The sequence below is a fragment of the Mastacembelus armatus genome, chromosome 11 (genome assembly GCF_900324485.2).
Source record: "Mastacembelus armatus chromosome 11, fMasArm1.2, whole genome shotgun sequence".
Lineage (NCBI taxonomy): Eukaryota > Metazoa > Chordata > Actinopteri > Synbranchiformes > Mastacembelidae > Mastacembelus > Mastacembelus armatus.
In genome coordinates, this window is record NC_046643.1 from 10194474 (window position 1) to 10264752 (window position 70279).

A 70279-nucleotide genomic window follows, 5' to 3' on the forward strand; every position below is an offset into this window, starting at 1 on the left:
TTTAGTTAGGACAATGACGTAACTGTAACAGCGGCAGCCATTCAAGTGTCTTTTGCCACTAGAAAAACAACTACATGTCAAACATGAGCAGTGGTATGAAGTAAAAACCGGAATAAAACAGTGACACACCAAAAACCACCTGAATCCATAATGAAGTTCAGCAGTTATGCATAGAAAAATTGTAGCATTTATAATTCACAGGAAAATGTTATCCAGCCCACACATTACACCAATAAAGCACAACAGTAACAGTTATTAAAGTTGCTCAGCACATTTTAAAGTTTTTACATGAGAATGCAGAGAATATTTTAGCTTGTCAGTGAAATGGAAAAAAAGAAAACTAAAGATTGATGAATTTCATTTAGTTTAGCTTTAGTTTCAGGGTCCTGGTATTATTGTGTCATCATATTATGGCTTACTGGGACACTTGACCTGTACAGAATTTATGCTATTAGTAATGCCTGTGCTTTTTTGGCTGTAGTGGAATTGCACCCCAAAGTGGTACAACAGTTTGCCCATTTCTTTCTCACACTCCTTAGTTCAAACCTGTTTTTTGTTTTTTGTGTGAAGCAAGTCATACCAACATCAGTACCCCTGCTGAGGCCCATGAAGCAACATGGTATGTACGATTTCTTCTATCATTATTGATTTGTGTGCCTTCTTTAAAGGATATGCAATACTACAGCAAAGATGCAGATTAGTTTACAGTATTTCTGATCTCCCTTAGCTGTTAAAAATCAGCCATTTCAATTTCAGAATGGTGCTTTGAATACTGTTATGTATATAAATAAACACATGCAGCACCTCTATATCTGCATTAATCTGTTTCACAATAATGTAGCATGCAGTGTGATGAAGGATGAATACAATATATACTATAATAAAATACAATGCTCTGTTCTTCCTGCTGTCCATCTGAGTCCTGAATCTTGTTGTCAATACGAACTTGGCAGGCTAAAGAAGATGAACAGGAACAGGAAATATGGCGACCATGTCTGGTGAAAGAGCATGATATACTGTATTTCACCTTTACTGCAGATTATTAGTACAACTCGTGCTTGTGATGCAAACAACTGAATCTTATTTTCCCTTGGTCCTCAGCGAGTTGACCAGAATTACACCACTAAGAGCAAGTGCAGAACAAAGGTACAATACAAAAGGTGAGTGTGAAATGGGCGAACGGAGTCTGGAGGCAGATCAAGACTCTGCCTTCAGTATCTGGTCTGTGTGGACAGTTTTATCCAAACCACTGGTGAAATCATCATTGTGCAAAGCAGCAAAGAACATCTTCCTAATTCTTCAGCTTCACCCCTGGAGACTCAGCCTGATGGTGTGGATGATGGAATATTTCAGCTAGCTGGATGAATCTCTGTATACCACTGAAGGCAATGTTGTTGCAGAGAATGGAAGCAAACTGAGGAGTGGAAGAACCACCACCATATATCTGGTTCACATTTAAAGGCACTCATTTACAAGAGGATCCTTACCCCTTATGATTTTAAAAGTTAAAAAAAAAAAAAAACATCATTTACCTGCCAGGAATGTTGTAAAGCATGTGGAAAGACCTTCCAAAAGAAAAACAAATGTGGTATATGTGGCAAACCGTTATTCCTGTCTGAAACAGCATAGGAGGGTCTCAGGGTTATGTCATCACCTTAAACACACAGTTGGTCTCCTCCAAATGTCATAAATGCATCAAAATGTGTTGTGATGATTGGAATCTGACCACAGTGGGAGATGTCAGGTTGGTGTTGTACTAATGGGAGAAATGAGTCAGTCCTAGTATTGGGAGTATGTTGATATTTAGTTTTAATTGTTTACTATGGATTTCTTTTATATATTGACATACATTTTTGGAGGTTTTTTAACTTTTCAATAAAAAACGAAATTAGATTTCTTCCCTGTGTATTTTCCCAAGTGAAGCCTTCAGGTAGATACAATCAGAATTAATTAATGTAAGTAAAGTGCAGTCAGCAGCCCCACAACCCAGTGAAATTCAGGTTTGATTACTATTTTTTTTTGTGTGTGTGTGAGTGTGTATGATATAATTATAGTAGATCCAGATTTGTCAAACCAGTATATTTCAAATACAATTGGAAACTGACCTATACCAAGTGTTTGTATAATAAATCATTATCAAATTACAACAACAGTTTGTCTGTGGTCATTTAAGAACGTGACTTATGTTGATTACCTGATGAGTAATCTAAAAATGACTGTCATTAGCACACGAACGTAGAATTACTGTGGATAAAGGAGTCGTGTTTCTGTCCACAGTAATAAGTAAATCCGTTGTATTGTGAAATACAACGGGGAAATAAAATAATGAAGTGACATTGTAAGTGATAGTAAAAGTGCAGTGATGCAGTGACATGTAGCGCAAATGTTGGCTGCTGCTGATTGAACCGTCCCTGCAGTGGGAGTGAGCTGTGGCCAGTGTTTGCAGTGGGGTTATACCGTGTGGACACCGGCTGCCGTGTTCTGGTCCCTAAACTTTCCCCTTTTGTCATTTGTGCTCCACGATGCGGCGAGTTAGTCCATGGCAGGAAGGAAGGAAGAAGGGGGAAGCTGCATCGCTTGACTCCGCTCCCGAGAGTCTCCTCGTTCACTTCCCCCCGGTTAATTTACAGTAACTCCCGGGCGAGTTACTGTCTTTTTTTTTTTGTTTTTTTTGTCTTCACACGGGGATTATGGCTGTGTTGAAGATACAAGACCAGGTAACGTCATCTATCCAGCTATGTCAAGTTAACTCGCTGCTGTCGCTTTTCTTCAAAGGCACTAACGCTAGTTTGCCGAAGTATAATGTCGTATATGTATCAACACGATGTCACTTCGTTCATCTTAGTAACTTAACAAACGTTAAAAGACTGGTGCTCAGATAATTTATGGTAAATTAGCACTTTAAAACAAAGCTAAGCTAATGTTTCCCTGCTGTCGTTACCGCTAAGTTAGTTGATATATGCTAGCTAACCAGCTAGTTAGCATTAACCAGCGACGTTACGTAGAAAAGCAGGTAGCGGAGGGTAACAGCTAACAGCTAAGCTAACGACGTGTCACCTGTTGCCATAGCGTAACTAAGTGCAGGTAAAACTGTCACTTTATTGGGAAATTAGTTATAAGAATGTTTTATTTTTTTGGAGTTTTGTCCGCTGCTTTTGACGTGTAGCTCGTTGTTTCTGATGAGCACAGCTGAAACGTTAACAGTCTAACTCCCGGGCTCTGCTAATGCAAGTTAGTAACTTCATACTCGGGTAAAAGATGAACTGTGCAACCTCCCGTTGCACGATTGTTATCATTAACTTAGTGAGATGTGTTATCGTCAATAGGATTGCGTGCTTTCCTAATGGAGGCCGTTTTTCTATCCTGGGAGTCTGCTTTGTCAGCTGTCTATTCGAGCCCTGGGGGCAGCTGTGGACAGTCACCTGTTGCCCGAGATAAGAAAGGCTGTCAGACTGAAATAGCAGACGGTGCATCTGAGTTCAGGAATTAGACAGTATCCACAGGTTTAAATCAGCTGTTGTGAACATTGCTGGGAGATAAAGGTAATGATTAGAGCAGTGTAGTTAGAATCAGATACATTCATCAGTAACCATAGTAGTGAATTGAATCGTTTTAGTCAAACACATTATTTAGTTATTGAACTTTTTTAAAGCTATTTGGGAGCTCATTTTGCCACTTTAAGTGTAGGCACTCATATTGAGATGTGCCATTTTAAAGGAAACTTACAAAATTCTTGTATGTGTCTTAAAGGTAAGAGAATGAGAAAATTCAATTAGGATATGTTAATCAAATAAATGTGACATACTTGAAAATAATCATTTGAAGTCGTATTTGCAAATATTTCTCCAATCAATAGAGCTTTTTCAAACATGGTTTCTCTACTTTGCTTTCTCTACTTTCATAACCCTGTAAATCAGGGGTGGCCAATCCTGGTCCTCGAGGGCCATTGTCCTGCTTGTTTTCCAACTATCCCTGCACTACCCACTGCTCATTACCTGGATCAGGTGTGTTCAGCCTAGGCATGGGCCGATTACCAGTTTCAAGGTATACCCTGGTTTTGAAAAGTCACGGTTTCAAAACCACAAAAATTTTGCGTTACCCCGTTCCTGTGGTAGGTAGGTTTTTAATGTGTAGTCAAAGATGGAAAGTGCAGGAATCTCTCAGGTTGTGTGCAGCTAAGAGCGTAACGAGACACACTACTCCACCCCCTCCGGTTGGCTGATGCGAGCAGTCATAGAGTCACCTGTGTGTAGGATAGCTGAACTTTTCCCCCGAAGACGGTACTGAAAACATTCAAACGGCCACAGCTTGGAGGAGGAAGGACATCCAACTTGTAAGACATGTTTAAAAAGAGTGGCTGCTAGAGGAGGCAATAGATCACATATGACATCCCATGTACAGGAGCACCACCCATCACTCTTCGCTAAATTCAAGGTAAAGCTGTCTTAAAATGAACATTTGCAACCATCTAAGAGAGTTGGCGGGTTTAGCACTGTTTAAATAAATACTATTTGGCTAGCTACCGTGGCAGAAAACATGGCTAATTAACTAGCTAACATCAACTAGTTGCCTCCCTCATGTTACTTCACAGAGTGGGGAAGAGCAGTACTATGTTTCTGTGATTTAGTACAATAATTAAATGTAGCTGGAATTCAATTATTTATTTGAATTGTTTAACCTGACATGTTTACTGTTCCAAAATCTTTCATATCTTTCTTAAAAATTAAATATGTGTTCAGTGGAAAAAGTTTTATTTTTTTCCCCCAGACATTTAAAAATAACACATTTAAGAGCTGTAATCACAGTACCATGATAGCGTGAAACCATGATATTTTTACTTAAGGTTATCATACCGTCACAATCTCATATTGGCCCATGCCTAGTTCAGCCAATCAGAATATGAGGGGATACCATTTCACTTTGTCTTGTCTCAGTTCCACCCTCATCAGAGATGGTATCTTCCAGATTCTAATGGACTGAACACACCTGATCCAGGTAATGAGCAGTGGGTAGAGCAGGCATAGTTGCAAAATTGCAAAACAAGCAGGACAGTGGCCCTCGAAGACCAGGATTGGACACCCCTGCTGTAAATAGAGTGCAGTTGCTTTGTTACTGCTAATGAGACAAAACTTGCAATTTAAGATTAGTTTGTCTTGGGTAATGTGATTGGTGATGTTGGGTCATTATTACACTTTATGCACTAAATGAAAATAATTGTCAGTTGCACACATTGAAGAATAATGGTTGACAAATTGCTTAGAAATCCTCTCATGTCTTGGTTGAGAATCAGTCTAAATGGTTATAATAAGATTTGGTAAAACTTCAAAGTAGGTCAGTACAATTACACAGCTCTGTGGCCTGTCCTGACTGACCAAGCTTCCTGCAGACAAGAAGCACGCAAACGGAAGAGTGTGTGTGATCAGATCCCCTCTTTATTCTCCATTGTTCTCTGTAGTGCTTGCTGACAGAGAAATGGACAAAGGGACAAAAATAGTTCCACTGAGAGGGGCAGAACCGGAGACAGGAGTGCGTGTCACTTTGTCCAAAGGCTTCTGTTTGTCCTCTAGAGGGCATCATGTTGCTTAGGTGGCTGGTGGACTGTCAAAGCCCAGCTTCAGTCCTGCTTGGGTAGGAATGGTCTTATTTTTATTTCGTACTTTTCGCACTTGCCGTGAACTGTTCAGATGTGTCCCAGTGTGAGTGCAACAGCAATATGCTGTCAGTGGCTGCTAACCAAAGAGCCTTATAGCACTATTGAACATCTTTCTTCTGCACAAGTGAAATGTGTACAGTATACACAGAGAGTAACTGCAACTGAGAATACACTACCAAGTCATCACTGGGTGTTCAGACATTACAAAAATCTATATAAAATGCGAGTCACAAGTAAGACCTAATGAATAAGAAGTGAGACGTTGCAGCCTAAAGCTCATTTCTCACGCTGGCATTGCATTTCTTGGTGTATTAAAATTTTACTTATATTAGTGATGTAAACATTACATTGTAATGTTAATGACTCATAATCGGTTTGCCAAATATTTAGAGCAATTAACGAATGAAATTATATTGATACTACACAGTCTCATGACAGCAGTGGTTTATTACAGATTACCCTCGCTCTATCTTTGAAATCTTTGAAATCTCTAGAATTTCCCTTTAAGGATTAATGAAGTCTCTCTTATCTTATCTTAGGGTCATTGCTGCTACCAGTGAGAGTGTGTGTCCCAGCACATGCACACAAACACCAGCACGTGCTAGCGTTTGCGTTTCTGGGCTTGGATTACATTACACACAATGCATCCTGTCGCAGGGTCAGGGTCAGGATAGAGGTTAGTGCAAGTCTGTCACTCACACATGTGTGCTGTCACGTTCGGTTGCTGGGTAAAGCGAAACTCATAGGTTGCACTGAGATATTTTTGATTGTTTTATATATTTGGTTACTTAATCATCTTGTTGTTGCAGTTTGATTGGGATTACCTTCTGTATATTTCCTAGGCTCCCATTGCTGTGCCTCATGAACACATATCCAAAGCATTACAAATTATTTTTCTGTAGCTTATCCTTTTACTCTACTCTGTCCTTTTTGTGAAAGATTTTTGTTGGATTCCATATGCTTTCTTAACTTGGCTTTTTTTTTTGTGCAATCTGGTTATATCTTTTCTCATACATAAATACACAAACAATTTACAGAAAGACTAGTCTCTGGCAAATTGAAACAATCTACTCTGTAAATATCTTTGGGCTGCACAACTGAGTGTCCCCAGTCGGTTGTTTGTTTATATACTTTGCTTCATTCTTTATTTGTTCCTTTGATGCAAATCAACTCTTGCTGGAGGGACAGAAAATTTGTAACTGTTTCATATTGAGATTATAAATAGTAAGCCCATTAGACTCAAAATTAAAGTTCTGCAGAAAGGCTCCATCCACATGAATCTCTCTTTCATTCACCCGCCATTGCTCTATCCCTCCCTCTGAGTTAATAGGGTTGTGCGGCTTGGCAAGATTTCTCTTTTTAGAAAGTGCATTGAATATGAAGGAGACTGAAACACACACACGCAGACATGCACGTACAGACTGGTCTTGTTAGCTACTCTCACATTCTCTGGCAAAGCCAGTTTGTTCCAGTTTCATAATGAGGAGACGGGACATTTGAAGCTATGCCACTGTTAAACCAAAGAGGATACTTGAACACTACACCACATACACACAGATAGAGTATCAAGTTTGTCTATTGTCCATTGTTTTGTATTCTCTCATATTTAAATAGGAAGTCCATTTCTATTTTGTCACCAACTTTATGAAGAGAGAGTTTTTATTAAAGACTACGAAGAATCTAATAAGGTTTTAATAAACATGCTGTAGCTAGAAATAGCAGGATTTTCAATAAGGAGTTAGAATCATTCTCTACTGTAAAGCCAGAATTCCATTTCTACTTTAGTTATTTCACTCAAAAAGTGATGGCATCCTCTTACATGTGGATGAGCACCTCCCAAAATGATTCTTGGTAACAATTAGGCATCAAAGCAGAGCTTTAACTGTCCCTTCTACTGTCTCTTTTTACCCTTTCTAATTTAACTCTCTCCTCTCTATTTGTGATTCTTTACAAAATGAGTTAAATTAGTTTCTGTATAACCACTTGGCACCTATTGCCCTCCTATGCTCCCTTTTTCCTTTTGTTTTTCTCTTACCCTTGTCTATTCCCCTCCCATTCACTTTCTCTCTCTCTTTCTGTCTGTCTGTCTCTGTCCCCTCCCCCTCCCTTCCCACTCTGTCTCTTTTGAAAGAACTGGCTTCAGCAGTCTGCCTGAAACAACCAGCACATGCCCACACATACACTGGGTGCTACTGCCCCTGTCCATGCTAATCGCAGGGTCTCTCTCTGCGTTTGCATCTGACGTGTGTGTTCCTGGCTGCAGCACAGCAGTGAGGATATGTAGTTTCCTGTGCGCTGCTAGGCAGCCCAAGCTCATTCTGCCGCATGCCGCTTACCGCCACCATTACGCAGAGGAATCCCCTGCTGTCTCTGCTGCTCAGAGTGTGTGAGTGTGGGTTAGCGAGAGGATGAGACATGCAGGAAAGCAACACTGACAGATAGAGGACAGAGCTGGATTTCACATTGGATTTTACATGAAGATGGACAGGGTTTGTTTACGAGGATACCAGTCTGTTTTGGGAATTTATTGCTGACCTTTGCTGATGTCCCTGAATTGCGCACATATGTAAGCGTGACCGCTGTGCATTTATGTGTGTGTGTGTGTGTGTGAATGTGAGAGAGAGAGTCTGCGAATGATTGTGCTGGTGTGTGTGTGAGTGTTTGTTCCTGATGCGGTCAGAGCGGGCTAGCCGTGTGTGTATCGTGGTGCTGGAGGAGGTGGAGGAGGATGAGCCCTGTTCTTCACCCCCACCTCCTCGGCCCAAATCATCCCCAGACCACAGATCCCATCATGCCTCTCGAAGGGCTGCTGCTCAGGAGGACAAGGTGAGATGGGCTCTGCTGTTTGTTTTGTTGTTGATTAAAGTAGAGACAGCAGAGTCTTTTTTCCAACAGAGGTTTTGCCACATTTAAGGTTTATATACATATTTTTCTGTTAATGACCATATTCACTGGGATTGTAAACTGGCCACTGCACTTTTCATACCTATCCTGAAGTTTAAATGCCTGCTGAAGTACATCATTACACTGCATTTAAATACAATACACTACCAACAACACCCAGTGTCTAATTATAGCACCAATAAGCAATATAGCCCAGCCATATGAGATGACTGCTAGTTTGCATAGATTATCAGCAAAGCCTGGGCCTTTGTAATATCCAGTGTTGGCTGTGTAAAGGGCAACTGTAGTACTGAAGTACGGTCATAAGTCAAAACTGCTCTTTGAAGCGTACACTGAGAAGGGGGAAAACCAGAGATGATGTTCTTGCTCTGATGATATGGCTTGTACTCTGTCCATGTCCACATTCTGTGCTCTCTGACACAGTTTCAACAGGCATCAGTGTAATAGGCATGAGACAGATGCCAATATGCCTGACAGCCCTACTTATTTTTAGTTGGGCCGAAATGAGAGAGGGATGGAGGAAAACAGAGGGAGTCTGGCAGAACTTAAATCTTATTTTACCTTGGCAGCCCTTGTTGTGGAAAGGAGTGTGTATCTGAAAAAAAACTTTCAGTGTGAGATACATAGTATCTTATAGACGAATATACTTGGTATATTTTGTATACTGCTTATGATTTCACTTTAAACGGTAGTGTCATGTCAGTGTTCTTACATTAGTTTGTCAGCAATAATGTAGCAGAAAGAAAAGCATAGTTTATTATAATAAAGAGAGAATGGTGTCATTGTGAATAGAATAAAATTAGTTTGTCTTTCCAATCTTATTGAAATAAAGAAACATTTAATCATCAAAGCGCTGGTCAGTTATTTGTTCAGCAATGTATAATACAAAATATCCACTATGTAACCAAATCGTTACATAATTCGCAGGCTTCCATGTAAAGAATAACAAGGCTCAGGATGATGTGATGAAATAAAAAATTTGAGACATAGATGATACACACAATTTTTAAGGCCTCTTTATCTAAGATGAATAGAAGGTCACAAAAGCAATAAAAAATAAATATAAAAGCATCACTACAGTGCTGTATTTAGAGTAATGTTACTTCCCTTAACCTTTAATTTGAATGGGTTCATTCCTTCCTGCAGAGGCACACTGTTAACAAATCACACTCAGTATCAGACAGCACTATGCTCTCTCAAGTTAGACGTAGTGAAGAGGTGTGCTCAGGGTGTATTTGTACCTCTCATTCATTTGCCACTTCCTCCTTATAAAGAAATTTGACATCTCATGTCAAGAACAACCATACCTTGCATAGTTTGTTTCTGTTGTCTTAATAAATCTCTGTGGAGTTAAGGAAATGCTTTGGTATTTTTAAATAGATTTTTTTTCCACTTGTCATTTATGTCACTGTTTACGTTTTAGCACCTGGCCCCACACCCTGTGGTGACACAGCACAGCTTCAACCACTCAAAGACAGACTTTTACAAAGGTTGTGTGCATGTATGTGTTTATGTGCTGTATGCAGCAGCTGCTACTGTCGTAAACAAACTGCTGATATATGGCTATTTATGACCTATGGCTCCCTTCTGGATCTCCTAGATTATAGTCTGTGTGTGAGACTCTCCCATTTGTAAGTCTCATAACTTACTGAACAACACAGCTGTCAGCACAGAAAATCATCGCCTTGCAAATTGAGTCCTGTACGTCAACATTTCATCATCTTTTATTTGTCTCTGTAGCCATCTCTGCTGAGAGCCATCTTCAACGTGGACCCAGAAGAAGTCCGCTCCCTCATATTCAAGAAGGAGGATGTCAACATTCAGGTAAGTTATAGTCTTATTGTAGTCCCCACTGAATATCGCATAATATGTGTGTTTTTATGCTCATATCTGACACCAGGGCTTCACACTCACTATGGCGTATAAACAACACCAAGGAGAGCAGCAGTCAGCCAGCAGGCTACAATTGATCTGGGCTCTCATCGATTGATTCACTCACTATCTTTGGCAGCTCTTTACCTTGCCCGTTTTCTGTATCTGGCAATGAGTGTGAATTGGTCATAACCCACCACCACCATCTATGGTTTAAGGACATAACCTTCACCTGATCTCTGTTTTTTTTTTTCCTCCTGCTCTTTTCTTTCTCTCTGGCCATATTGTTTCTGAATTTGTTTTCTCAGTTTACATCCCATTCTTGTCTATTCTCTCCGTTCTTCTGTCCATCTGTGGGTCTATAGTGCTGGGTCATCACAATGAGTCTTCCTGCAGTCAGCAACACTGACCCAGACCTATATCCGTCACATGGCATTTGTTTATAGCCCCACTCTGCTGATTGCTTTCTGCTGCACTGATAGCGAGAGGTGGGGGTGCTGTGGCAGGGTATAAGAGAATGATGGAGCGGAGTGAAGAATACAGCAAACAGATGCAAAACAAACATTTTCTCCCTGTGGCTCTAGTCTCGTGTTTCTTGTGGTCAGCAGAAGTGTAAAGACTGTGGGGTTTTTATGGCAGCATGTCATGCGCTTATCATGATGTGTGTTTGTGAGCATATGTGAAAAGGCCCTTGTTAGTATGAAAAAGAGATATGATGCAATAGTTTGATTTAATTTTCTTTATTTGGGGATCTTCTGTCAGGATAATGAAAAGCGGACACCACTGCATGCTGCAGCTTACCTGGGAGACGCTGAGATCATTGAACTGCTCATCCTCTCAGGTAAACACCACAGCCCACCTCTGCTAGCTACAGTCTATCAATCAATTCAGCCATGCATTTGATTCAGTTTCCAGCTTAGATCAGTTCTAATTAAAAGATTACTCATCCATCCACACTGGCTATTAACAAACTACTCATCTGGCTGTTTCATCTATGCATCTGTATTACCTCACCTCAATCTGTTCATGTTTATTAATTTGTTTGTGTGGTTAAACATATATTTATTGCCACGTTTACAGTGCGTGGAATTTTTATTTCATCATATTTATCTTGAAATAATATAGCTTGTTTTGATCTTGACAATGTTGATTTATTTAAAATGTGAAACTAAACTCTTAAGATAATTATCTATTTCCCCTGGTTTTACAATTATAATACAATTACAGTTTTGAGCCATATCAGATTGATCAAATTTCTTTACCTAAACACTTTAAAACACATATCTGTTACTCATCACTCTCATCCTCACATTTTCCTTTTATAGTTTCCATGGCCATGTGTCTGCTCACAGCTCTGTTGACTGGTGACATTTCTTAGGATTTATCAATCTGATAGGGTCTGTGCCAGCTTGGCTTTCTGTGAAGTCAGCTAAGCACGTCAGGAGGTGGGGTCATCGCTGTTGGATTGAGTAGGGTTGAAGGTGTGTGTGTATGCGCACATGTGTGTGTGTTTAGTGTTTCTCAGTAGTGTGAAGCGCTAGCAACAGGTGCTGCCTCAGGGCTATTTTAACCCCCAAGCTGTGTAAAATAGCATCATGGGAGTTTGTTGGCTCACAAGACTTTGCAAGTCATATACAATGTGTTAAACTGTTTACTCTTCACATCCTTTCTCTTATTTAGGTCCTTAATGAATTTGCCAGTGATTAGACATTTTTCCAGATTTGCACCATGTTTGACTTTGATGTGCTTTCCATTGTTGACATTTCTCTCACGTCTCTCTTCCTCTCTCACACACTGTCCTTCTTATTCAAGGAGCCCGAGTTAATGCCAAAGATAACAAATGGTTGACTCCTCTTCATCGAGCTGTTGCCTCTTGTAGTGAGGTAATACTTTACACAAGTACACTAATGTGTTCTGTGATGACTCATGCAATATTGCAACCTTTTCGCAACCACAGATGATCACAATTGATGTTATTGGAGTTTTTTATACTTTGAATAAACCCTGGTTTTAGATTGAAAGTTTCTGAAGTTGATTTCATATACCAGGTAAATGCTGTGCTACCTCACTGGTTATGAAGCTTAGAAAATGAATGCTGCTGTGGTCAGTTTTTACAGATTTCAACATTATGACCTTAAAGGGACAAATGGATATAACTGTGTTGGTATCTGACAAAATCTAAGCCTTCAAAGTCTCTCTCTACTTATTCTGCTTGCTCCTGGGCAACATGCCCACACTAACACAGCCCCTGTGCAATATTTCTCCTTCCCAGTGCTATTATAACCCTGAAAACCCCCTAACAATAGCAAAGACCTTTAGAGGCACCTGTACACACTGGCATCTACTGCGTTAGAACTTTGAGGCATATTAGAAAGTAGACCCTCTGTCTGTGCAGTCTGACCCATCCTTGTTCTCCATCCAGGATGCAGTGGCAGTGTTGCTGAAGCACAGTGCAGATGTTAACGCCCGGGACAAGAATTGGCAGACACCACTCCATGTAGCAGCTAGCAACAAGGCAGTATGCTGTGCTGAGGCTTTGGTACCACTGTTAAGTAACGTCAACGTGTCTGACCGGGCTGGACGAACTCCCCTGCACCACGCTGCCTTCAGTGGACATGTAGAGGTTGGCTCTGACCTTTTCTTCTTATACATTCATAAAGAAAAACATGCAAAAGCATCTATTTAATTCATCTTTCTGTTTCAGATGGTGAAATTGTTACTTTCCAGAGGAGCCAATATTAACGCATTTGACAAGAAGGACAGGCGAGCCATTCACTGGGCAGCTTACATGGGTGAGACTGCAGTAATAGGTTTTTCGTTGTGAAATGGGACAGAGTAAAATGCACTGTATTTTCTTGAACGGGTTGAACTTGACTCTTGCCATTCGCCTCTGTTTCAGGTCACCTGCAAGTGGTGAGGTTATTGGTGGATAGTGGAGCTGAGGTCGACTGTAAGGACAAGAAGGCGTATACCCCCCTTCATGCAGCTGCCTCAAGTGGCATGAGCAGCACAGTACACTACCTGCTGAGCCTGGGGGTCCATGTCAGTACCTATCCAGAAACACTAGCAATGTTCTTAATGTTTATATAATGTGCCATGACTCTTGGGTTCAACAAAATTAATAGTAGTACTTATTAATACTAATAGTATAGTATTTTAATCAGTAATAGACAAAGTCCTGGATTTTATACTGTCTTCCTGAAAAACCACACACCCTGACTCTTGCACAGGTGAACGAGGTGAATGCCTATGGCAATACTCCACTGCATTTGGCCTGTTACAATGGACAGGATGTGGTGGTCAGTGACCTCATTGAGGGAGGGGCAAATGTCAACCAGGTGGGTGCATGTCCTTCTGTGCAACTCAGTACATGCCTGGTCACTGTGTGTTATTTTATTTATTTACTTATTTTGTTGTCCTGCTTCAGGTGAACGAGAGGGGTTTTTCTGCTCTTCACTTTGCTTCCTCTTCACGACAGGGTGCTCTGTGCCAGGAGCTGCTGCTGGCCCATGGAGCACACATCAACATGCAGGTTTATCCATATGTACTACATACTCTTTTCATACAAATGCTCACATGCACTTAGCTTAGAAACTTTGCTTTATAATTTTTACAGTCAAAAAGGGCATATAAGAAACCTAGCCTCCTTCCTCAGCTCTGAGCATGTGTAAGCTGCTCAGCATCGGGCAGATATTTGAAATGAGAGTGTTATTAACACTTTGGAAACACTGATGGAAACTGATATTAGGTCCCCACAGCCTCAAGATGCAAGACCATATGGAAGATGGAGGGGGTGGAGGTGGATCCCTGAGGCCGCAAGCTGCTCATGGAATATTTGCATGGGATTGTGTGTAGTCGTGGAAGGGGTTTAGGGTGGCTTCTACAGTGATAGACTCACGGTTGAGTCTGCTGCTAATGCTGATATAGAATATAGTCTTTATATAGAATATTATAATCTTTGTCCATGTCATTCTCTCTGTCTGTTCAGAGTAAGGATGGAAAGACTCCCCTCCACATGGCAGCAACACATGGCAGGTTCTCCTGTTCTCAGGCCCTCATTCAAAATGGTGAGAGCTCCTACAGAGCTTCATACCATAGTAAACATTGGCTTTGCATGTTTATAAATGTGATATCTAATGTATGTGTGATGTGGAATATTTTGGGTGAGAGTGCCTATGTTTTGATAGACATACATACGTGTCCTTTATTTCTGTGTGTAGGAGCTGAGATTGATCGTGAGGACAAGAGCAGAAATGCGGCACTTCACATCGCTGCCCGCTATGGCCATGAGCTCATCATCACAGCACTCATCAAACATGAAGCCAACACTGCCAAGTTTGTAATTTACATTTACATTGAATCCTCTGTCTGTCTTCCCACTGAATTTAATCTTTGTTTAGTTTTTATAAGAAATATGAATCAAAAGGAAACAATGAGATGACTGGAGATGGTTAAATATTCTTTTAGCCCCTTCCTGTTTTCTTTCCACTGTCTAAAATGCACCAGCATTCTCTCACCTTACCTTCATTTCCTGTAATGACTTGTCTTTTATGCCTTTAATCTTTTCAGGAGAGGCATTCATGGGATGTTCCCTTTACATCTGGCAGCTCTCAGCGGCTTCTCAGATTGCTGCAGGAAGCTGCTGTCCTCAGGTACATTCATGCTTACACCATTCTTGCTGCTGGAATCACCTAGTTGACATCCATATTGATGCTGACTGCATATTTGTGCAGCGTTTGACATTGACACACCAGATGACTTTGGAAGGACCTGTCTACATGCTGCTGCAGCTGGAGGGTAAGTCCTTATACTTGCATACTGCTTTACTGTTTCATTTCCTATTTAACAGCAGTGACCCTTTAGCCTTTTTCCCTATCCTTTTCTATATATGTTTTAACTGTATGATTTATATGATTGTCACGTTCTTTTTAGTAAACATAAATCTCACATACATTATGTTGTGTCAGCAAAGCATCAGTTAAAGCTCTCTCTTCAACCAGGAACCTGGAGTGTCTGAACCTGCTGTTAAACATAGGAGCAGACTTTAACAGGAAAGACAACTTTGGAAGGTGAGCCAAGCATGTAATTGAATTCTAGTAATGCTTGGCCTTGACATAAAATAAGTGCTGAAGACACTGGTAAACTGAGAGTACTTTGGGGAGGATAGTAGGAGTTTAAAGTCCTCACTGGCATAAATAAATAATGTCGACTCTCTTACCATCCCAGGACTCCATTACACTATGCATCAGCCAACTGTAACTACCAGTGTGTGTTTGCCCTGGTGGGCTCTGGGTCGAGTGTCAATGAGTTGGACCAGAAAGGATGCAGCCCATTGCACTATGCTGCTGCCACTGACACAGATGGAAGGCAAGTTCTGCTTAACTGATGCATGAAAGTGTATCAAAGAATCCTCAGTGTCAGATCAATACTTAGTTTAAAATCGGCACTCTTTTTGTCTTTCTCAGGTGTGTGGAGTACCTGTTGAGGAACGATGCTGATCCAGGAGTCAGAGACAAACAAGGTTACAGTGCTGTGCATTATGCCTCAGCCTATGGACGCACACTCTGCCTGGAACTGGTGTGTACAGCCACCACACTGAGTAAATATATGTTGCATGTCCTACATAAGTTTAGAAATCCTGAAAATTGATGCAAGTTAAATCACTTTCATATGTTAACAGAATTTGGAGCTGTAGAGAACACTCCGAAGTACACTTGCTACCATATAATAAATAATCTGTGTTTCTTTCAGATGGCAAATCAGAAACCTCTTGATGTGGTAAGAATCATGGCCCTAACATTGATATTTTTTTTTTTTTTTTTTTTTTGTAAGTAGCTCCCTCTGCTGGAGAGGATAGTGGCTAGGTTATGGACAGACAGAGCTACTATGAAGCCCCCCTCCCCATTTTGTTATTGGTTGAATAACTATTGGCAGGTCAAGGTTTTATGCATTTTAGTAAACAATACTTTCAACTCATTGTAAAACCCAATTTTGAAAAGTACTCCTGATTGCCGGTGCAGCTGCGTCCTATTGTCTTCCCATCAATTCGTAGCACATGGAGCGGTGTGACCAACTCCTAATCTGTGTTTCTCTAATGGGTGCAGACTGTGATCTGTCTGAGTAATATGCTATCTTGCTATTTTTGTTTCAGTTAATGGAGACATCAGGAACAGACATATTGAGTGACTCAGAAAGTCAGGCTCCTGTCAGTCCACTGCATCTGGCGGTGAGTTTGAGGATTTGTGTCTCTGCATTTGGCTGATGCACCCAATATTTCACTCTGCACTGTTCAGTCTTTGACAAGGTGAATTACTGTTACCTTTAAATAAAACACAGTATTGTTCGTGCTTTCCATTTATCCAGGCGTATCATGGCCACTGTGGAGCATTAGAAGTTCTCCTGTCATCCCTGCTGGATGTGGATGTTTGCAGCCGCGAGGGCCAGACCCCCCTCAGCCTGGCCTGCTCCAGCGGTCATCAGGAGTGTGTCTCCCTGCTGCTGCACCATGGTGCCTCACCCATGACCCGAGACTACACGCACAAAAAGACAGCCATACATGCTGCAGGTATGCATGAAGGCAGCTACACACACAGACTCAATTGCAGAAATCAGTTTGAAAGCAACACCTTCGCATCACATGAACAATAGTGATTTTCTAGCTTTGAAAAGATGTTGCTTTAGAAAAATCATGCCCCACCATGTACTGGTATGTTTGTCTTTCATAGCTATGAATGGCCACCCAGAGTGCCTGCGACTGCTCATGAGCAGCAACACCCAACATATTAATGTGGACATACAAGACACCAACGGACAGTGAGTGTGTATGTGTGTGCATGGACAACATGGATTAGGCTTTATTATGCCACTCTTTTGTTTCTGTTTAACTAGTTTCACCTGTCCAATAAGTAAAACTGCCATATTTATACATTGTCTGCAGGACTCCTCTGATGTTGGCAGTGCTGAATGGACACACAGAGTGTGTGTACTCTCTGCTCAGCCAAGGAGCCAGTGTAGAAAAGCAAGATCGCTGGGGGAGGACGGCACTACACCGAGGGGTGACACTTTCAAATACGACCACTAACATTGCAACTTCCATTTTATTATTGTTATATTTATAATATATATTTATTCATCATTTGAATATTTCCCACAGGCAGTGACAGGCCAGGAGGAGTGTGTGGAGGCCCTTCTCCAGCGGGGGGCCAGTGTTTGTGTGAGAGACATCCGGGGCCGCACACCTCTTCACCTGGCGTCCTCTTGTGGCTGCGTGGGTGTCCTGGGTGCGCTGCTGCAGGCCACAAGCTCCTCACACACCAACACACACCTCACTGACAACCAGGGCTACACACCACTGCACTGGGCCTGCTACAACGGTACTGGGAACACTGCAGAAATATGTCTACATCTCTGCTCTGTATGAAGCCACAGCAAAGTTGTATGTAAAGTACATGTGTTTCTCCTTTCTACTTCTCTCCTCTACCTTCTCTGCAGGATATGATGCATGTGTGGAGGTGTTGTTAGACCAGGAGGTGTTCAGGAAGATTAAGGGAAACTCATTCAGTCCACTGCACTGTGCTGTGTAAGACAACGTCCATACCCATGAATTTCCTTATGTAGCTGGACCCTGGTCTGTGGGTAGGTGACACTGTGTGTTGCTTGTGTTCCAGGATGACTGATAACGAGGGAGTGGCAGAGATGTTAATTGACTCCCTGGGTGCATCTATCATCAACAGCAGTGACTCTAAGGGCAGGTAAGAAAAGTGAACAGACTCAGTTTACATCATGTTTCTATTAATGTAGTTTGGGACATACACTAGGCTCAGCATTATGTAACCTGTGTCTGCTTTAATGCAGGACCCCCCTTCACGCTGCAGCTTTTTCTGACCACGTAGAGTGCGTTTCGCTTCTTCTGAGCCATGGAGCTCAGGCAGACATAGTGGACACACACATGCGCAGGACACCACTGATGATGGCAGCACTAAATGGGCAGACCAATGCTGTAGGTCAGTACACATTCTGACACAAATATACTGTAGGCCTTTGATTTCCAAAACAGACACATAACCATCTTCCTTCATGTATCACAGAGGTGTTGGTAAGCAGTGCAAAAGCAGACTTCGTGTTACAGGACACAGAGAGGAACACAGCACTACATCTGGCGTGCAGCAAGGTAACACTTTTTTATTGCAGGTACTTTATGTTAATCAGTTTGTAATGTAAGCAACAGTACATAAGCAATAAATTAGCAACTTGCTGAATTGTCAAAGTGGATTATTCTGCCTTAATTTGAAAATCTAATTATGAGATATATTTTTCACTGCCTATCACTTTGATGCCGTCTGTTCCCCTCAGGGTCATGAGACAAGCGCCTTGTTGATTCTGGAGAAGATCAGTGACAGGAACCTCATCAATTGCACCAATGCTGCTCTCCAGACGTATGTAGCACTCCCCCTGTACAGCTGTGTAACCCACACTACAGCAGTAAAATAGCTCCAGCCTGAATATAACAGTGCATCTTTCTCTTCTCTCCTGCAGGCCCCTTCATGTAGCAGCCAGGAAGGGTTTGACAGTAGTGGTCCAGGAGCTGCTAGCGAAAGGAGCCAGTGTGTTAGCAGTGGATGAGAACGGTCAGCTATCATCTCACCGCTTTAGCCACTGTTTATTGATGTGTACTTCTAGAGTTTCAGCCGGAAGGTCAACCTTTCTCTTCTTCCACAATGTTATTTCTAGGTTACACACCGGCTTTAGCCTGCGCTCCCAACCGTGATGTAGCTGACTGCCTGGCCCTCATCCTGAACTCCATGATGCCCACCTCACCCATGGTCACCATTGCAGCTTTACCCGCACTCTCACTCACTCAAACAGTCATCAACCACCACCCCACCTCCAACCACATCTCCAAAGGTGTGGCCTTTGATGCTCCACCCCCTCTGAGGCCTGATCATGCCTCCTACTGCAGGCCAAAGCGCCCACTGTCTGCTGTCTCTGCGGACGATGAACTGAATGACTCGGATTCCGAGACATATTGAGGAATACTGGACAGAGCCCCACATTACTGGCTAGCCAGCCACTCAGGAGCCTTAATAGATCACGGAAGAGGGAGGAAATAAGAGCCAGATTATTTCTAGGTAAGCCTCTCCAGATCTAAATGTTACCCTTATTACAAACCTGGGGCCAAATTCACAAACATTCTGAGTGGACCTGTTGGCTGTCAAAAACAAAACCAGAGCAAAAAAAGTAGCTAGTGCAGGGGTCTCTAACTCCAGTCCTTGAGGGCCACTGTCTTGCTTCTTTTCCAACTATCCCTACCCTCGCAGTTTCTGATTGGGTGAACACACCTGATCCAGGAAATCAGCAGTGGATAGTTGGAAAACAAGCAGGACAGTGGCCCTCAAGGACTGGAGTTAGAGACCACTGTTCTAGAGTAGTCAAGACTAAATGTACTCACTACAGAGAGACTGTCAATGGAGAAGAAAACAAAACTAAGAGGCACTGGGGGGAAGGAAAAAAAAAATCCCAGAAATAAGGAAGCGGGCATTAAAAGGCACAGGTTCCAACTGTATAAAGAAAATTGACAGATTTTAGCCAGTACCTCTCTCTCTCCGGGCCAGTCAGCTGTGCAAATCCAGGGCGGAAGTACACCAGTACAACCCTGGCTTATGGGCAGTGAAGTCAATAGGCCCAGTCTTAGAATGTAGTCTCTATTGGGACATGGTGTTATGCTAAATACTAGGACTGCAACAAATAATAAAGTCAAAAATTGATAATTAAAATAGTTGACAATGAACATATTGACCCTGCCCATGAGCAGCAACAACCTCCTGCCTGCTCTTAACACTTTGTCACCTTAGGAGCTCTCTTAAGGTCTAAGATACTTTGGTGAATAACTTGTATCTTTACCAGAATTTAGAAGTAAAGGGAAATTCTAAGAAAACATGATTTTAACATTTTCTTAGAATTTCACAGGAGAAACTGTGGACTAAGGAGCTTTGGGATTACAGCTCCAGATATTTGTTTCTTTAAGGTACATACCCCCTGGGAAGGTATTAATGTACTAAAATTCTACAATAAGGCCAACACACACTACATTTGTCTCAGCATCACTCTAAGGTCAGAAAGACAGCTAATCTGTTTTTTAAATTTAAAGAAAATGTCATTTTCCTTTTTAAACAAAGCTCCTTCTCTTTCCTAATAATTCCTGGATCGATTTTAAGCCATTTCAGTTTTTCCTAGAAAAGCATCTACTGAAGAAAACCTCAGAGGGCTGCTTTTTGCCTCCATTGTCTAAAGGAGGAAAAAAAAAAAAAAAAAAAAAAGAGGGACAGCCTTATGGGACCAGCTGATTAACTGTTCTCTGTACTGTACTTTGGACTTTTTCATCAAGCTGTCACCACAGACACTAACGGAGTTCACTCATGAACATCAGTAATGCTGAGCTGTTGATTTTGAACCACTTTTTGATTCCTAGGTGAGGAAGTCATTGAATCCTATGAATTTATTCCAAGTGGAGACTGGATCTGTGGGAGCAGGTTCTGACAGCATTTACTGTACGATTCTTTCAGGAGACAGTTAACACAAAGTGACTGGCCCAAGGAACTTTTTAACTTGCAGTGCTGTAACTACTTAATATCTGTACTGTACTGGAGACAGGACAAGGTGACTGACACTTGTGTGCATGTGTGAGAGAGAATGAGAGAGGCGAATAAATGTCTTTTTAGAAACAAGCAACTTTCAGGCAGTGGGCAAATGCAACTTGGTGCAATGTTTGTAAAAATTAACGGATGAATAAAGATATTTGTTTTCAATCGAGTACAAATGTGAAGCAGCTGAATTGTCATGACTTTGTTTTGGTCGAAGCAGTTCAGGCGTGGTCCAGGTGGTACATCCGTCCGTACAGACAGGCTGAGACCAGACCACCACTCATGTTTGAATGTTTCATACTCACTCTGCCATGTGCAGACTTGTCCAGGTGCTCTGGTTGTTCCAGGACCATGTGGCTAGCCAGAACAGATGGGTAAACGTATCTGGTCTCAAATGTGCCCTCCAATAGGAAGTCCATTTTAGTCTCAGCCTCTTCCACTTCCTGTCCACAGGAAGCAGCATTCAACCCCGCACAGCGGACTAATGTACACACCTGTAGGCACATATAGAATAAATGCAACAAGCGTCACATTAAACGATTTAAAGAATTCAGGGCCTTCATACCTGCAGAGCGTAGCGTCCATTCACAATGTGAGTTCCAGCAAATGCTCCCAATGCGTAGAGCTCTTTACTGTTGACTTGTGGTAACTGCTGCTGGTACTGCAGGTGACAGCAGAAAGTCCCATCGCAGACATTCAGGCTGCCTTTTGTGCCCTTCAGGAGAACAAATGTAAATGGGTCATACATCATGGATGAGGTGGAAGTAGTGGAGTAAGCATCGGCTGCAGAAGTAGGTTCAGTACGAGAAAATAAACAGCCTTCTTGATGACAGCTTCCAGAGTCTGTGGCCCTATATGACATGGACTTTTCTTTAGCTACTCCCTCCTCCATGGCCACACTCTGCCCCACCCACAGTGGGTCTAAGACAGGCACCCTGGCCACCAGCAGCCTGCCCTCCTCTGGGTCTCCTGTCTTAGCGTGGTGGTACGTGGCAGAAAAAGGAGTGTAGATACCGCTTCCAGTCATGATCAGTCTGTCGTTGCGAATGTTAGCTGCTAGCAGGGTGACATTAGCACCCAGGCTGAATGCCTGCTGGAACTGGATTGAGTCCAGTAGGGGGAGCTGGTTCATCCAGGCTGTGGGGAAGATCAACTGACGCACACCCTTAAAGAGAAGCAAAGAAGTGAGGCTGAGGTTATGAGGAGATGACCAAGCCAAGTAGAACTGAATATATATTTTGTGTAGCTGTGTGTGTGTGTGTATTTTTTTCTAACCCTCTCCACCAGTGTAACTGTGGGCTCGTGGAACAGGATGTCAAAGCAGATGAGGAGGCCAAACTTCCCAGCAAAAGGTGTATCAAATGTTATGATCTCAGGTTGGGGTGGTGTGTCGAAGGAATTTTCAAAGTACAGATTCTGTTTATGGTAGCGTGCCACCAGCTGGCCATCAGAGCTGTATGGGGGGGGGGGGAAGAGACTGAACAGTTTACATAGATGAGGAAACTGCATTTGTGCACTCGCTGGACTTTAGCTTAACTATTTCTATATTGAGGTTACACTGCACCTGAAAACCACGTTTGTGTTGAACTGCCAACGTCCATCAGGGGGACAGGAAGAGGAGGGGTGGGTCTTCAGGGGGCAAGGCTGCAGGTCGGCCATGTTGGCCACCACGTAGAGCTTGTAACGACGCGCAATACAGCTCAACCTCTGGAGAACCTGGAACAACCACATTAAGATGTCACTTATATTATGTATGTGGCGGATGATGCATGAGTGAAGTTCATAGCTCACTGGTGTCTCCCTGCCAAGGCCGTTCTCATCAGAACAGCCAGATTGACGTTCAATAACACTATTAAATGAAATATTAAATATATATTAAAACACCTCAGTGTTGTTGTATCTGTCCGGCTCTGTGCAGGGGTTCCACCTCTCCTGCTGGGGGTCAGGTATAGTTTCTAGGTAGCCAGAGATGGAGGTACGGCTGAAGTTGAAACCCTGAAGACCGTCCTCTGGAAACACCAGGATCTGGGCACCCTGACCACAGCCAGAGAGAGATGAGACAAGTTTCATCAATCTGTGACACTAAACACAATCTCTCTACACACACACACCCCTAATGTTTTTATACTTCTATTTCCAACTACGCTGTCATTTGTGCCAATGAATGGATTCAGAATCATCTTAATTTTGCTACTGATTGACAGAAAACATATTTTAGTATCAATGGCGCTGACAACAGCACTCCCAAGAGTCCAAAGACCAGTTTAGTGATAAGCTTTATTCAAGAATTAGCGAAACCAGTTTGGCTGCTCAGAGAAATGTTAGGGGAACTGTGAAAGCTAATACTGTTACACAGGAGTTTGACAGACCTTATTCTGAAACCACTTCTATTTAGATATTTATTCCACCTGAATGAGTCTGATTTCCCTCTCTGATAGATTAACACGTTATATTTAAAGTAAACAATGACTGATATTACAGATGTACAACAGCAATATTCTGTGTAATATCACGAAGATGTAAAAGTCTAGCTCTTTAAGGTCTGTACCCGCTGGGCGGCCTGGGCAGCCTGCTCCTCGTAGATATCCAGGTTTTGGTGCATGTGTTGCAGGGCAGCGGTTCGGCTCAGGGGGACATGTGGCTCCGGGTTCAGGATTAGGTGGTGCTCGTACACGGCGGCAACATACGATGGTGGGTCCACAACGGGCTCCGGTTCAGCCGCGGACGTGAAAGGCAAACTGACAAAAACGACCACAAACAAAAACATGGTTTCTTCCCTGAAAGAGAGAGAGAGAGGTGGATGGATGGAGACTTAAAAGCCAAAGCAGAGGACAGGAAAACACCTGATCCGTTTTTGGGTTTAGTCTAGCGAGAATAAGAAACTTGCGAAATAGGATTGCGTTTATTGTGTAAATAGCATGTGGAGGACTGAAGCGCCACGTTGTATAAACGTCATAAATCATTAAAGGTTACTGAGCAGAGATAACAAAACGTCCTTTAACAAAACACGGTAACAGTAGCCGCCGTTCAAGTTTTGTTGCGCATTTTTTTCTGGCAAATTCGGTATTTTCTAATTTCAGACACACAAATAAATAAGATATTCTGATATGTAAAACGGTTTCTTTGGCTTGTTGAAAATTTTGATTACATATTTAAAGAATTATAAATGTGTTTTTATTTATCCTATTCCACATAATATAACTTCCCGTGACTTTAAGGTGGTTTTTTCTTTCATTAGAGCTTAACTGAATTTTAAATGAATGGTTGTCCAAACTGGAATTATTCATTATCATACCAGTTTCAAAGTCACTTTACTGTACAGTTTTAAGGGCAATTAAGGGCAAATTCTCCCCAAAAACAACACAGTGACTGTTAATAGTCCTCAGATCTGGAAACTGTTAAAAATCTTTTTGCTTTTAGAGGTTACAGCTTTTATTGGATTCGGTTTGTCTGTGTTAATAGTCACTCTGAACAAGAACCCAGTGAACGTTTCAGGTAACCTCTAAAACAAACGTTAAGAGACGACACTGATCGATACTGTGTTATTTTCTTTTTTTAATGCTTTAAAACTGGGAATAAATATTTACCATGACTACAAAAACTTTTATTTTGAAAATGTTAGCCTGGAAACGGTAGTCACATGACCGGAAGTTGCTTTTACAAAGCTGACCTTCTGCACAGCTAACGTGAGCAGGACCTGTGATAAACTTTTGTGTTTAGTTTAGAAGAATTATTTGAACGGTTTCATGAAACGGAGTTTTGTGTGTCTCATGTTCGTCTCCGTGCGTTTTTAACCGGGGAGTGGATTCACGTTAGCATTAGCACATACCCGGTACTGACCATGCCAGAAGCACCACCGGGAGGAGCGGATGCCCCCGCGTTTAAACCCAGCCAGGTGTTTAAGAACTGCTGGAGCTGTCGGATTATCTCAGGTGGAGGTATGATCCTGTCCGGGGCTTATGTGTTTAATGCTGCCCGGAAAGTCATGCGACTAGGCGGGCCTACGTCCATGGGGACAATAGCCCAGGTTACATTCGCTGCGAGTGAGTTATACAGTTTTTCTGTATAGTTTTTCTCACATTTAAGTCTTTGACATAGTGAATACACACCTGCTTTTACGTTTCAGGTTTGGCTGCATGGGGAATAGTCATCATCGCTGATCCTGTTGGAAAATCGTGGAGGAAAACGTGAAGGTTGCGTGTAAACGTGGATAAAACGTGAATTGCTAATCATGACACCATCCGTGGGAGGCTGCCCCAGGGAACCCGCAGAAAAGAGTTTGTGACACGAGAACTGATTTTGGTTGACCCGGGGATCCTTGAATATCGACAGCTAATGACTGTTTACATTAAAATTCAATCTAAATCTTTCTGATTGGGTCTCTTTCCTTTATGTGCTTCAGTAAATCATGAGCCACTCTAAACATTAAAAAGGCCTGCATTAAATACAAGCTAGTACACTTCCTAAATATTCTTTGCAGGTTTGAGTTGACTCTTCACAAACCAAAATCATTTGTCAGGGCTGGTTGTATCATAAACTTAACTCCATCCACCTGCAGTATATTATTACTGTAATGTCAATGACTGCTGTCTCATCCTGAAGCAGAGGGAATGTTTTTTTCCTAAACAGTATTGACATTGTGGATGAAGTGACCCTTTAAATAAAGGGGATGAATGAAAGACTCACCCTGAACATGTTTTTCTGCAGTCTGAATCTGCAGAAGCTGGTCTGTCTCCTCTGCACAAAAACGTTTAAGTTAGTACAGTACACAGTCACACCAACCATTTGATTTGAATTAAGGAAACTGTGCCACACACTAATTAGAGGCAAAATATGTGGTCCCTATTCACCACACGCCCCCTTTTAGTGGCCTTTTTCAGGGTTGTCCATCTCTGGGCCACTGTTCTGCTTGTTCTCCAACTATCCCTGCCCTGCCCACTGATGATTACCTGCATCAGGTGTGTTCAGTCAAACAGAAGTTAATTGGCAATTTCTAAACAAATACTATAGCTACACCCCCCCCCCCCATTCACAGGACCTGCAAGCACACTGAACACAGACACTGTGGCCCAATTAGTCTGAGTTACCTTTTATTAGTGTTATACTGATCTGAGCACAGTTGCTCACAAGAAGAATGTGAGAAGCATGATGCAAAAAAACACCCTAAGGTCATGTTCAGTCACATAAAATGATCATGACGCTCTGATTGATTTGTTTTTAGGTTAAAGAAAAATATGAAAATAGAGTTGACAGTACATTTAGGCACACTATTAACACATACTGTACACAGATATGCACATTTTTTCATTATCATAGATTCATATATACTGGGGTTAAAAAAAAAAAAAAAAAAAATACAAGCCTTCCTGTATGGAGAGGTGTGCAGAAAGTTAAAGGTGACATCTCCTCCACCACGTGGACAAATAATTCACCTCCAGTAAGAGAGGTTCCAGTTCATGTCCTCCTACCAGTCAATCAGAGTCCACCAGGGCTGCTCAGTGCAAGCAAATCACAGCAGACGAGGGAGTTCCGTCTAATGACTGTGGCAGAATGAGTCTCCGTACAGCCAATGGGAGAGGCCCACTCTTAGTTGCTACTAAGTGCTCAATAGCAGTGATTCCATTGGTCACATGACACAGCTCTCTTGGGAGCCTATTGGACAGGAGGGGGAGGGGGAGGGCCGATGCCTCCAGCTGTAAGATCATAACAACAAAGATCTGTTCACACTCAACAGAACGGGTTTTAAATGCATACATTGCCACTTAGTTAAAAAGAAGCAGTTGTTCGAGGCCGCCTCTGAACTATCTACAGCCCAATGAGCTAATCACTGGACTGGGACACAGAAAACCACCCACCAGACACTCAAAACACACCTTCTGTTCGCGTGGCTAGGTGGGAAAAAAAACAAAAAACTCACTTAACCAAAACAAAACAAAGTCAGACTTATAAAACAAGTCTGTAAAATATACTTTCACAACAACGGAATGTTAAGTTGTCGGGATAAGAAGACATTTCTGGGGGGGAACCTCTTTCGTGTTTTCTACTATTAAAACAATATGAATTACTTTTTTTAGTACAGAATAATTCAAAATGCACATGCATAAAATAAAAAAAATATATTGCACAAAACCAATGACATTGTCTGTTCATAAAAGTGATTAGGGCTTAACCTCCATATGTCCATTTTGATTCAGTCGTGTGAAGCAGAGCAACCCCTAGTGTGTGTCTCTTGGTCAGTATATACTGTATGTAGTTTTAAGGCTGGTTCACTAGCTCACACTGGCACAGTTTCTGACTGAAGAGGTTCTAAAAACAGACACACACAGAGACCCATTCACACTAAATTCTACACTAACCAAACAGAGATTAGACCAGAGAGTACATTCTTTGATAGTGTGCTTGGGCAGCCAGGGCTGAGCCTCCTGCAGCAGGGACACACTCTTTCATCACATGATTAATGATATGAAGCACAGTAACGTTCAGACTATCCCAACATCACATCAGCACAGACACACACACACGCACGCGAACAGCATGAGCTTTGGTCGTCACAGGTTATGACAGTAGAATTAAAGGGGATGGGGCCTATCAGATGATGGAAAACTTTGCACAAAAAAAGTATCATGTTTCAAGAGGAGCACTGAGGCAAGAAAAGATGCTCCATCCATCCATCCGTTATCTACTGCTTATCCTTCAGGGTCACTGGAGGGGCTCGAGCCAATCCCAGCTGACACTGTGAGTGTGAGGCGGGGTAGACCATGGACAGATCGGGACCATCACAGAAAAGATTTCAACAATAAAAGCAAAAAACAATCAAATTTTGACCCAATCCTCCTTTCAGTCACATTTTAAAAAACAAAAAGACACAGCGCCTCTTGAACCCAGTGCTATTGACATATTTGGTTGCTCTAAAAACAAAATCCTGTTGCATGTTTACAAGTGTGCAGCTTTTGCATGTCTACAACATGAGGGTAAGTTTCACTGCGGATAACAGGTCAGTTCAGAGATGGTGGACTGAGCTGGCCAAAAGACAAAAGCGGGAAAGTAAGGCAAGGTGTGGGTCTATGCTATTTACTCCTGCAGTTTAAAAACAATACAGTATCTGTGGTCTGCTCTGTGGACCATGAAAAAGCAGCATTGACTGGCCCAGGATAAAGCTAAATGCAACTAAAAAGTCTAAAAAAGTGGGAAATTATTCAAACTAAAAAACAAAAAAAAGAGTAGTCTTGATGCAAATGACACGATTTATGTGTGTGTCGCAGAGTGTGTGTTGTTCATTCTTCAGTTCTGTCTTCATAGAAATAAAGAGCTGAATAATCGGAGTGTTTTCACTGATAAAGAGTGTGTGAGGGAAGTGGAAGGGCAGGAATCACAAACACACCTCAACTTTCATGTCAAGCCCCCCCCCAACACTCACTCTTAGCTCTTAAGTTGTGTGTGTCTAGTCGGCCCGTGTCCTGTTGCCTCTGTCCTCTCCTGTCACCTTTTAAGAGAGGAAGATTTGAGTTTCTGGCTGTATCTGAGGATGCGCGGTGAGCGAGAGTGCAGCTTGATAAAGAGCTCAGGGAATTTGTACTGGGGGAACATGGTCTCCAGAAAGCCCTCCAGGAAAACATAGACTAGCCGACGGTTCATGGGTTGGTACTGAAACATATCGAAGACCCGCAGGATGCCCTTTCTTGTGGTGTCCGCTCCAATAATGTGCTTCAGCTCATCTGAGGCAAGAAGAGAAATACAGTTAAGAGGTCTCTTAGGTTAAAAGGTTTCAAACAGGAACTTTTTTCAGAGAGTGACTGTCATTTGTTGTTGCATTAGGACTAAAATCAGGAATGGAACTGCACTGTTAGATAAACAGAAACATAAAACTCAACAAAGATTAAAGTCAATCTCATATCAAATGAGTGCTGCAAAGAGAAGCTGTGTAAACACTCCTACATCACCCATTTTCAAAATAAGCTATAAAGGGCTTATTACTGCACCCGGAGGCCTGAGAGCTGAAAACACCCTCCGCAATTATGATCAGTGTGAACTGCAGCTATCATAGGTGTTACCCCCACATGGGCCACAAGGGGCAGCAATGATCTCAATCCCTAGTCCAAAAGGATGTGGAGTAAGAGGATGAGACCATTTGATGGTGCAATGAAATGAGACACGGTGAGTGTGTGTGTGTGTGCACGTGTTTTCACCTGGCATAATACCCAGCAGGCTGGTCTTGGCAGCTACTCGTGTCCTCATGCGGATGCTCTTGTCCCGACGAGGTGGCGTCTCAGCCAGAATTCCATTGGGCCAGTAGGAATCCCTGTTTGTGGATGGAGGCATTTAGGTTTACTCATGACTCCTCTGACAAATTAAGAGTTCTGTGAAAAAGACGGGCAGGGTTTACCTGAACCTCTTGACATAGTCTGCCACCTGCTCTGGTGAGGTCAAGTAGTCCACATGATCCACAATTTTTCTACAGAGACAAAGATTATTCAGGTTGTGCTCTGCATGAACTGAAGCCAGTAATTCAGTGTGACAGAGGCTCTCAACACATGCAGAATTTAGTCTGAGTTTGTTCTGGTGCAGGTGGTTCTACAACAAAGCTACAAACTGACCATTTTAGGCTGCAATTCGTTTGCCTGAAACACTGTTTTCCTTTGTGTGTCTCTGACCTGTTGATAGTGTCTCCATATGTGGCCCTGATGAGCTGCTGGAGCAGGTTCTTAATGTTCCTGCGCAGCCACTGGTTCTTCTCCTTAAGGTCAAACACCTCGTCCATCAGCAGCAGCATTACTCTCAGCGGGATGTTGTCGTCCACCTTGACAGGTGAGACACACATTTACCATTTTACCAAAAGCATAAAATAAGAAAGAACGTTCAGCAACCAAACATCCCGAGGACTCACGTTGTCATCGAGCTGAGCAGAGACTCGACAGTGTTCAGGGTCAATTTCAGACTTGGGGAGGAGTGGAGGCACCTAGAGAGAGCAGCAGAACAACAGATAGCAAAGAAGTTACAGAAGCTGGATGAAATAACAGATCAGGGCAGTGAGCAAGAGTAGAAGGGTTTAGGACATTTATTAAGACTGTCTTTTCAAATGCAGTATTTGATGATGTTACCTTGAATATGGACTGTTTGATGTCCTGGCCCAGTCGTTCTGACATGCGGCCCATGTTGTCAGAGACCTTTGTCATCCCTTCTGCAAGACTGTCTGGTAGGGCCTTCACTGCATTGGACACGTTCCTCATGGAGCTCCTCAGCGGATTTACAAATGTGTCTATCTGATGGCGTAAAGAAACATACGGAGAGAATAACACCAGTTCTTCTGTAACTGCAGGTCTGAGTCATGTGGCTAAAACTAAATTAAGTATTGATTGTGATGCAACCAAAGGAACATTTCAGCTTGATTTTTTTTTGAGTGAAACTCTCTAACCATTCCTACAGAGCTAGACTGCTGAAGTACTGGAGGTCACTGGCACACACTTATAACAAAAGTACAGACATCAATTATATATGAAAGTCAAGTGAAAGTGACTTATATGGCCAAGTATGGTGACCCATACTTTGTGACCCATTTGTGCTCTGCATTTAACCCACCCAAATGCACACACAGCAGTGAACACACACACCATGCACACACACTCGGAGCAGTGGGCAGCCAATGCTGCGGTGCCCGGGGAGCAGTTGGGGGTTCGGTGCCTTGCTCAAGGGTCTCACCTCAGTTGTGGTATTGAAGGTGGACAGAGCACTGGCTATTCACTCTGTGCCACCGACAATTCCTGCCGGACCTGAGACTCGAACCTTCAATTTTCAGGTTACAAGTCCCTAGCCATTAGGCCACTAAATAATTGCAGAGCATTTTCCAGTGTTCTGGTAGTAAACTAATCACAGTGAAATATTACATTTTATTTAAAAACATGAAGTGACCTTTCGTGCAAACTCTCCCTTGCCCTTGCTGTAGGCCTTGTTTTCTAGGAAATCATAGACGTAAGGAATCAGAGTTGGGCAGGCCTTCACCATCTCTGGGTTCAGCAGCAGCTAGAACACAGGCACAAAAGATTATAGATACACACTCAATACAATATGACAACAAAACTAACCATATAAATCTATTACCTGTAGGTAAGCATTGAGGTCTTTTTTTCTCTTCTCTAAGAAGTCTCTGTCCATGTTGTTGAAAGTCTTTTTCCCTGGCAACCTGAGGATTGACGCCAGGTTCTCAAACTACGACAGAATATAGACAAGAACACTAACATTAACTTTCTCCTGGGAGAAAAATGTAGTGGACTGAACAACTGCTGTGCAACTCACACACACACACACACACACACACACACACACCTGTTCAGTGATCCTCATATGGAAGTCATGGAAGTCAGAGTAGCGGCGGTAGGTTTTCCAGCAGTCCTCGCTGCCGTCGGGGTTGCGTCTGAACACAGTGATGGCGTACAGCGCGTAGGTCTTACCATGGTCGTTGCAAACCCCTGTATCAGCCCAGAACCCGGGGAGACAAGCATCAGCTATCCCGTCCAGCAATACATCCAAAGGGGGGGGGGGGGGGGAGGATGAGGGAGTGAATGAAAGCAGAAAGAAAGAAAGACGAGAAAGAAAAGCAAATGCAAGTGTGGGAGAGGAAGAGCAAGCAAAAGAAAGAGTGTGTGGAATTGTGATAAAAAGAGGGAAAATGTGACAGAATGACAGGAAAGCCATGGGAGGGGGAGGAAGGAAAAATGAAGAACAAAAAAACAATGAAGGCAATGGAATGAAAGAAATAAAGAATACTGGAACAGTATGAAAGTCACACAGCAGGCACATGCAGATGTAAGGAGCTAGGAGGTGAAAAGTGAAACATGCAGAGCAGGACTAGAAGGAGATAACGGATCCCCAGTATAACAGACAAATTCACACACTCCTCAAGATTAGTGATAAAGCCCACACCAAGACAAATGAAATGTTTTTAAACCTGACATGTATACAATGAAGTTTTATTAACAATCCTTTATATAAGATTTCCACTAGAAAGCACATGACACAGATTAAAAAAAACAAACAAAAAAAACACATATTTATGCATTATACTTTAAGCCAGTTGCGTAATTAAAAAGGTGTATACCTGTGTCAGAGATGAAGGCATGTAGGTGCATAGATTCATCATGGCAGGAGTTGGTCAAGTCATCCAAAGACTGAAATCACAAGAAACAAGTTATCACAACCTACACAACAACATAAATAACAATGCAAGGATGAATAACAAAAATGATGCCAGACGTGTCTCCACATCTGCATGTTTGTAAGCCCTGCAACAGGAAGTGAAGCAGACTTACAAGGTTAATGCTTCCCGTGGGAGATCCATTAAAAGATTCTCCGTCGCCATCATCGGATCCCCGGTAGCTCGGCTCTTTCAGCATGTCCAGCTCTGCTAACATGCGGACGTAGAGAGGACTCTGCCTGAAAGATGGGTAGTAGCGCTCATCGCGTAGCATCATGTCATACACCTGTGGTAAAACACAGTAAAAGAGTTAGTACTAAGATACTAAAAGCTAAACAAATCAGTGAAAACATTTCTCGAAGTGTCAGCACAGTTAGTAATGTTTTCGAATATACAGTCCCACACCTTTCTCTGCATTTCATCAAATATCTCTGGTGTGGGATCATCTTTCTGTAGCTTCTCCCCCAGTTTTGTTACCGATTCCTCATCCACCTGTACTCTGGGAGATGCCTGTAGTGAAAGAAAAATATCACAACTCTAAATATTAGATTATGAAAAATAGAAGAAAGCAGTAACTTTAAAATAAATAAATTAAAATAAAATAAAGTAAATAAATTTGTATATAGTTTATTAAGAAATTACAGGAAATCTGCATATGATTAGACCTTCTGAGAGACCAAAGCATTTTATTTAGTGTCACCCTCCATTGTGGTTGAAATGACTCCTGACTTGTTACACCCCAGGTGGTCTCACCTTGTCAGAGAGGTATTGCTCATAGACACCCACTGCAGCAGCTTTCAGCAGACCTTTGGTGGCACTGGGCTGATTCTTGCCATCTGTCTGCCAGCCCTTCATGGCCTCCAGCTGCTGCTGTGCTGTCACCCTGTAGCCCTCCACAGTGAGCCAGAAAAACAGCTCTGCCTGAGCCCCCGCTGCCTGCATGAAGTCTGGATTAACACATGCACAACAGTTGGTACAGTCGTATATGCCGAATCTGGTTAAATGACAAACATTTTAGATTACTGTGTCACTGGAAGGACTAAATGTGATGTCAATTAGCAGCATCAATTTCCTCTAGGATGCTTTCAATTTTAGAATTTCTGCAATTTAAACTTGCTTTATTAAAAATGCATCTTTTTATTTGAAGTCTTCTAGCAGCATATGAGCTGCAATGACAACACCAGCTATAATGTTTAGGCTGTTGGCTGGTGCTTAAGTTCTACACTAGATCTGACTCGTAGTTCCCATGCACGCAACCTTTTAAATTCTCTAGCAAAGCCATGTATGACTGAAAAGGGGCTGTACCTAATGAGTCAGGATGAAGTTACAAAATACAGAGACATGGGATACGTTTTGGTTTAGAAAAATGATTAACAGAAATGTTCAGGATTAAAACCTCGGGACTACAGTGACGTTTGGCATTCATGGTGTATGTTATGACGTTTTTCCAGAATTACCCATGAAGAACTGCAGGGCGATGTTGTGGACGAGGATGTGATCTAGTGGGATAACACACAGCTTTCCAAAGTTAGCTGCCAGCTTCAAGGCGTCCACCTCCTACACAACACAGAAGCAGGGTAGGTAAAGTCTGTTTTCTCTGCTTTGCGGACTCCAAAAGACAAAACTAATAACTCGCCTTTGAGGAAACACAGCTGTGCAGACAATGTTTGACTATTACACTAACAAATATAAACCCGCACCTACTAAAACCTATTTTAATAATGTATGTTTTTACTGGATCCTTTAGTGTAAGCATTATAAAGGTATGCTGCAGTTTCTCACCTTGCCAGACTGTAGTCTCTGGATCCTGGTTTCACACACCTTCTTCACAAACATGAGACTGTTAATCTGGTTCTTAATCACATTGATGTCTGAAGGACAAAGAAACAAGACTTTAGGGGAAGAGAGGAATAGTGCGCATTATTTTACCCAAACTTTATGTATTTCCTTTGTCAGACCCTAGTCTAGGGATAAATTAGTTTTATGTGTATTAATTTGTCAGCGAGTTAAAAGCTAATGCCCACCATCTCCAGCCGTGTCCAGAGAGCGGAGGTACTGCAGTTCCTCCAGCACCTTGTCCTTGACAGCCTCCAGCTCAGCAGGCTTGTCTGTCAACTTCAGGATGTTCATGAAGGCTTCATAGTTACAGCTTGAGTCGCGAATCTGCACACAGATTTACAGTGGATGACACCCAGACCAGTGCAAAAAGTTTATTCTGTCCTAGTTCATTTAGTTTCTGGGTTATTTACACAAAAACAGCTAAAAACAACATAAAAAAAACAAACAAACAAAAAAAAAAACAGCTAACAGGTAAAAGGTAAAGATGAGTGTCAAATCTCACCATCCAGATAACAAACTGGTTGATATAGTCTGGGTCGCTCAGTTGATTAATCAGAGGCAGCAGCACACCACGCGCCAACACCTCCTAAAATGAAAAGAAAAAAATATCATGGCGTGGTACAGTGGTACAGCACTGTAGCTAAATCAGAAGCCTGTTGTTGAATATAACACTCCAGGAGAGGTACATGGTGGCACAGGTTTCATAACACACTGTGATACAGAATATGTAATTTTGTAACTCATATTTACATTTCAGAACAGTGAAGTCACACGTGTTGTGTGATTTGACAGACTTTAAGTGAGAGTAGTATAGATTTTGTACTTGTTTATCTGATAAACACTTACCCTTAGGAAGTATCGCATGTTTTTGTTGTGGAAATCTCCAGGAGGTAGTAACAGATACAGAAGCAGCTCACACAAGTCCCGAAGAAAACCTGACACACACACACACACACACACACACACAAAAACAGCTTATGACATCAAGCACATTTGTAGGAAGAATTCAGTATAATGGTGCGAAATGAACAGTACGAGAGATTTCAGATGTATGTTCACCTTCTTCATCTTTGTGCGAAGTGCACACTACATCTCGACAAATCTTCCTTTCCATCTCCACCTCAGCCTCAAAGAACGACTCTATCATCTCCTCTGTTATGTCCCCTGTTCAGACATAATGCATGGTTATTATTGCTGCTGAACTCCACAAAACTGTTTCTACACCACAACTGTAATCAAATTTGACTGTCTAGTGCATCAAACAATCACCACACTCTAATTTGCATCAGAATTACATAATCACAATCATTGCTTAAGACAAAATGAGTCAGACTCAGGAGACATAGTACACAGACTAATGACTACTGTGACAGAGAAAGCAAGAGTGTATAATTGTGTATGCGTACTTTGTTTGTCCTCTCTGTCAGTGAGACGATCCTGAGCTTTTCTAAAAACACGTAAATGGGTGGCAAAATCGTCCACCAGGCGAGTGGTGAAGTAAGGCTGCCAGTCCACCTCTTTGGACCTTAGCATATAAACACACAAAAAGCTGTCAAGTAAAGAAATTGCTGCTGGCATATAACGCAGAGCAAGCATGTTTGTATTGTACCGTGTGGAGAACTGGACCAGGGCGTTCTGCAGTGTCTGTCTGATCTCCAACAAGAAGGACTCATCTTCACTCAATGTGTAGTACCAATATTGGATATAGTCTCTCAGAGCGAACTGGATCACCTGCAGAAACAAAGATGGAGGACAAGGAGAGATGAAGAAAGTGAGAGCAAGAGAGGAGACTTAGGAAAGGCAACCCAATTAGCTGGACTGAAACAGATGAGTAGAGAGGTGGAGTTAAAAGGTACACCAGATTTGAGTGCTAGACAGGTAAATACATTATATTTGATTTTCAATGTCAAGCACAAATACCCTGGGCACAGATTATTGGGCTACTAGGTCCAAGGAAACCTGGGGATGCAACTGAAAAATGTGATGAAAACAAGCCAGCATATGAATCACTCAGCCTTCTCTATATGCAGCTGTTGTACGATCTACAGAGATTCTAAATGTATGAGAAATAAGGGAAAAAACAGAATGCGCCAAAGAAATCAAGACCACATACTGCAGGTTTGCATGATGTCAGGTTTTGCAGTGCAGGAAGTCAAAGTTCGTATGCTGCTAAAATGATTATTATGCATTCCCCGGGAGGAAAGGGAGAACAGAGACACCACAGTCAGTATCACCTGACCATCACAAACTGCTGTGTCTGCACTTGACGCTGCTGGCCACACTGCTTTATGACGGCAACGTGCTAAAAGTTATTTTTTACCACAGGATAGTGTGGAAAGGCAAACTGTGACCAACAGACAAAAGCCACAGAGCTCCTCTTCCCTGCTGGCAATGCTGACAGGCAACCTAACCACTGTTTACAAAAGCATAAGGCTGACTCAATCACCAGCAGTCAGCGAGCGACAGCATATTTCTGCCCTACAACTGTCTTTTGTTTCAACATAGCCCACATAATGATGCAACGCTGACAGTTTAACAGGAGAGAAACTTTCAGGTCCACTTCCTGTCAAGATGAAGGTTATTTTTCTGGACGACATTTCTGATACGACAGAAGGGCCATAATACAGCATTATCTGCCCATTATTTGTAATCTAAAACAAAAAGCTGGAGCCTATTTATATAGTACATACAAAAATGTAAAACAGACGTCATACAAAAAAATTGTAATATATGAAGATGACATGACATTAAATAGCAGGCTCTTACAAATATTAGAGCAGAAATTTATTTAGTATAAGTTCAAGAACAAAAAATTCTCATGGACGTGTGTGTCAGCAATATATTTTAAAATTACCCATTTAATTAGGCTATTACCTCATTTAATTGTTATGTGTTTGTGTGTTGGAAAAACGCACATTGCCAGGAAATGGGCATCCTACTCCAGACTAATCTAATGACACGTGAACTTCCTGGAAACAGGGGCACGGAGGCTTTAGGGAGGTTATGCAGGATTTGACAGGGATGACTACTTTATGGCTTGAGGCCATTAAGTCGCTGACCTGAGCCAGCTGATGGGTCAGACAGTACCTAAAGATGGCCACAATCCCACATGTCTGCAGTGTTAGTACTTGTCACTCAGTTATAATCCTGTTAGCTTCTCTGCTTAGCTGTTGTCCAGCTATCATCGTCACCTATTGAGTTTGGTCCATACAAAGGTAACAAAACAACTCCAAAAGGAAAGTATAAAAGTCCTTTTTAACACAGAGAACTGGTCATGAATGATATTTCATTATTATCCCACGTTATTGAATTGTGTTCCCCTACTTTGACAGTTAGAAGTGCAAACACTAAAGCTGGTGCTGGAGCTTTGACACAAGGCACAGGGAGCCGCAATACCTGCCACAAGACACACACCTGCTGTAGTGGTTCATCTATGAAACTGGAGCCAGTCAGTCTTCTGTCGATCTTTATGGGCTTCATCTCCAGCTTCATTTCATCCAATGTCTGAAAGTGACCAGGAGAAACACAAAAAGATAAAAGATGGAGTGAAATGCAGGTAATCACATCAAAAACTCTGATGATCTGCATGATAACTGGCAGGTTGCCATCAGCAACAAAAGTACTTGATAAACAACAAAATTTTTTTGTGGGTGAAGTCACAATTTGTGTGTGTGCTTTTACCTTCAGTATACCAATCTGTGTGGGTGGCAAATATGAGTGTTCCCATTTTTCCAGGTGTTTCTCGGAGTTGATCTTTCCGTAGAGCAGAGTGACCGCAAAGCCCCTGGAAAGCAGAAGTGAGAATGAGAGAGCAGCCAAAAATGCACCTATCAGGCTCCCGTACTGTGCTGTGGTTCATGTGCAACAGCAGGCCTATAAACAGCCATGATGTATGTTTTAGAGGTCTTTATGCTCACCCTCCAATGAAGCAGAAGATATAAAAGGCCAGGTAGAATATGGCAAAGGGTCCAAAGGTGACGAGGAACAGCACAACTCCAAGGCCCCCCCATCCCCAGATGGACAGACTGGCCTGAGACATACAGAGACACAAAACACAGGCTAAAGACATGTACTGATGTTTGTATTATAACCAGCACAGCCTGGCCGTCTTCTCTATCAATATTTACCTATTCAGATTTACCTTAAGGTCATTTAGGTTGGTCAGAAGAAAAGCTTCCTCCCTAATCACTTACAAACCAGTCTTTGCCAAACAACATAAATTTGCAGCGCAGACATGAAATAAATTTGCATTATTCATGTTGCAAAGCACTGATTAAGGTTTGCTTGCATTAGTAACTGCTACCATTACTGTGTTACACTTCACTGTGTCACTGTGTGCAGAAACAATCCTGGATCTTCATCTGGACACAAAGTCTTCGGTTATATTTGTGAATACTGTATTACTTCAAGCACAGTCTAAAATATCTCTTCATCTTTTTTTCTAACCCCATCCTAAATTCACCATATAAAACTCTTGGCTTGACCACTGACTTCACTGTGAAGGAAAAATAATAAATCAGCAGCCTTCTGCATACAAACTACACGAAACAATGACGTTATCCACAGAGCATAAAAACTCAGTTCTACATTTCAGATGTCAGCACAGGAAAATGTTATTTAAAAAGACACACATTGTGGGGTGTTGCATTGTTAAGAGTATCAGACGAATGCTGTTAGTGTGTGTGTGCGCATAGACATGCCATATCCTATGGTTTTCCTGTTATTGTCAGTGCAGGAAACCAAGCTCTAATTTCCAACTAGCCCCAGTTTTCCACACAAGTTACTCTTGTAGCTCTATTTTTGTTCAGTCCATTTTCATGTCAGTAATATGCATAAGCAATTATTTCAATTAAAAACACCAGAAATGCTTTTAGAAACCAATCTATTTTTAAGCTTGAAGTGACCTCTATCATTACTGCTGATGCTTTCACATCACATAGGATAAAATAAACTGCATTGCTTCCAGGCATTCTCTTAGGTCATGTGCAAGCACCACATCAAAAGCAGGTGATTCAGTGTTTTGCTCAGAGATGCACGTTAAAAGCATGACTGGATTCTGGTCACTGTGGGGGCCTGAATCCTCACGCTCCAGATAAAGGATGGTGTCCCTACTCAGCATCTCACCCTCCGGCCTAAGACATGTCAATCCTCAGCTCTGTGGGCATTCATCCACATTTTTTGAACAAAAAAAAAAAAAAAAAGCACAATATATTGGGCTCTGTCATGTATATATATGGAGTCTCCTGTGACACTGCCAAGGATAGGCTGCTAAAGAAAACTGAGGTATGGATATATGGGTATGTGTGTTTGTGAATATACATCCTATAGCTACTGTAGATGAGCACTTCAGACAATATTGACTTATTGCAGATATATTGGTACTGGTGTATATGTCAGTTGTTAAACTGCAGCACAGTAATGACAAACTAGCTCTGATGTAATTTAGAAACACTATCATTGTTCTGTCATTTTTCCACCATAGTGCTGACAAATTTAAATTTCACCTATAAACGTTGATCATCATCAGACAATGAAGATTAAAAAAAAAGTGTCATGAGCTATTGTGAAAAACATACTAACGTGGTAAAATGAGAAAAACTTTTGATTTACAGACTGTATTATGCTCACACTCTGACTGTAGAGCCGTCAGTTCAGCTGCCCTACATTTATACTTGAGTTCCTTAGATAAGCAGCTCCTCTGGTGGAGCCAGACCAGGACAGACTGAGCTTCCTGAGGACACTGACACATTGTTCTCCCTGTCACAGCCAGCGATGGACAATTGAACGACACATGCTAGACTGGCTGCCAACTGTGTTGCACACAGAAACATGAACCAGAGAGCTTACTATGTATAGCATGACTATTGCACTGTCTAAGGAGAACTAATGGAATGGAATTTAATCAATTTAAAAAAAATAGCAGTGCAGCCTGTGGCTCTACTAACAGGTTAACTCTATGATGGTGTGTGGGCTAAATGTGCAGGTATCCTGAAAGTATGAGAAATCTGCATGTGAGAGGTGCATCATGTAAAAATATATTTCACTTCTGAGGTAAAGGTGCTCCTGACACCTGACCCTGTTTCAATACTTTAGCACTACCTAAAATAAACTTACTGTAACAAAAACACTACAAGGACTGAAAGGAAAGAATTAAACCTTTTCTGCAGAGCCCATTTAACACATGGAGCATTAGGAGTCAGATTTTGTCTGACATAAGTTACTGTTGTCTGACATTAAATATTGCTCACCTAAGCTTTGCTTGCTGACAGTCCCTGTCAGTGTGAATATTCAAACTGGCCACTAATATTTGTGCTGCTCCTGGGTGCACCAATGCACTATGGGTTACAATCAAAGGATTTTAATAGGATCAGGCTTTATTACTTGATTGGCTTAGTTCAGATCAGCTGGTAACATCTATCACCACACCAGCTGAGGATCACTGATTACAAAGCATACTGAAAAAATTAAAATCTGATACTGATGACTGGGGACCTATGGACCCTGACTTTAGTCATTCATTGTACACCCTACTGAATAAACTAAGATCTGTCAGAATGTACATTGAGACAATACAACAGAACTGGTTTTAAATATGTGTTATTATACCATTATACATTATACAATAGAACAACACGTCCTAGCACACCTTGGAATACATGACATACTGCTGGCAGTCAATTCATTTAAAGACCTGGTTATGGGAGGAGAAATGTTTGGGCAGGGCATATTAAAACCAGTGTGCATGTGCAGTATTAACCATACTACAACCCAGATTTACATTTATGGCTGTAATCAGTTCTCTCTCTCTCACACACAGTAGTTTTAACCAACACTGATGTATTGAATTGTATTAGTTATGCAAGATGTTGCAGACTTAAGAGTCCCTTTTTTGTTGAATCATCTAGGCTGAGGTAGTAGGACACCACAAATTATTAAAATATTACTCCTTAATGTAGAAACCAGCTTATTTAGGTTTATTTCAATTTCACTACTTTAGATTAAAGCAAACACCGCTGATGTTTCCTTTCATCATTCTGTGATGCTTTCACAGGTTTTGCTGTTTGAACCCTTTATCATGCACATGCACTTTTCTAAAAATCCTTTTAAATATATACACTACCCGGCTTAGATCGTGTCTCAAAGCAGAAATGTTTTAACCATGTTTCTTCTGATGCCTTAAGAAAATCAATATATAATTATGTACATGAAGTTTAAAGAAATCAAGTTAATCAGATTAATGTGTGCACACTGGTGTCCAGGCCACACAATGTGTCCAAACTGGCTAGACTATCCCTCTTTTACAAGTCAGAACTGGCAGGGACAGAGTCATCAATAGCAGGGTTAGGACTCTGGAAAGAGAATAAGGTGGACTAGTGAAGAAGACTATAATTAAAGTTGAGCTAGGAGTGGCTGAGACACCAAAGAATGCTATTCACAGGACAGTTTATGACCTGCTACAAGCTTTGACTATCTTAAATTAAAGACAATGTCCTGGTACGTCAAGCGAGGTTTGCCATGTAAACCACAATAAACATTTTGACATGCAGAAACACATTTATTCTGTGTGCCGTTCACTGACAGTAATCACAGAGAGGGCAGCAGCTCCACTGCAGTCACCACCAGCACACTCACTACCACCGGGACTGAGCTACATGCTAATAGGTGACGGCACTATATACAAATAAGATAACCTTGTGATAACTGCCTGCATTAAGCTGAAGCAGTGACCTCTCTAGTGCATACACCTTGTAACAGTGTCTAAATTATTCTAAAATCTGAATTACCTCAAGCCTGGTGCCACGTATGTGTGCCAGGTTTGTGCTTTTCAGAACAAAGAGTTTTCTCCAAGTACTCTTGTAAAAATAACAGCTGGGGAAGTTCTGATACCCAGGCACGCAAATTCCTTTTTCAGTTTCAGTGAATGCTGCAGTTGAAAACACCTAGTATTTGGATAGTTCATTTCTGGGTGACAATGCAACTTTCAAACTCTTAACATGGAAATGTTATCTCAGTCCATCCTGCTAAAGGGATAAGTCCGTAAGTAAGCATTTGAATGTAGTTCAAATGGGCAACGTTGACTCTGGTCTGGCGTCACTGGTGACAGTGAACAGCAGCAGTGACTGTGGAGGCTACCAATGGGGCTGTGTGATGAGGTGATGAGGCTGTGGAGGCTTGGCTCTGTAGGAGAGATGATAACTGACACTCTTGAGTCATTACAGCTTACACAGGGTTTTAAACATGAACCATCTGTTCCAGTGATTAACACACAAGCCCATCAGGGACGAACACATCTAAACATCTAGGCAATTTTTTACACAACCTGGACTGAATGTATACACATAATACTGAAATTCTATAAACAAGATGTCTACACATACAAATAGGCACAAGAGGTCAACCTTTGATTTGACATTTTGAACCAATGTACTGAGGGTAATATATATAACTTAAAACCCAGATCTAGTCATGTATCATTATATCACTATAAAGATCAATCTCCTATTTCTTTCTTTCCTAAGTACACAATGACTAGTCTAGCAGCAATTTGAACTTTGCTTAATTTAAATATTTAGTTTTTGAGTGCATTCTTGAATGTCCTTGGCTCCAGGCACATTCAGACATGCGCACACAGCCTCTTATCAGTGTCTTGGACGTTATCATTCTCCTGATTTCCTGGTACAACTTAAAAACAAATCCACACACATATAGATGCACACTGCACTGGGCATACCCAGACACACACATGGGTAGGAAGAAATGCTCAAGGGTAGATATTTCTATTTTTGGGACCCATGCACAAGGGCACAAGCTCTTAACTGCAACACCTGATCAGTGTGGCCATTGAGCGAGAGGTTAACTCAGCACATTAAAGCGCTCCTATGATCCGTGAAGATCTATGAGCAATGCATGAGAGGGAGAGAAAGTATGTGGGGCTGAATGTTTATGCCGGCCTATTCCACCAGAACCACCATGACAGAAAGCACTAATTCAGAAGTAGCTCCTCACCTTAGACTCAGGATTAAATCTCTGGAATACAGTGTATACTGTCAGTCAGCTGGGAGTGACATCAGGGTCCAGTGCTGTGTTTTGTTTTTATTGCTGGGGTTAACCTTATGTTTGCATTTAAATCATGCTATTAACACATTTCTGAATGTTAAGTACGGTTTGAAAATGTTATCCTTTTACTGACATGGTTACAAACTCCATCAAAAACCTTGCTGAAATTTTACCCTGGTAGGTTGTCCTGTCCTCAGGTTGGCTATAATCCCACTTTCCAGCCAGCACAACCTTTTCTGTCATCTGTTGGTAGTCAGCCTTTCACTGATAAATACTGACAGCCCACACTAACAACACAGTCAGTGGAGCAGGTACAGGGAAAATCTAGCTCCTAGCTAATTCAAAACCTGTGCTGCACAATCCCCTGTTAACAAGCCTTTAGCTATAATTAACTGAACTGCATTGACATTAGTTAAAGCAGTAAGTGCAGCAGGAACGCAAACAATCAAGGCCACAATTTGTGTTAGTATACACACAAACTCCGTACTAACGTTAATTTACACCAAGTGCAAATCGAGGATAAAAACGTCAGAAATTGAAAATGGAAACTTCTAACCAGACTCCTGCTCACTCTTTGCACAAGAAGTACAAGACTTTCTGAGGTGGTCATCAATACTGGAACTGAAGCCTGACCTCTAACAAAGCAACCATGTGCATCACCTATGCTGCCCCTTTTTTATTTTAGTTTAGCAGCTGCAGTAAAATTTAAAGTAAAATAACATAATTACACAAAATAAACCAAATTTCAACAAACAAGGGTAAGTGGGGCTTCATTCTTTGAAGCTCTCAGCTTGTTTGGCATGGGAACCAGTTCTACTGACAGAAGGAAAGACAGACCACTGTACTAGATGACAAGCACGCCTGATGTGAGTGCAGTGGCCTTAATGTCCACTAAGCTTTGATTAAGATGGCTTAATGAGATTTATCCAGGGGTGAAAAGCACAGAGACAATGGTGTACCCTGTTGATAATCATACAATGCACTTATACCCCAAATCAACAAACAAGTCAACGCAGTGTACAAAGGTGTACTCATAAAGATATGTGGGTATGTTATCTGCTCACACAAGTAAATTACAAATGCAAATATGGTTCAAGCAGATAGAGACAGCTCAACCTCTACAATCCAATGACTAACAAAACCATAAAACCAGAGCAACAGTTGAATTAACATTCACTTTGAATGCAAAAATGCATTTCAAATTAAATCACTTTAAATCAAATAACTGCTTAAATACAATGATAGTGAATGAGGTCTGAGGCAATATTTAGGAGGTAATGCGGCCCCAGGTTAAGTTTTTTTATCAGCAACAGGTCAGTTATTTCATAGGAACAAGATATAAAATGAAGTTTCCTTATTCTAAAACTAATACCTACATGATGCAATGACAAGCACACCTAGAAAACAGGTTTCTCAGCAAACCATTATTTTATTTCCTGCATAGCTGAAATAACTGTGATGCATTCAAACAACTGGGAAAAAAATACAACTGGGCTGTATCTCATAAAGCCTGGGTATATAATCTAATGACATAACTTGCCTGTGAGTATCTGTATAGGATCGTCGATGATGAGGAGGATGATGATGACTGAAAGGGCCCCATATACATTATAGCTGGGAGCGAGCTGCTACATAATCTGTAGTACCTCTGACTTCACCTGACATCTTATTTACAAAGCTAGTGTGAAACTAAAAACTCATAAGAAATATCGACAGAAAAAAAAGCAACAATTCACAAAAAGCTACTGTCAAACTGAAGTTTAACACCTGACTGTGCTTTACACAGAAATCACTATTCCCTGTCAGACATGCAGAACAGTGCAGCGGCAGCTAAAGCCTCATTACAGAGCCTAAAGCTGCTCTTAAACTGCTGGAGATGTGGTTAGGTCACTGGCCTGGCAGGGGCTGACAGGTGACAGGCTCTTCTGTTAGCAGATGTCATGACCAGTAGTCTATTTACACTCAGGAAGTCAGTGTGCATTGAGAAACAGCAACCAAACTACAAAGTCATCACAAGCCACCTACTGACTAAAAACAGCTTGTCAGGCTAAAGGACCAAAAAAAGGCTAGGCTCAAACTGTATAACCACTGAAAAGCAACAATGGACACAAGACAACCTATTAATATTTCAAGATGGGCGTGTGTTGCCAGATGTTTCTACTGGATGCTACTGGAAACGTCTCCAGCTGTGTGTCACAGTAAAATGAGAAGGAAATGCCACAACACATCAGTCCCCCCGGCAGAGAGCTGTCACTGCTTAATACGCCTGTCACCAACAGGCTGGCTAACCAGACAGAACAGTTCAGTAAGCAATAGTCCAGCGTTGCTAAAAGGCAAATAGCCAACTTTCTTTCAGCCTTACTGGGTTTTCTGACTGTCCAAACTGTTGACGCCCAGCTCACCTGCGTCTGTTGTGGTGTCGAAACTCGTCGTTTAGGGACGTTACTCATAACCTAAACTGTGGCTGTGTTGAGCTAATTCCAGAAGTGCAGATATCCCAGGCTCATCGTATTAACTCGGCGTTATCGGTGTAATCCCGGGCTGAATACTGCTACTGCAGAAACAACCTTTGTGAAAACACAGCGGCTGTCTGCCGTCATCTCCCTGTCAGCCTCTGTGTTTACCTGCGGGGCTAACGCTAAGGCGCTAGCTGCGACATGCTAACTAGCCATGTCTATCACCGGGAAACAAACTAGAGCAACGATGTATGAGTCTGTGTCCCCGGAGCTGACTTACCTCTGCAAGCATCGTCTAAAAGGCTGTAGTGCGGCAGCTCTGGCTAACCCCACTTCATGATAACATGCAAAGAGGTGGTTATTTTCTCAGTTAAAAACGGTCGTATTTCCAATATCCGTACTCTCTTCGGAGCGTCGCCATGTTTGCAAGGTTGGGTGCCCCGTTTCTCGACGTGGCCATGTGATTGGCTGGAAGGCGATGACGCAGGAACATACCCGTGACTGATTGACACAAACAGTCTTATTGGCAACACTGACCCAAATACACTTATATTTCACCAAAAACGTAAAGTTTGTTTGAATTAAAACCTACATCATCACAATGATCTACAGCTAAAAGTATATTTTTTTATTCCTATTGTTGCCCAAATATAACCTACAGGATCAGCCAGCATATCTTCATGTAATACAGTGTGGATCTAACAAAAATGTATATGTACCCACTGACAAAAACGTCTGTTTGGATGGTGTTTGTAGCTCATATGTGACAGATTTAGGCCTGTGCTTTAACACTGTATATATGCTGTAATGGAAAAGCCCTAAGCACTGTATTCTGAGTTACTGCTTTACACTTTAGCTTTGTACATTTTTTTTCCATGATATTCATTTAACAGTTAAGATTTTACATGCAAAACATTCGATCAGCTTAGAGAATATGATTGTGTTTTAATAGATTTAAATGCTTAGCAAATTATAAAATAATTGACCAATTACACCTCACTCAAATGCATCAGTAACAAAAAATCAAATATCATTCACATGAAGCATTTTCCTCCATCATGACTACTGTTATATTTGATACTTTTCATCTATTTTCATAAGTAAAAATTCTGACTGCTTGCTCCACCACAGAATGGATGCTTTAATTTATGTGCTTTTATAATATGGTGATATTATTCACACAGGTCATTAAAGTTTATTAGCTGAAGACAAGGGTGCAGCATGATCAAATGGTTGACCAGTGGCTACCAACAAACCTGCTGGTTATGCATAATTAATTGATGCAGTGGCTCAGTTAACCTGAGCTGCCTGTCGGAGAGTTGAGGAAGAGGGGTGGGAGGGGACAAAGAGACGGACAGCGTCCTGGAGAGACTGGAAAAGATTGTGAACTATCGGTGTCCTTCTATGATACCTGTCTCCAGGTGGACAGAGCTGTCTCTGGGTCCCACAGCAGCCAGTGACGAAGCAAAATAAAGTCACTTAAGTGCAGTGATCTCACCAGGTTGCCCATTCTTCTAATTTCCAGGTGCACACAAAAGGTATCTCCTCTGCCCTCTCATGTTTTTTCAGTCTCTATCTGTTTGTCTTTTTTTATCTCTTTCTCTGTCATTCTGTCTCTCCCTCTCTGTTACACTCTGACTACATACTGAAACACACAGGCAGGTAATGACAGTAGACTTTATACCCATGCTTTATGAGTTACAAGCCTGTCATGAGTAAAACATGTGACAATCTAGTTCTTACATCCAATTGTGTGAATGCATGAAGGTTAAGTGTAAGTTATTTCTCATATATAAAAATAAGCTAACAGTGGCTTGTTTAGCAACCTGTTTTCCAAGTGTGTTCATATTTGCACTGTGTGGGTATTGCTTTTAGAAACTGCATTTCATGTGTTGTTTCTTTAAAACCATTGAACTTCACTTACTGGTGGCTAAGTACTGAAGTGTTTTTAGACTGCAATCATTAACATGTAGTATCATACATTTACCACTAGAGGTCACTCCCAATCCATCACAAGCTCATGTGAACATGAGCCTAAGGACAACTATCAGAGGAATGTCTCAATTACTGTCTGCATGCTAATCATAGTTTCACAAACACAAATGAAATACAACAATCCCTTAGAAGGCATGCACAATAGCACAGCATTGACGCACATAAAAGTGTCAAAGGTAAATATGCAGTCAAAGACCTTGCAGGTAAAAGCAGGTAAATTATTTGAAGAAGAGGTATTTGGTGACAAATAGAAATTTGCAAGATTGTCGGACACAAGTCACATACTGGTTCATTCTTGCTTTCTAACCATTCTTTAATTGGTAGCAAGTGGTTCAGGAGTGGTTTGAGAAGTTTTGTTTCTCCCCTCACATGTATATGCCACCAATGAATGTCACTTTGTGTCTTCTCTCTCCTGTAGTTTGTGCGCTCTCTCTCTCTCTCTCTCTCTCTCTGTACCTTCTGCAGGTATTTCTGGTCCTGGAGCTGTATATTGCTGATGTGCAGTTACTGGCCCCACTAACCTGTTGAGTTGTTCTTTTCTCTCTCCTCTATCCACTCACCCCAACTGCTTGAGGCAGATGGCCGCCTAAACTGAGCCCGGTTCTGCTGGAGGTTTCTTCCGTTAAAGGGAGTTTCTCCACAGTTGCCAAGTGCTTGCTCATAAGGGATTTGTTAGGGTAAAATTTTGATGAACATTTTTAATATTTCTTTACTCTAAAAACTATTTACCAATGCCCTAATTTTAACTGAATGAATTCAAGCTTACCACTTCTTGAGAATGTGATGTATTGTGCATATTACAGCATTTATTTCTTCTTTTTTGACGCTTCTCACCTCAGTGAGCTACAGGTGATCTTAGTGTTTGTCTTACTTTCTCATCTGCCCCTACTGAGAAAGACATTCTTCAAAAAGTCCATGTGCAGATCCTTTAGTGGGACAGTGCATCTAATGTGGTGAAAAATAAGATTCATTTTTTATGTAATTGTTATTAGACATAATAGAGATAAATACATTATCAAAAAATGTTGGATGACCATATGTTAAGCAAGTTGCTTAACAAATCAAAATTCATTTGTCATTTAAAAGAGCCATTGACGTAAGACACTCTCTTGCTCTGTTTAGTAAGCCAGTGAATGACCTGAGGCATGGCGTCTATGATGGTCTGGCCTGGAGGAGGAGGACGGTGTGTCATAGTTCAAAGGTCGTGATCTGGAATGTGATGGCCAATAGTAATTTAGTGACAAAGGAAATGCAAGATATAGGTATGTATTTTATTGATTGGCTGGAAACTTCACTTTTGCAAAAATGTTAATTTTTTTTTTTATCTAAAAGAACAGCCTTCCTTTATGAGTGGTGCATTGCAAATTAGTATATGTATGTGAGGATCTTTTGATAAACACAGATATATAGATAAAGTATCATTATAAATTATGAACTATTCTAAAAATAGGAGTACATTCATGTTGCATCATTGTTTCAACAAAGAAGTCAATTTTGGCAAAAAGAAAGTGTTTGGAGATGGACAGTGGAGCACTGGGGCATGTGCTGAAGTAATTTGAGTTCAAACTGAACTCAGTCATTGTTTTCTGTCAAGGAGGAAACTATAAACTTTTAAAGCTACCTTGGGTCTGAGTCAAAAGATTTTTAGATTTTGCATCACAAATGCACCAGTGTTACAAGTTTCTACCATATGGATTATTGTGTGTGTCCTCAGCTACACGTTTGTGTCCGTGTTGCTACTGAGCCTGTGGTGGCAGGGTGACACAAGTTATATTAGGGGTGACATTAGCTAAATGTTTGCAGATGAGGGCTCCCAATATCTAATCACCACGGGTACAAGGGTCACCAGGGTGGGCCAGTGGGCCAAGTAGCCCAAGGCATTGTGGGTACTGATTGGGCAAGATGTCTTCTTCAGAATCGACAATTTGTGGGTATGTGAGTACATGCATGATATTGAGTGTGCATGTGTGTGTGTGTGTGTGTGTGTGTGTGTGTGTGTATTTGCCCTCAATTGTCCGTTTGACCTCTCGCCTGAGGGGAAAGTGTGTTTGGCTGCTGTTCATGCAAACTCCACTTAACACAACCTATCTACTCTCCACCCTCAGTATAATGCACACAATCACAGTCTTGGTGGGAGGATGAGAGTAGATATGTATTGGTGTTCAACAACAGCTGTGTGATCCTAGTGCTGTGTGCACAATCCTGTGGTCCGGTAGTAATTGTTGTCACACATGCGCAACTTAAGTTCGAAAGTTTACTGTCCTTGTGGGGAAAATACTTCTCAGAAAAAATAGACATGGGGTTTGAAAAAAGACAGAATAACAAGCCAAATAACTCTTCATCACAGAGAGCAAACCCCAAAATGCTCTGCAGAAAGCTCCCAGGAATGTTGCACACTAGGCACAACATATTATTCATACAAGAAAAAAAATACACAGATGTAAGCAGATAGAAAAATAGGACTTTCAAGCTGAAATAAACTTAGTTTCAATTGGAAATATTTCTGCTTAGATTCAAGTAGATGTTTCCTTGTTGGTTTCTGATGTTCCTCCTGGTCATTACAGCCCAGCTAAAAAAGTACTGCATAAATGCAGTTATCTTATGTTTCTTTGGAAACTCACGTATCAGAGCACTGATTGCCACATCTCATTCACAGCAGAGAAATGGCCATCCAGCGTAATATAACCCATCCATCCATCCATCCATCCATCCATTATCTACACCCACTTATTCCTAATTGGGTTCACAGGGATCTGCTGGAACCTATCCCAGCTCTCTATGGGTGAAAAGGAGGGGTACACCCTGGACAGGTCACCAGTCCATCACAGGGCCATAATATAACTCATTTTACCTGGTAAATAAACGTCAAATAAAAAAATGAATGTAAAAAAAAATATAAAAGTACAAAGAGCATGCTGTGACTCTGTTTCATCGGATTAGTCACACTTCAGTTTTTTGGCAAGAAAATGCAGGCAAATTTCTCATGTACGCATTAAGACATCTTGTCCTAACTATCAATTCATACATCAAATATTATTGTAATACATATTTCTGAATATACAAGGATCATCCCATTTTGACTGTTGCTTTGAAGTTTGGAAGTTGCTGGCAAGGGCTTTGGAAAAGGGATTTACAGTGTTAATGACCCACATTATGTGTTAAACCAGGTGTTTTTTATTGTTTATTCATCCTCATAAAACTAAAATGCTCTTCATCAGCCTTCATCAGTAAAGTTTACACAGTGAAATAATACCACCACACTGAGATAAGGACCATCTATGTTTCACTTTTCAAAAGAGTTCAAATAAACCTGCTTTTCATCTATTTAGAAAATTCCACAAAAGTATTGTGTGGATACTGTGGGCAGGAATACCACAAGTCTTCAGGGAACACCAGGGAAGAATATTTCCCAGAATCTGGGGGCCTGTGCAGCCACAGCAGCAGCTCATTTTGAGATAACGCAGGTAGCAGAGCTTTTTGTCTCCTTGACTGTTCCTCCCTGGAGGGCCTGAAAAGAAAACTTTAATGAAGAAAAAAAGACAAGAACGGAGCAGAGTGGGAGAAGGAAAATATAGCAGAGGCGAAAAAGGTGCATTTTTCAAATGGTGAATAATTTGTCTGCCCTGACATGATGCTGCACAGGACCACTTCCTGAGGTTCAGGTTTCAGTGTGTGTGTGTGAGTGTAAATGTGCTGTGGGGGGAGGGTCCACTTCCTTCACCAACTCCTGATTTTGGGGTCTTAGGTTTGTGGCATACTTAGAAAGGAGATGCAGAAAAATCTGGACCTTCTACAAGATTTTAAATCTGTTTGAGACTCTGTTTGAGACTTGTATATGAGAATAGTAAGCAGTACATTTAAACTTACAGGTAAAAATTCCCATTCCCAAACCTCTGCAGATAGCAGATATAATGCAATGTAAATGAATGTCCATATGACAAAGGATTAAGATAGCATAGGATAATAATGGTTTTAATAGCAAATTTAGGTTTTTACTCACTTTGAAATGAAACCAGTGAAACTAGTATTATTTTAGTGTATACATCTCCACACTAACAGTATTTGTGTGTGAGAGAAAAGCAGAATGAGGATCTGTACATCTGTGCATGCAGGTGCTGCTCATATGTTTGGCCAGTTCTAAGCCAAATACACAATGTTTTTCTTCCCATTAAACTAAAACTATTGTTATAATTATAACAAAAATAAATTCTAACAAACTTGCAGTGCAGCAGGAATTGCCACAGTCAGGCTGTGTGTCCCCCTTTGTCTTACATGCCTAACCTGTCTGTTTATTTGGTGCCTTGTTTTAGCTTAGTGTGTGTGTGTGTGTGTGTGTGTGTATATGTGTGCGCCTGTGTGTCTGAGAGAGAGAGAGACAGAGAGAGAGGGAGGGAGAAAGAGACCAGTGTGGGGCTTGGCAGTGTCTGTTCTGAGGTTTCTGTGGCTGCAGGTAACGGACCTGTTCACTTAAACACTGTACCTCTAATGTACTCCAGATGATCCAACTATTTATAACTGTCCCACATGCAAGTACTCTCTCTCTCTTTCTCTCTCTCTCTCTCTCTCTCTCACACACACACACACACACACACACACACACACACACACACCTATGCCCTGTAGTAATCATGGCATATGATTTCTTGAGACTTGTTGGAAATTCACACACACCCTTACATTTATTTGTGCTTTTGGTCTCCTTAAGACCTTTTGCCTCTTTTTTAAGTAGGTGGTGTTATTTTACACTTTTCCTGTTGGGTTCCTATGTGTCTCGTTTGTGTGTGTGTGTCTGTGTGTGACTTGGCACTAACCTTACCAGGAAGCCAGGGGAAAAGTATTATGGGGCATTTAGGCCTGGTTTACAGGACCTGAAAAAAACATGCAAATGTTTCAGACACCGAACACCAAGCTTATAAAATTACACAACCAACACTTTCTGATATTTCTGATATGCAGAAGAAAGGGAGATGCAGGCAGCAAAACAACAGTCAGAAAAGCAAATATAACATGAAACCTTTTGCAAAGTAAAAAAAAAAAAGACACACATACTGATTTAGAAATATGGTGGCCAGCGATAATCACTGGATCAGCAAGACTTTGTTTTCTTACAGTCCCGGCACCTTTCTGTTTGTCTCAGCATGGCTTTCGTCTCTTTTTTTTTTTTTTTTTTGTGTTGGCGAGCAGCACTGAGCAAATAATGAGGCCTGATGAGTGTTTTGTATTTGTGTGTGTGGAGATAAACAAAAAAAGGAGAAAAGGAGAGAGCTGGAAGGAAAAGAGGAAATGAGAGATGGGGAAATATTAAACAGAGCGAGGGAGATTATACGACAGATAAAAGAAGCAAATGTAATGAAGAGGAGGAGGAGAGGTAGAGGGAGGTTTGGGACGGAAAAAGGGGGAGAGAGAGTGAGAAGACAGAAATGGACCACCTCGAAGTAATGAGAGAAGGGAGAAATGAAAGAAAGAAGGTTTGAGAAAGAGAGAGGGAGCGAGAGAGAGACCACCCCACAGTGAACACCAGTGGGAAGGCTGCTGATTTCAACGTCTGTTTCTCTCCCAGGTCAGCTCCCCTTAGACAACATTGAGGCTGGAAGTCGCTCTAACTGCCAAGTCATCCCTCACTTTACCTTTTGTGTGTGTGTGTGTGTGTGTGTGTGTGTGTGTGTGTGTGTGCCTACTTGCTTTTGACAGGGGCCCTCAGAACATCAGTAAACTATGGCTGTGCTCTGGTTATTGCTTTCAACAGAGAAAAGCTTGAAAACCTTATATAATACAATGTGAACACTCACTGTGTGTGCATGTGTGTGTGTGTGTGTGTGTGTGTGTGTGTGTGTGTGTGTGTGTGTGTGTGTGTGTTAGATGGATCTAAACAAGAAAGAAACATACATTTCCCCATTGAAAAACACACCCCCATCATTGTGAATGGTCTTATGTTGAGTCAAACAATGCCCTCTCTCTGTGGAAATAACACTCGGTGTGTTGTGCGTGACCGGGGGATTTTCCACACTGATAGTCCATAGATTTATACATGATAAGAGACCGGTATGGTTTTGTAAGATAAACATGAAGAAAACCTCTTTAACCTTCATCAATAGACTCCCTAAAGTTCCCCATTTTCAGTCAAAATTAGACTTTAAAACAGCTTAAATCCAATAAAGGAACTTTGTGTAGGATGAAGTAAATTAGGTTAAGGAGAAAGAGTCTATGTGTTTGAATGAACCGTGCCTGTCTTTGATAAAGCGCCTATGTTTATGTTCGTAAAGCGGGGCCACTGTGATATTGTCTGGTATGTGGAGAGTTATAAGATGCTTGTGCTTAACTCAATCTGCAAGATAAACAGCTCCAGGCAGGAATGCTGAGAAGACTCATATACGTTTGTTCCCGTCTTCCTGCTCCCTTTTCTTGGGTTCTCTTCCTCTTTTTCTCACTTTATCAGCTCGGTCATTTTCAAACTCACCCCCACAATCTGACATCGTCCTTCCTGCCCCGTTCTCCTCCATAATCCGTCCCTCGTCTCCTCTGCTCTCCACTGCCCATCCATCTGAGAAGTATTAGTGAACTGAGTGGTCATTTTGTGGAGGTGAATGTAGAGGCTCGTGGTCCAGCTGGGGGTCACTGTAGTCAGGGGACAGGGTCAGATTGAGAGGTCACAGATCAAGAATGATGGGTGCTGCTGGCACCGACCTCAGGGAATGTGTGTGTGACTCCTCATTATGTTACTTGGCTGCCAATTAGGAGTCTACCCTGACTTCCTCTGTGTCACTTCTCTGTCACTCTCTTCCTGCTTGCTTTTGCAGAACCACAGGCTCTGTAGAACATTACTCTTTAAAAAGCACAAGACACCCCTTTATTTCTCCCCTTATTATTTCATACTTATTTATTTATTGCTTAAAACAAGTACAACTCAAGCTTCTAATAAAAAAAATAGATTTCAAGCCCAGGCTATAAAAACACTAATGCTACTATCAGTTACTTTGTCAGACTTTGGAAACCACCTCCACAGCCACACAAGGCAAAACGCTTCCACGGTATTTCTTATGATATATAATCCGATTGTCATGTGCATGTAATGGTGAGCCGTTTTAAAATAATCCACAAACAGCCAGTTCAGCCTGAAAACGATGCACCACTCTCACAATAAATGTAAATATGAACTCAAAGAGATAGTTTTTGATTTTCAAATGTAGTTTCTGAATGTGCCTCTGTGTATACACATAATGTCCATCTATAAAGCATAAAATCAAATGGATTAACTGAACCCCAACTTCTCACACTGACATCCATAGGATGTTGGAGGATATTTGACATGATGGATGACGTAAAAATAAAACTTTAGATTGGGGACCATTAAACCTTTATGTTCCTTGCATTAATCCCTGGCATAAATATAGTCAGCATTGTTGCTGTCAGCTAATAATAAATCAGCATCTGCACTAGAGCATGTTTACTGTCAGAGTTTGTTCCACCAGGGATGAGTGGAGGCAATGGGTTTGAGTTATCTGAAAAGCAATATTTCATTTCAGTTTCCAGACTGTCCGCACAGAAACATAGGTAACCACAATCATGATCAACACACATGCACACACACACACACACACTTACACATACACACTCTCTAACGTTTTCAGGTTGAGATTAAACAGATAATTAGCTCTAATGGGAACCAGACATTTAAATCTAGTCTCTTTTCCCTGTGTGCGTCTGTCTGTGTGTTTGTGTGTGTGTGTGTGTGTGTGTGTGTGTGTGTGTATCTGTCTCAGCCTGACTTCCTCTCACCCTCTAGTCTTTTAGTGGCATTGAGGGTTAATGTAAACCAGCGCTTGTTAACCTGTAATGGGGAACTTCAGAGAGAGAGATGGAAGCATGAGAGACACAAAGCTGAAAGAAGTAAAAAGAGACAGGTCGGCCTCTGCTGGGGTTCTTAAACAACCAAACGAACTGCAGTCTTGTCTTACTATCAATGTGGAGCAAAATGCATTTGTACCAAGATTTATAGCTCCTGGCTTTATGAAAACACAAACAGGCCTGCACCTTTGACTTTTAGATCAGTTTAGGGACTACAAGTATAAAGCAAAAAGATATAAACGGTGATTAATGAGAGGGAGAGAGTGTCTTTGAGTGTGAGTGTCAGTGATCAAAGAGTCTATAAATCATAGCACCCTTAAAATCCAGAGAGCCAGATGCCTTCACACTGATAACAAGCGGTCATCCCATTACCTTCGACATCAAAGGGGGAGGCAGGAGCCGAGATGGAGGAGCCCTTTTCCCACTCTGTCTCTCTCTCCCTCTGTGGAATGTATTTCCCTGTTTGGTAGGCGTGAGAAATTGTGTGTGTATAACCTATATGTGTGTGTTTGTGTGTGTGTGTGTCTGTGTGTGCATGTGTGTTTTGAAGCCTCAGAGGTGACATTCCTTTATGTCAGAGCAACAGCCTCAAGTTTAAGATAACATGGCCACAGTGATCTAAGGGTGGGAATCGATTCCCCCCAGTGGCTGGTGAGGGCCTCGGGTCAGAGCTGATGGCTTTACCTTTTGCACGCAACCCGTGAAGCAACAACAGAGTAATGCTCCTCTAATCATCCCTCAGTAGCCATATAGAGAGATGTGGAATGCATTTTAGAGAGTTTGCATTGAACTTCGTATCTTTCATCCCTGATTTTCCAGCTGATAATACTGTAGTTCTCCTGCAATACTTAACAAATTTTATCGTGACATAGTCTTTAAAACTTTATTACAGAACATTAGTGACAGTTAAGGAATGGAAACTTTTACCTTTAGGCAGGAAAATGCAGCACAGGTCCCATACAATCCTCTAGTCCTGATCTAATCTAGCCACATCTAGAATATATATTTAGTTCAAACACTGTTTTTATTTGTAGTAGCTATTGAGATATTTTTGTGTGCAAATAAGTGAATGGGCTATTTTCATTTTGCTTAAGATTTATTTTCTGTGCTTGTGATCCAAAGACCTCTAATTAAGAGACGATGTCTAAACAGCCAGTAATAATCCCATATAAGAACTAATTTTATTTGTTACATCCTTTTCTCATTCATTTACATCAGATTTGCAAATATCTGTAATTACACAGTCTAACCAGCCTACATTATGAGCCATGTCCATGCTGATTATCTGTCAAAGCTGTTAGGGGTAGCCGCTGTAGCACCTGTGGGGGACTCCCATGATGACCTGTGGTTTGGAGGACACCTGGGAATATCGTGCATCCCTCCCACAGCTCCACATTCAAACACACCACCAGCTAATTATGGCTTTCCCAGATCCCTAAGTCCCAGAAATCACTCCAGAATAAGCCAGGGGTATGAGATGTTTTCCTTTGAAACCAACTCCTGCCCCCCACCACCCACTGGTGGTTTAGTTAACTGAGGATTCAGCAACAACCTATGAAAATAAACTCTGCCTTGACGTACAGTACTCAGACTATGGAAAATATGAAAATGTGTTTGTTTCAAAAAAAATGTTGATATTGAAAACAATGTGAATGTTAAAGTAACTTCCCTCATGGCATTTATCAGTTTATTATTCATCCTCAGATTATGTCCTTATTTTTTTTACCTTCAGTGAATACATACCCAAACAACTGAATAATATGAAAGATACTTTCCCTTTTTTATTCAAGATATTAGCAAACATTTACAAAACTCCAAATGCACAGACTTGAGATCCATTCAGCATTCTGTGATATCCCAAAAATAAATAACTTTTATTTGAGAGGGGAAAATGAACTTCAAACCTGTGTAGAAAAATAAATACAAAATACTTCATGTCTGTGAAACAGGGTCACAGGGAATATGGAATGAAAAGTTCTTTTCTCTCTCTTTCTCTCTCTCATTTTTCAAAACAAAGCAGTTCCTCAGAGCCCGTTTTGTTTTTACAACATTCATAGTCGCAGTGGTTTTTCTTTCTTCATGTCCATCCAGTCTGCCCTAAGTGCTCCCTTGCAAACGTTACAGTCCATGCAAAGGGAAATATGAAAAGCCCGCCTCTGAGGCCTGAAGCACAGTGTTTGGCCTGTTTCAGTCTATCTGAAGGGTTGGCCTGATCCACTGGTTTCTCAGTCTGGATAATCTGTGAAGGAAATAATATTTTGATTAAGGAAAATATCAATTAATGGAAGTGAATTTTTGTTCAAGCTAGTGTTAATACATTTTTATTTGGGGTGAAGCAACCTGGGTTTGACCAATGTGGAAAATTATCAACACACTTATAATAATATTTTTTTTCCCGTGAAAACCCCAAACTTAATTTTGTTATAGAATTTTTTAAGAAACTACAAATCTGTTACAAAAATAGGTTACATATCGAAATTAAGTAGATGGTGAAGTCCACGCCACAAAATAACGTGTGCAACTTGTACAGTCTGTGGAGACTTGCACCCCTTTCAACAAAAAGTAATCTGGCTTAGTGGATCATATAGTATTTTTGTATTTCAGACAAAATATTCATATTGAAACGTTAGGGCTATGTTACTTTGAGTTTTTGTCTTGATGCGGTGCGTAAAATGCGTATGGTAACATTTTGGCACAGGGTGCTTCCATGCAGGATGAAAAGTGAAAGGAGCTCGGCCTACCGTGTTGTCTCATCCACAGCACTCCCGCTAGTGGGACGTAGTAGACAAGGACCACGCGCCCCCCATCCTCCATACCGAAAAGGCGTAGCTCAGGCGCTCGTGCGCCACGTAGCTGCAGCTGGTCCCTCGCGCATCCAGCTCATCGCTTTGCAGAACTTGGCACAGGAAGTCTATGTACCGGGCCGCCAGCTTGAGCGTCTGGATCTTGCTTAGCTTGTCTGACGGTAAGGTGGGAATGATCTTACGCAATGATGTGAATGCCTCGTTGAGCGACTGTGTCCGTTGCCGCTCGCGGATGTTGGCCATCACGCGCTGCGTCTGTAGGTCGTCAAACGAGCGCGCAGGGCTGCTGCTGGCCTCGCTGCCGCCGCTGCCTGCACTACCGCCTTCACCATCGCAGGTCTTTTTGCATTTCTTCTTCCCTGGAGTCAGACTCTCTACTTCTCCCTCCTCTTCCTCCTCCGCGCTCCTTCTTGCTGCCCGCCGCTTTCGCGCGCCTCTCCTGGGCAGCTGACGCTCGGTTTCCTCCTCGCTGTTCCCCGCACTGTCCATCGGGGAGGAGTCCTCTTCCCGCATCGTCTTTTCCAAATCTTTTCTGTCTTCCGTAGGACCGTTGCAACCCTCTGACCCGAATCCACTGAATTAATTACAACATCAACAAACAGGACAGGTAATATGAAGTGTGGCCTACTCTGGGGTGTTGGCTGGTATTACGGTAAATCTCATGCGCCACGGAGAGAGAGAGGTGGCTGCCAGACTGGGACGACCGGGGCTCTTATAGGAGCGGGCAGGAGGATTTGGGGGAGCGCTGTGATTGGGTGAGGAGGGGTGTAACATAATACTGCGGGAGAAGGAGAGGACTTGCTATAATATTAGGAATAGCTGAAAATATGCAGGCTCCTTTACACACGATTGTGTGGTGCTGTTGAATCATATGTGCGAAATTGTGCACTAAACATAGCAACTGAAATTTCTGTAACAATCTATAAAATCAACTCTGACAAGAAATGTCAAAAATCTTATGCCCAAACAAATCCTGGTGTCTTACTATAGTTCTCATAAACAATTTCTTAATTTGTTTGGTTTTGGTTTCTAAAGTCAACTCTTGCTGCAAAGAGTTTGATTTGCAGTCTGCTCATAAAATACTTCAACCCAAATCTTTTTTTTTTTTTAAGTGGTTGCCATATGACAACATGCGCGGAAATAGTACTTATGTAGGCCTATTCCCCAATCCAAATAAATCAAAACACAGAACACAGAGAGCAAAAATTCCTTCTCAAGCCTGTTGTCTGTCAAGTCTCCCTGTACAAATCCAGACACTGCTTGAGATGGAGCAGTGCTGGCGGTGAAAAATATCAGACCTACTGAAACACAGGAGGTTGTCACAGCAGGAGGTCTGTGCTCGTATAAGCAGACCGAGGTGTTTATTTTCCCGTCAGCGGCCCCGCGTTGAGGTATGCGCTTAAATGGGTCTCACCCCCACGGGGATCTCGACACCGCGGCTCAGGTTTAAAAGAGGAGCCGTCCCAGGGAGCTCTTAGGGCGGATCCGTGCGCACAGCGGGGTCGCTGAAGGCGGTGTACGGCTGGATGAAAGGCAAACAGCAGAGCTGATAGAGATGGACTGGGGGGAGCGAGAAAAAGCGCACATAAAAAGCTTAACATCCACACGTGACCACCCAACTCTGTGGTCTACCGCGATATGATGCCAAAATCCAGCAGAAATATCCCGATATGTGACTAAAACTACATTTGGAGATTTGTGGAGGTGGCCTTCGGTGTGAACTACCCACCGGGAGGCCTCACCTCTGATGAGAGAAAGGCCACAGCAGGCCTACAGTCCCTTTTTATAAGGATGCACCGCCACATGCGCCTTTCGGGCCTGCACATCTATCTTTCATCCTTCAGTCTGGGACTGTGCTGATCTGTTAAATAGTCAGTCTCTGCGCAGCTTGTCTCATCTTACTCAATTCACACCTCAGTGCCAAAGATAAAATCCAGCGACATGTGGTGAGCCTTGGATTTGCGATTCAAATCTGCTGCATTTGAACCTAAATTCCACGTGGCAGACTTGATTTCAAGGTCCATCAAATCCGCCTTATTTACCTTCATTTCCTTTTGGATTAAGACTCCAGCTGTCATTGTTAACACACCTGTTTAGTGTCTGTGACCCGACAGGTGAGGCGAGCGGCTGCGTCGCTCTCCAAGGTACTGAAAAAACACACCTGAAGCTTCTGTCTTGTATTTTTTTCACCACATACTTTAGACTCCTACTTTTATATTCTGGGTTGCGTTAATGTTACAGTTTCATACTACAACATGAATGCGTTTTGGTCATAAAACATATAATCCTGTACATTTGGTCATAATAAGTCTGAATTTTCTGTTCTTTCTTTGTCGCTGTATGGCAGAGCAAATGATCATTTTTAGTAACAATAAGCAACATATTTTGAATGAAATATTTCTAGTGGAGACTGTTCTCAGCTTATGTCTAATAATTTAATAAAAAATAGGAGCATGTTGTCATTTCTTTAAAAACTGCTGTGTAGTTATTAGATTTGAATAAAGATGATAAATATTGAATTTCAACTCATTCCTGTGTGTCAAGTGAGTGTTCAGTCGAGTCTCCATGGAATAAAGTTCATTTTGGTCTTTGGTGTCTCAGGTGTTCTCCAGCAGGTCCGTCATGAAGGAGATGTAGACGATGGCCAGGCGCAGCGTCTCGATGCGGGACAGTCTCTTCTCATAGGCGAATGTGGGAACTTTCCTCCTCAGTTCATCGAAAGCTTCGTTCAGGCTAAACATCCTCTTTCTTTCCCTCACATTGGCCGCTTGCCTTTGGACCATAGTGATGATCCTTCTCCGCTTGGACTTGATGTGCCCGTGTCCCCCGCGGCTGTAGAACCTCGGTGAGCCCATCACCAGATGCTCGTTGCTGAGCTCCACTGCGCTCACGTCGTTTTCCTGGTCCCGCCTCCAGGATGAGTCGTTCAACAGCGTCTGGTTGTTCGGACTGGACGCGCTATCATCCACCTGCTGTTTTGGCCCTAAAGCACACCTTTGCGGAAACTCCATTAGGTTGATGTCATTGACAAAATTTATTAACGTGGAGTCCACCAAGCGGCCTTGCATCTCCATATTCCGTCTCCAACTCCAGTTTCACAGAACAGCCTATGTGACTTTTATTTGTCTGCTATTCAGTGAAGCGCAAAAACTGGCGCCAATCAAAGCTTTGAAGACTGTCTAAACTCTTTCACCGGACGCAGAGACCAGAGCAGGAGCGCATCTCGACAAGTAAATCCAAAGGTTTCCAAATCCGGGCAGAGCACGACAGGGTGAGATCCTATTTGGCTCAACTCCAAGGGCCTTTCCTGCTGTTTTAATAAGTCGTCTATGCCATCTCACAGCGAGACATCTTTTATGGCCTCTCAATCTCTAAATTGAGTCAATTTCTGATGTTAGTCGGATGGTGAGTGCGTTGAATCCGAGGAAAGAGGCTTAAAAAGACAGAGAGGAAACTGGAGGGCCCCACCAATTGATGCGATGTCCTCCTGGAGGCCCTTAATGAGCTTCTGAAGAACGGAGGCTCTTGACAGAGGGTCATACAGTCTTGTTTGCACTGTCCCTTGTGCTTCAGAAGCTAAATAATGACACTTTTATCACTTAAACAGGCCAGGAGAAGACCAAATAGAACATTCCCTAACAGTCACTACACACCACAAGCTTTTCTGTTGCAAATTAAAGCAAATAACTGTCCGTTCCCATGGCAGGACAGAGTCCACAGTGACACTGGTACAACTGAGGGCTTCAGTCCTTGTGAGTGCTCGCTCTCTCACTTCACATGAGTGAGACCATTACTATTATTTTATCCCTAATGACGATAATGATAGTGGTGGTGTCAAAATCAGAAAAACTTGAGTGCTATCATTTACCTCTGGCCTTATTTGCTCCCGCTCTCTACCACCATGCTTAACTCTAATGAGGCATTTAGACTAAGAAAACTAACGCAGATTCTTTTATCGCATTATTGAATATACACAAATATACACAAATTCAGTAATTGCCCAGAAAAGAAATGGTCTTCAGAGTTTTAGTTGGTTTGGGGTCAAATATCTTACGCAAGTTTTGTGGTTCAAGGATCAGTGAGTTTTCTCTTCCAGAGTAGCGTCTGGTTATTGAGCTCGCTCATGATGACGAACTGTTCCAAATACCACAAAAAATGCAAACGTTGAGCATTACAGAAATGAAACTAGGTTTGTGATCATATTAACAGTATTAAACATATTATACTTAGACATGTTAAAGGGGGCAGATAAAGGTGTTACTGCAAGTAATTAGTCTTCATGTAGTCTTCAAAATAAATAAATGCAAACAGTAACTCAGTGTTTTTTTGCTATTTGAAGTGCTTTATACATTCCTTTGTGATTATTCCATATACACAAGAGTGTCTGTCTTGTATACACACTACAACCAGTGTGTATCTTCTCCATCTCCCTCTCCGCTTCTTCTTCCCCTCTCCTCTCTGTTTTCCTGGCAGGCAGATAAACATGATGGGACATTCCTCTGGTTGTCATGGAAACGCTGAGAAAGCACAGCTGGGCGGGAGAATATGAGGTAATCTCACCCTGGGGCTGCTGGGTAAATATTGGTCTTAAATAAGGAGTAAAACCTTAATACATCCATGAGTAAAACCCCAAAAGAGACACACAAACACATGGAGAGACAGAGGCGCGCACACACACCTACAGGGGTTTATCCCAGTTTTTGGCTGAGTGGAGACGCACAGGACAGATTTTCACACAGGCACTCGCAATGACCCTTTTCCTCCGCTGCTGTGTTATTATTGGTTCCACAGAGTGAAATTAATAATAGGTTGTGGTGTAACTAAATGCTTGTGGAAGTGAGCAGGGGTGGATTGACAGATACCACCTCAGTACGAAACTGCAACCTTGTCATAAAGTCTCAGTGTTCAGCTCAGTCAAGTGGATTTTCTTCATTCGTGACTGTGACTGGAGAGTCTGTCAGGCTGCAGCAGCTCTTTGAACTAGTGTCAGCACAATAACAATGCTGACATGCTTGTTGCCTGTGCCTATGTCACCCCTTCGATAGACCGGTGATCTGTCCAGGGTGTACCTCACATCTCACCCAGTGGCAGCTGGGATTGGCTCCAGCCCCCTGAGGCCCTTATAGAAAAAAGCGATATAGATAACAGATGCATGGATGTCTTAATTTAGTGTGCTAGCACAAAACAGAAAACGTAACTAGGGTTGATGGGAAATGTCATTAATTTTGAAGGGTTTTGGTCATAAATGTAAAATACTGTTTGTCCTGACAATAATCAATGGCGGACCACAGACTTTGCCATCCCCTGGTCCACCACGCTACTGTGACTAATAAAAACTGCATATGTTTGGACGAAGAGGAAAGGTTGTTATGATCATTTCATGAAATTGGTGATAGCAGATAATCTGAATGTATGAAAATTCCCCTTCACTTGCAGTTCATCTTCTAAGCAATACATTTCCTTACAGCACATAGAAGAAAGGCCATCTTCACCCTAAACCACTATTGTATATTGAGTCCACATATCATCTAATGGGGGCAGATGTTCTGGGAAGTACAGATTTATAGTCCTGTGTGTTGGAAAATAGGATTTCACTAATTTCACATGGTGACTGTGTGTGGATTTTTAATCTGTTAATGCTGTGCTGTTATGTTGAAGTGTTTGCCATGCAATATGGAGATCACCAGAGAACAGTATGTGTCCAGTGTGCTGCTCCAGAGCAGTTCTCACCATGTAAATCTGTCTCCTGCTCCTCCTCTGGCTCTGTCCTCAGTGTGCTGTAAGAACATAGCCAAATCTCTCCCACTACCACTGTAAATCTGAAACTAGACACTTCTCTCTCGTCCTTCTTCTTTCTAAGCCTTTTCTCATATCCCTATGTTTTGCTCAGTTTTCTCATTTGCTGTGTTTTCCATGTGCTAATGTCACCTACATATGACACATCCACTGCTCCATCTCTATTTGGCAAAGGTGAAAGGTCCGTGATTTAGCTGTAGCGACAAAAACATTTCACTCATTTCACTAATGTCAAAGTGGAGAACTAAAATTATTATAAATCGACTGCATAGACATACATATGCACGAAGGTAAAACTCGACAAAATGATTATAGTTACACTATAAAGCTTGTACCTTGTTGTGACTATACTAAATGTAATGACAGTCATGCCAATAAAGAAAATTTTGATTTTGAGAATTTTAGAGAGGAAGGGAGTGAAGGGGAGACAGAGGGAGTAAGGGAGATGAGTTTAACTCCTGACCTATCAGCCTCTTCTTCATTGTGTCACTCTGAATCTCTCAGTGGTTCCTTCCTTTTCTCCACACCCAGAAGCTGACTCATTGGTTGACTTATCCCACCTTCCTCTAACTCTCGCCCTCTGATTGGCTTGGCACTTTAGGCAACAGCCAGTCATGCGGTGTTTACACAGCTGGGTGGCCAGTGAAAGGTAGAGTTCATGCTTGTGTGCGTGCGTGTGGAAGTTGGATAAACTCCACTACCACATCATATATCTCCTTGCTTCTTTTCCTCCAAAACCCATGCCTTCCAGCTGCCAAACCATTGCATGCCCTCAGCTCCTCCTTTCCAAATTACCTTCCTCTGCTTAATCCAACCTCTTAGCTCCCACTCTCCACCACCATGTTACAAATCTCATTGTATGGCTGCCCCACCCACCCTCACCCATGTCAGCACCTTGCTCCACTTCACCCCCACCCCACCCTCTGTCTGAGTAATGTCCATGTTTATTTTCTAAAAGCAGGTCACCCCAGCCATTACTGTGTATTTTGCGGGTGTCATGTTTCATTTGTTTTAAGAGTCATATTCTCTGGTGTATGCTGGGATGCCTGGGTTGCCTGAGAGACTGATGCCACTTTTTAATGATAATGATGATGATGATGATGAGGATACTGTAGATGTTGCCTGCATAAGCACTTTGCCACTGTAGGTCTGTCCTCATGCCACTGGACTGTAAGTGTCTTTGTCTGGCTTTTCTTTGGGTAAGTTATAATCCATTTGTTTTTCCTCGTTACACTTAATTTATGTAAAATATGTTTACACACGACAGTTTCAGATACTAGATTAGAACATTTCACCACCACAGTGCCAGAAGTACTTAAGTACGAAGGCGAATTGGAAAATCTGAACAGCAGTGAAGAAAAATATAACTTTTAACTGAATTAATGCTTGTTTCCCCAGCTGGATTTCTGATCATAGGCAGTGCTGGAAGTCATAGCATCTAATGGCATCACAATAAATTTACTCTTCCATCTTGTAACGTTTTTGCAACCTTTTTTCCAGTAAAAGGAAGTTGATGATTTCCAGTATTTCCCACATTCTTAGTAAACAGAGAAAACGTTTCAACATTAAAGAATGTGCTTTTACGTATACAGCTTCAAAGTGAAAGAGCAAGCAAATTTTACAGAGGTGCTGTATTGGAAAATTACAGAACTTAAGAAACCCCCAGTCTTTCTTATGTTCACACAACACTGACGTACATTTAATGTTGCTATAATAAAATATAAAAGCTTTATAGTTGCTCATGTAGCACCTGTGGCACAGATTCTTTCTCATGATGCACTGGTTACCACAAGAACAATTTATTAGACTTTTCCAAGTTACTCTTATGTGACAAATAGGAGTGTTGTATTTCTCTTACCCTGTTTCAACATGAAGTTGGTTCATCATGAGCTTGATACACCACCTTCAGTGAAAGCTGCTGTCGTCCATATGCATCTTTAACTCAGTGTCTTTCTCTGGACCTTAAACATTTTTATCATATATAGATTTTGGTATTACAAATTCACGTAATTGCCAGAGTCAGCGGACAGTTCACTGATCAGGGGAGTTTCTTTCATCTTCTTGCCAAGTGACTTTATAAGTGCTTTTCCAGCAATCAGCCCTAATGTACACATCATCAGCAGTGGCCACCCACATTTCCCTTTTATTTCATCTCTGACTCTCTGTCTTTGTCCTGTTTCATTCATCACCTTTCCCTCTTCCCTGTACATATACCTGCAACTTAACTATAACTTTTGACAAGGCTGTCATAAAAATATAACAATAAAATATTTAGTTGTGTCCTGGGTATTGTCCTGTAGGGCCACATGACTAAACATGACATAAGTTTTTCCAGACCCAGAGGTTTTTTTCCCCCTCTTGGCTTATTTATTTTTACTGTGGTTTTGGGAGGTTGTGGCTGAATGTCTGATGATATGCTGTGTGTGTTCCTTACCCCTCCCGCCATTACTCTTCTCCACTTTTCTGTTTCCCTCTCGATTTATATGCAAAGGTATAGGGAATGATAAAAATTATTTTTTTTACATTAGCTTGTTGTTCTACAGTAAATCACTGTGTTAACTTTCACGTTTGTGTCTATGCTCATATGATTTGCTCTCATTCTTTATTAGCTTTGTCTCCTTGGATGATGTTACTATCATAATTGCTGCATTCAGTTAATGTTACAACTAAGTAATCTTTATTTTACCTTTTGTCCTTGCCCTGCCATATTTCCCTTGGGTTTTGGGTGTAGGAGTTATGGTTTGGTCTGAATACTGTCTAGACGTCTATGAGCCTCCCATTACCTCCTGATTATTCTGAGCCCTATTAATCTCACTTGGCTGGCTGGCCAGGGCAGAGCGCTCATGCACACATACAAGTACAAGTAGGTAGACACACCAAAATAAAATCTTTCTGCATGACAAAGTCCAAATAAGATATGTGGGAAAGAAAGTTCACTTCAACCAAATAATGCAGGAAACACACACAATTAACGCAAAATTTGAGCAATGTGAAGACATTTCAAATCTGTAGTCAACATGAGATTTAAATATTAAGAAATGTTATGTGATGTGTTGAATGAGTATCACATTTATAAAACCCTAAAAAACCTACTATGCCTACCTACTTATGTACATTAAAAGTACAGTACTTTTCTTACTTAAGAAAACATTTATTATTATTTATTTAGCAGAAAATAATTACTATACCATGGCCATCAAGTCATACTAGAAGTGGGTATGGAAAACGTTACATATTTTTGTCATAAAAAGTTCCTCAAGGCTCTTCGTTGGGCTCCATTTCTTTATTATTTTTTGTACATAAATTATAAATGCATTGTTTCTAAATTCTTGAAAGAATATAATTTAATTTCAGTAAAGCAAAACTGATTATTTTTGACATTGTCACTGATCCATACATTGATCCACATGCAATGTGACACACACACACACAGAAAAAATGAGGACAGACTCCAGGATCACTGGTGTTGTATGAAGTTAACACAGTTATTTCCTATTATGTGGCTCTATTCAATCAGATGTTTAATCAACATGTTCACTTTTAACTCCCTGAGGTATTCAACAGCTAATAAGCCTGTGAAATTGGCCAAACACACACATCCATAGAAATTGGTCCAAACACAATTTGCTTGTGTCAGAGGAAACACTCCTCTGTCACTGCCAGGGTTACCGAAGGCAGGGCGTTGTCGGGTGCCAAGGAAACAAACTAACTATGGGAATCACTAGTAACATTTACTTTTGGGGTTAATAGTGTGTGTCCATGTGTGCATGTGTGTTTATTTATGTGTGTGTGGAGAGAGTAATCCGTTGTGAGAAAGGGTTTAATGCTTAAACTTGTCTGAATTTGTGAGTGTGAGCTATTTTCCTACCTGAGGGAGCATAAAAAACAGAGATGCAAAGCAGAAATGCCAAAAATCTCTCAGAAATGTCTCCAATGAAAGCCTTTGAAAATGTCATTTCATAGATGTCAGTAGGTCTGGACTGTGTTGGAGGATATATGACTGCAGTTGCACAGCTCTTACTGGTGGAACACTTAAGGTTTTATGACCTGCTGCCATTTGGGGCTCTGGGATAGAGCAGAGTGCCGACCACATAACTAATTAGGCCTGGCCAATGGGGGTGTGCAAGGACAGGGATTTGTGGATTGTGGGTTGTGGATGTGGTGTGTCTACATGAGTGAATGAATGAGGGAGCCAGTGAGTGTGTGGCATGGGTTGTTGTGTGTGTGTGTCCTGAACCTGGAGCACTGCATCAGGGCGCCGTTTGTTCTCCATAAAGACTTTGTGGGCTCTTTCATGTTGGAGCCGACAGGGCTGGAAACTTTGACAGGAGATAGAGACGCACATCCAGCGTACACACACATTAACAAAAACACACACACATCAGAGACCACTCCTGTCGAGGCAGCAAGAGACAGAGAGAGGTGCATGAAAAGATAGTCTGGCCTGCTTAGCAAAAACAACACTCCTCCTATTGTCTCATCTTTTAACCCTCCTCTTCTACTTTCCATCAGAGGATCATGAAGACGAACGACCATGCCTAGATATGAGAGTCCAGTGGCAGGAGGGGAGGTGTTAGAAGTGGAATGTGTGTGAACTACTCACCGCTTCCTATAAATCAGGGAGACAAGTAGGAGTAGGAGGAGGAGAGGGAAAACAGGATGGGGGAAGAGAAGGAGTCAGCGTGAGGGAGTGATAGGACGAATGACAAGATAAATGAGTGGTGATGGAGGGAGGGAGTACAGGTGCAAGAGAGGTGCACTGGGGCTGAATTTGAGCAAATGAGAGTGATAAAGGCAGAGGGAGGTCATGGCAGGATACATTACACTGAACCATCAGCTTTTCAGATCATTGTTTTTAAGTGTCTTTATCTTAAGATAAGTTTTAAGTGTTTCGTGTGTTTGCACAGTTCAGCAGAGGAGGCTGAACAACTCGAGGTCATTCTAGAAACAGATTTGCAGGGTTAGGGTTAGTTGACATTCTGCTGAAGGCTAAAATGTATGTAGAATAAGCACATTAAAGTGTATAAATGTGTGTGTGTGCCTTTAATTTAGGTGTATAGTTCCACTGGAAGCAGAATTTGCATTTCACTCAGTTCATGAAGTACTCAGGTCTTATTTGGTGCACCATGGGTGTATACAAGGAGTTTATAAGTCGTGACTAATGTTACTTACTCATGCTTTAGAGACTGACCTACTTATCAGCTTTTCAGTTTCCAAATTGTAAGAGAATATTAAAAAACAACAGAAAACTTGGTAATACATCAAAGAAACAGTCATCTTTGGAATTAGATATTCACTTTCTTGCCAAGAGTCGATTGATAAGCTTGATTAACAATCTCATGTCTTTACCATAACAATTTAAACTATTTCATGGTCGGGATCAGCTGCTTGGAACCCTGTAGTAAATACAGGAGGTTACTAAAAGGGGTGTAAAGTTTCTCATGTATACCTTGGCAAAAAAAAATAAGATTTTTCCAAAACTATTAATTTAATATTTATCAATTCCTTACTTTCTAATAATCCATCATGCGTGTGATAAGCGTTAATATGTCATAATTTAAAGCTTTTATTTTTCTTACTATTAAATCAAGTCTGAAGCTGTGTTAAAAAAAAGTTAAATGAGTTGAAGCTTGTAGCCCTTTTCCAGAGAAAATGTGGTCAAATGCTCCTTTTTTCATGCTATTTGCTGGTTCAGCTGAAACCTGCAGGGGGGTAATAGCTAGTTAAAAAAAAACAAAACAACACAGCAACTGTAATTTACATTTTCTCTGACATTATCCTATCTGCTCGGATACATGAAAGGCATTTGTGAATGCTAAACATAGATTTAAAGAGACAACAATGCTGCAGCTGATCTCAGTGACAAGTATATGATCAGTTGCGACAGATGAAGATGAGGTAATTGCAGCTCCTTATCTATTTTCTTTAACCAGCTCTCGATAAGCTCTCAAACTCTTAGCACCTCACAGCTAATTAAGACTCCCCACTGGAAGGCACAGGGATTTGCATGTGTGTATATGTGTGTGTGTGTGCAGGGAAGGGGGGGTAAAGAAAACACGGAGATCTTTAGGCTGTCTCTCAGCACTTTATCACTTGACACCCACTGCTCGGCATTAAAGAGTCGGATGTACAAGGGAGAATTTGCTATGAAAAACATTAAATCTTGTTACTACTTATCTGTACATCATGTATCTTTCCAAATAATATAGAAAGTAAAGAAATGGAAGCAG

At 41.6% G+C, this 70279-nt stretch overlaps 5 protein-coding genes and 1 long non-coding RNA gene across 11 annotated transcripts; 2 read left to right on the forward strand and 4 right to left on the reverse strand.

Moving 5' to 3' along the window:
• Positions 1-2357: 2357 nt before the first annotated feature.
• ankrd28a (ankyrin repeat domain 28a) lies at positions 2358-21238 on the forward strand. 3 transcript variants are annotated; one of them, XM_026299810.2, is made up of 29 exons: positions 2358-2717; positions 10298-10381; positions 11192-11270; positions 12242-12312; positions 12852-13052; positions 13134-13221; positions 13329-13471; positions 13660-13767; positions 13857-13961; positions 14418-14496; positions 14650-14764; positions 14999-15081; positions 15163-15226; positions 15430-15498; positions 15656-15796; positions 15895-16006; positions 16181-16207; positions 16581-16655; positions 16793-16994; positions 17155-17242; positions 17367-17484; positions 17583-17802; positions 17921-18008; positions 18097-18180; positions 18284-18432; positions 18517-18599; positions 18782-18864; positions 18965-19056; positions 19160-21238. In XM_026299810.2, exons 1-29 carry the CDS (start codon positions 2691-2693, stop codon positions 19456-19458), a joined length of 3177 nt encoding a protein of 1058 aa, XP_026155595.1. In that variant the 5' UTR covers positions 2358-2690; the 3' UTR covers positions 19459-21238. The 3 variants fall into 3 exon arrangements, with proteins under 3 accessions (XP_026155595.1, XP_026155594.1, XP_026155593.1); XM_026299809.2 differs by lacking the exon at positions 2358-2717 and adding an exon at positions 7791-8479 and having other exon boundaries at positions 13908-13961; XM_026299808.1 differs by lacking the exon at positions 2358-2717 and adding an exon at positions 8324-8479.
• Positions 21239-21252: 14 nt separating this feature from the next.
• btd (biotinidase) lies at positions 21253-25297 on the reverse strand. The gene is made up of 7 exons (XM_026299811.2): positions 25179-25297; positions 23618-23846; positions 22954-23103; positions 22634-22785; positions 22345-22522; positions 21635-22234; positions 21253-21563 (listed from the first exon to the last, which is right to left on the reverse strand). The coding sequence occupies exons 1-7, from the start codon at positions 25205-25207 to the stop codon at positions 21291-21293; spliced, it is 1611 nt and encodes a 536-aa protein (XP_026155596.1). The 5' UTR covers positions 25208-25297; the 3' UTR covers positions 21253-21290.
• On the forward strand, positions 24720-25438 carry LOC113126052 (uncharacterized). Its single transcript, XR_003295246.2, has 2 exons — positions 24720-25007; positions 25196-25438. It is a non-coding gene; the product is annotated as an uncharacterized LOC113126052 (long non-coding RNA).
• Positions 25439-26139: 701 nt separating this feature from the next.
• On the reverse strand, positions 26140-46053 carry snx13 (sorting nexin 13). 4 transcript variants are annotated; one of them, XR_003295314.1, is made up of 26 exons: positions 45890-46053; positions 38014-38126; positions 37778-37880; positions 37511-37600; positions 35706-35827; positions 35503-35621; positions 35156-35260; positions 34943-35031; positions 34599-34682; positions 34282-34420; positions 34040-34128; positions 33715-33814; positions 33011-33204; positions 32663-32767; positions 32373-32543; positions 32162-32231; positions 31390-31568; positions 31165-31272; positions 30976-31086; positions 30168-30329; positions 29954-30025; positions 29721-29866; positions 29453-29521; positions 29256-29368; positions 28487-28784; positions 26140-27837 (listed from the first exon to the last, which is right to left on the reverse strand). XR_003295314.1 is itself a non-coding variant. In XM_026300541.1 (25 exons), the coding sequence occupies exons 1-25, from the start codon at positions 45899-45901 to the stop codon at positions 28549-28551; spliced, it is 2865 nt and encodes a 954-aa protein (XP_026156326.1). In that variant the 5' UTR covers positions 45902-46053; the 3' UTR covers positions 26140-28548. The 4 variants fall into 4 exon arrangements, 3 of the variants coding, with proteins under 3 accessions (XP_026156326.1, XP_026156324.1, XP_026156325.1); XM_026300541.1 differs by having other exon boundaries at positions 26140-28784; positions 31390-31532; XM_026300539.1 differs by having other exon boundaries at positions 26140-28784.
• An 11159-nt stretch (positions 46054-57212) lies between these two features.
• Positions 57213-58919, reverse strand: twist1a (twist family bHLH transcription factor 1a). Its single transcript, XM_026300412.1, has 2 exons — positions 58191-58919; positions 57213-57688 (listed from the first exon to the last, which is right to left on the reverse strand). The coding sequence occupies exon 1, from the start codon at positions 58764-58766 to the stop codon at positions 58218-58220; it is 549 nt and encodes a 182-aa protein (XP_026156197.1). The 5' UTR covers positions 58767-58919; the 3' UTR covers positions 57213-57688; positions 58191-58217.
• A 1931-nt stretch (positions 58920-60850) lies between these two features.
• On the reverse strand, positions 60851-61327 carry LOC113126414 (fer3-like protein). Its single transcript, XM_026300413.1, has one exon. It carries the CDS (start codon positions 61325-61327, stop codon positions 60851-60853), a length of 477 nt encoding a protein of 158 aa, XP_026156198.1.
• Between the last annotated feature and the right edge of the window lie 8952 nt (positions 61328-70279).

Excerpts from the sequence above, each read along its gene's own strand:
- ankrd28a (XM_026299808.1), top strand. The coding sequence starts at position 8,324 with ATGCGGTCAGAGCGGGCTAGCCGTGTGTGTATCGTGGTGCTGGAGGAG. Across the intron at positions 15,227-15,429 it reads CATGCTGCTGCAGCTGGAGG|GAACCTGGAGTGTCTGAACC; the intron begins GTAAGTCCTTAT and ends CTCTTCAACCAG. Across the intron at positions 16,656-16,792 it reads TCAGTCCACTGCATCTGGCG|GCGTATCATGGCCACTGTGG; the intron begins GTGAGTTTGAGG and ends CCATTTATCCAG.
- btd (XM_026299811.2), bottom strand. The coding sequence starts at position 25,207 with ATGCAGCCAAACCTGAAACGTAAAAGCAG. Across the intron at positions 23,847-25,178 it reads AACCTGAAACGTAAAAGCAG|GGAAGAAACCATGTTTTTGT; the intron begins GTGTGTATTCAC and ends TCTCTCTTTCAG. Across the intron at positions 21,564-21,634 it reads ATGGACGCTACGCTCTGCAG|GTGTGTACATTAGTCCGCTG; the intron begins GTATGAAGGCCC and ends ATGTGCCTACAG.
- snx13 (XM_026300539.1), bottom strand. Across the intron at positions 35,622-35,705 it reads CTGGTCCAGTTCTCCACACG|GTCCAAAGAGGTGGACTGGC; the intron begins GTACAATACAAA and ends TTATATGCTAAG. Across the intron at positions 32,232-32,372 it reads CCACGGGAAGCATTAACCTT|TCTTTGGATGACTTGACCAA; the intron begins GTAAGTCTGCTT and ends TTGTGATTTCAG.
- twist1a (XM_026300412.1), bottom strand. The coding sequence starts at position 58,766 with ATGCGGGAAGAGGACTCCTCCCCGATGGACAGTGCGGGGAACAGCGAG.
- LOC113126414 (XM_026300413.1), bottom strand. The coding sequence starts at position 61,327 with ATGGAGATGCAAGGCCGCTTGGTGGACTCCACGTTAATAAATTTTGTC.